The sequence below is a fragment of the Saccostrea cucullata genome, unplaced genomic scaffold (assembly GCF_032062105.1).
Source record: "Saccostrea cucullata isolate Sc308-1 unplaced genomic scaffold, CSIRO_AGI_Scuc_v1 ctg2281, whole genome shotgun sequence".
In the NCBI taxonomy this organism is placed as follows: domain Eukaryota; kingdom Metazoa; phylum Mollusca; class Bivalvia; order Ostreida; family Ostreidae; genus Saccostrea; species Saccostrea cuccullata.
The window spans coordinates 1-72,089 of NW_026936876.1; the positions used below are offsets into that span (position 1 = coordinate 1).

Here is a 72,089-nt window from a genome sequence, read left to right on the forward strand (position 1 = left end):
TCAACCCCCATTTGACCCCCCGGGGCAATATCAAAATTCCAAAACCTTACTGCACATCTACATGACACCACCAACCATCTCCCAAAAGATGATTAGCCTACTGTGTAAAATGTAAGAGGAGTTCAGGGAAGACGGGGCTTTTTGCATAAAAAACGTCATTTTTCGACCCCCAAATGACACCCTGCGGCAAAAACAACAGTCCGAAACCTAACTGCACATCTACATGACACCACCAACCATCTCCCAAAAGATGATTAGCCTACTGTGTAAAATGTAAGAGGAGTTCAGGGAAGACGGGGCTTTTTGCATAAAAAACGTCATTTTTCGACCCCCATTTGACCCCCCGGGGCAATATCAAAATTCCAAAACCTTACTGCACATCTACATGACACCACCAACCATCTCCCAAAAGATGATTAGGCTACTGTGTAAAATGTAAGAGGAGTTCAGGGAAGACGGGGCTTTTTGCATAAAAAACGTCATTTTTCGACCACCATTTGACCCCCCGGGGCAATATCAAAATTCCGAAACCTTACTGCACATCTACATGACACCACCAACCATCTCCCAAAAGATGATTAGCCTACTGTGTAAAATGTAAGAGGAGTTCAGGGAAGACGGGGCTTTTTGCATAAAAAACGTCATTTTTCGACCCCCATTTGACCCCCCGGGGCAATATCAAAATTCCAAAACCTAACTGCACATCTACATGACACCACCAACCATCTCCCAAAAGATGATTAGCCTACTGTGTAAAATGTAAGAGGAGTTCAGGGAAGACGGGGCTTTTTGCATAAAAAACGTCATTTTTCGACCCCCATTTGACCCCCCAAGGCAAAATCAAAATTCCAAAACCTTACTGCACATCTACATGACACCACCAACCAACTCCCAAAAGATGATTAGCCTACTGTGTAAAATGTAAGAGGAGTTCAGGGAAGACGGGGCTTTTTGCATAAAAAACGTCATTTTTCGACCCCCATTTGACCCCCCCGGGGCAATATCAAAATTCCGAAACCTTACTGCACATCTACATGACACCACCAACCATCTCCCAAAAGATGATTAGCCTACTGTGTAAAATGTAAGAGGAGTTCAGGGAAGACGGGGCTTTTTGCATAAAAAACGTCATTTTTCGACCCCCGTTTGACCCCCCGGGGCAAAATCAAAATTCCAAAACCTTACTGCACATCTACATGACACCACCAACCATCTCCCAAAAGATGATTAGCCTACTGTGTAAAATGTAAGAGGAGTTCAGGGAAGACGAGGCTTTTTGCATAAAAAACGTCATTTTTCGACCCCCATTTGACCCCCCAAGGCAAAATCAAAATTCCGAAACCTTACTGCACATCTACATGACACCATCAACCATCTCCCAAAAGATGATTAGCCTACTGTGTAAAATGTAAGAGGAGTTTAGGGAAGAAAAGTGTGACAGACGGACGGACGGACGGACGGACGGACATGAGTAACAACAATATACCCGAACTTTCTTTAGAAAGTGCGGGTATAATTACATATATTTGGTTTTATTTCATTTTGAGCATCTGGCTTTTGAGAAGAATTTCTAGGATTTGTTTCTTTAAGATTCGAAAAAGTGTTTTTCTTATTCAAACAATTATCTATATGTTAAGATTTAAAATTTGAATAATTTGTGCAAATATTAGTTAAAGAACACGTGCAAATTGATTCATTACAATCAAAACAGGGATCTTTCAAAGGATCAATGCAAAATAATTTTTGACATTGATAGTGGGACAGTTATTCGTATTATCGGCACAGCTTTCATTGCTGTGATCCTACTTTGTTTCCATGTCGGCAGTTTCATGAGGAATGGCCTTAATTTTTCTCCACAGTAATAGCATGTCTGCACAGATGAGGACCGCTGTTGTTTAAGGCTTTTCACATAGGCATTGTACAGCTTGAGAAGCAAGGAAGTACCACGATCAGACAAATGAATGCCATCTCTCCAAAAGGAAGGGGAATTCTATTGCTTGAATGATTTGCTGATCTCGATAAGCGTAGCACCATACTCCTCACAAATATATTTTAAACACTCATTAATTTCGGTAACATTGGCATCACGTCTCGGAATCACTTCTGATATAAATACGGAAATGGTATTCTTAAGATCGGCGATTATTCCGATGAAATCATTCTAAATCGCATCTATGTGCGCAGGTTAGCTACATCATTACCGCCAGCCTGGGTGATGACATTTGTGATGGAAGATAAATCACATTCTTGTAGTTTTGTACGGATGTGTGATATGCTAGCACCACGATTATTACTAACATTCACACTGGAATCTAAGCCTCGGGTTCGTTGAAGAATAGAACTTCTGATGACCATGGTAGTTTTTTGGGTTCGGTCTCTTGGAGAAATAGATGGAGAAACCTCTGTGAAGTTTCCTCGTTCCTTAGGAGTCGGTATAGGCTGGCTCTCTCTGGATGGGTGTAAGTAAGAGTTGTTCTTTGTCGCCACCATTTTGTTTTTCTGTGTGGGTTGTGAGCTTTTCCATACGGAAATGGAATCTGTATCCATGGTATCTGTTGATGTACTGGTGCTTTTTTGTCTACACTAAATGTACATTGGCTGTGTCTCGATATTCCAGTTTTAATAGACATTCCTTCTGTCATAGTTGCCTTCTGTTTCGTTTGTATTCTTGGAGTTTGTGTGAAAGCGTTGGCACAGGCTTTTGTTTGTTGTGCTTCCAAAAGCTGTTTCTTTAGAATATTTACTTCCTGTGTCAGCAATTTAACGTACAGATTCAGGAAGAAGTTGTACATTTTCTGAGCTGCTACCCTGGTGGCAATCTATCTCCGCATTTGAATCATGTTGTTTTGAAGGTCTTGGAGTTGATGTGCAGCTTGGTTGATTGACAATAATTTTGCAATCTGTGAGAGAGTCATTTAGGCTGCTATCAATTTCACTATTTACTTCGTCAAGAAAGTCATTCTTGTACCATTCGAATGCACCAGTTCCTTGAATAAGAATTGTATTTGTGCTTCTGTATATAGTCACTATAACTGACTCGCACATCGATTTATAGATGCAACCATATTTCTTATTATTTCCATGAAAAAGAAGCATCTTAAGCACAGATGACACAAACTCGTGCTGCTGGCCATCATAGTTAATGGTCACACTCTCTGCATTTAGTTTAACATGCAGAAAGTCTGGAATACTCACTGACTGTGTTAAGTCCTGTACCTTATTTGTACCAATAAATTATTGTGAAAATCCATTAAATGAGTTCAGTATCGATGTAAAAAGATTCGAATTTGCACTGAGATCCATCATTTCTTTATCATTTAAGCTATTAACCTGACTAAAGGTAAGGCACTAAAAACACGCCTTATCTCTTCGGCGTCTTATCTATCATCGATAGATGTATATCAATTAACAATGGTAATGTCCATTTTTTTGCCGATACAATATACTGTAAAAGTAATACATTTGGCTGTGTATATTTTTAGCACTTTTGGCGGAAAGAAACTTCCGCTAATTCAAGAACAACGCTAAATGGGTCGCACTTATATACATAAATAAGAAAATGAAGAAATGCGCTAAATCAAATCCACACTAACTAGTTCAAAAAGCAATATCCGGCAAAAATATCGTACACGCTAAATATAATACATTTACAGTATTCTGGTGAGTTTGAGATAAAAGATAATGAAACATAAAATCTGCTTCATATTTAGATATTTTACTTGAAATAGACGTTAATGGTAATCTAACAACCTAGCCCTATGATAAACGTGATGACTTTAACTTTTCTATTGCCAATGTCAACTTCCCTTACTTATGCAACAATACACCTTCATCACCTGCATACGGAGTATATGTATCTCAGCTGACTCAATATTCATTCTCGTTGAAATCATTTCGTAAGTTTTAAGGTCGATACCATGACCTTGTCAACAAATACAATTTATCATTGAGTTAAATGCTGCTTACTGACGTTTTTCATACTAATCGTTATTGTTAGTCCATTATATTTATAGACTGAATTTACGACGGATTTCCTGTTATTTCCCGATCATGAGAAAAAGCACATAGCTGGTGTGACCGGTCAGTAGGGGATGCTCACTCCTTCATGGCACCTGATCCCATCTACGATGTTTTGGAGTTCCGTGTTTTCTCTGCTCCCAATATTATATTGTTCAATGGACTTTTGATCTCGAATAGTATTCGTTATCTCCATATATTTCATAATCCATGTAAACATTTTGACTCCATTGTTCATAAAAAAATGCAAAAGATGCGATTGTATTGAAAACATAGGTTTTTTATGCATTGCATGTACGCCTATGTGCATGCATGTGCATATTGACAATGTAATTTTTTTTCTACATTTATGATATGTTTATATATTGTGAGTATCGAAGCATAACATTATAAATGCAAAATATACGGCTATATTAGATATATACATCATTTTATGCATTGCATGTGCCTGCATATGCATGCATATGACAAACTAGTAATAATTGTAACGGGGAAAATTAGAATTGATTTTATTACTTGTTCATGCATAAATATGAAAAATATCAAATCAAAGAGAAATCAACACTTTGTTTTTTAAAGCAGAATATTGTAACAGGTAAATTAAAAAAAAGTTAATATAATCTGAAAGATCGCTTCAATAATTCCTATACTGCTAAATATGAAGCCAAAGTAGTAGCCAAGAAGCGATGACAATGCCACTCGAATAATAATGCTTATCAACCAATTAAAAGCTTCTTTAAGTTTCTCTCTGCCTTTGTCTCGATCACCCATCCCAAGTCGTTGAATTGCATCTTCTGCCATATTTGATATGTGATTTAGAAAACATTCCGGCTTGTTTTGCTCAATCATTTTTTCTATTTTTTTCAGTAATATTTTCACATCCAATTCACGCCTCGTTCTATTTTGTGGATCTCCGAAAATAACATACCGATAGTTTGTATCATGCATGAGTTTGGTTAGAAACGATTTCTGATCACCTGAATCTATAAAATGTGGTATATTTTTTTCTTTAGAATATGGTACATGAGTAAAAATAGCAATAGTGTATTTGTAAAGCTCAGAACCAAACACATTATAGTATGCTTGTAGACTTTCTTCGTCGTAAATGTTAATTCTGTCAGGCCAAAGAACGAAAAGAATAGCATGGGGCCCAGGAGTCATGAATCCAAAACCTTGTGCAATCTCAACAAGTGTACTGAAGTAATCGTATCCTAATGCTGCATCTCCAAGCCCAGGTGTATCAGCAACAAGTATGTCCTTGCCGTCTCTCTTAATCTTTTCAACTTGACACGTTTTTGTTGTTGATTTCGCTGCCAAATCATGTGCAAGGAAGATATCTTTACCAAGGATAGCATTCCCTGTCGTGCTTTTTCCTACTCCAGCCTTCCCGATTAAAAGTAGACGTCGTTCATTTGAACGACCTCCTATCAAATATAATATGCATTTTTTTAATGAAAATTCAAGGAATAATGAATAAAAACAAGACCTCACTAGAATGAAAATCAGGCATATTCATATTACTGAGTAAAGCCACTCACCTTTAGAATTGCAATCTACTTCTGATGATGAAATTTGAGGCATGAAAATGACGACGAATAGCATATACACTTTCATGTTGCTGTTCATAATCTCTATAACGATAATGCAAATCAAATATTTTAGAAAAAAAAATTATTCAGAAGTTTTAGTAAATACAATTTATCATTTAGTCAAATGCTGACTGACGTTTTTCATACGAATTGTTAGTCCATTATTTTTACAATGCATTGACAACGGATTTTTGCGTGGACCATGAGGTCCACGCAGTAAATATATAAGCGAGGCTAAACAGGATGCCCTGGGCATGCCTACGCATGCGCGAGAATTCTAGAGAGTTCCAATCGGCAATCTTCGGCTGACTCCGCTTCACCAATCGCAACTTCTCGGGCCTTTTCGACTAGCTTTCCGACATTTGACACAGAGACCCGAGATGATGCGATTCAGAGTTCATTGGCGGATCCAAATTTTAATCTTGTACACATACTTTTAAACACGAACTAAACATTGAATCTATGGCACAAGCATTTTAAACAGTATGAAGAACTTACATTTAGCTAGTCGTTGAATCTTTTAAAAACCTAGAACTAGTCGTTGAATGAAGTTTTTAATTCAAGTTCTTAAGTTTTTAAAAGATAAAACAAGTCTTCACAAGCATTAAATTTGTGCATCAAGGCTCGCAAAGAGAATTAGATATATATGGATTCAAATACAGCTTGATACAAGCCTTTAGCAACGGTATTCCATGTGGGGGAGAGGGGGGGGGGGCTCCAGAAAAAAAATCTGCGTACTACAGACCTGAACTGAATTTTGAAACTAAAAAAAAAAATCAGTTCAATTCAGTTCAGGTATATGTTAATTACCAGCCATTATGGGTTGTATATGTATCAAAATAGCCTGGATTTGGAAATAACAAAACTATGTGCTAATCAGAAATTAAAATTTAACAATTTTGCTGTGAAAGTACTATCGGTCAAAGTAGAGCGATCACTGTAGAAAATGCCAACGAACCTACATTAATATCCAATAGACTTAACAAATTTTCTTTGATTAAATTTCGGTTAAAAGAAAACATGCATATGGTCCACGTATTGTAGTCCTTTTTTTAAAGGACAGCAACTTGTTCCGTTACTACCTGATCATGACAAGGAGCACACGGCCAGTGTGACCGGTCAGCAGGGGATGCTCCATGGCACCTGATCCCACTCTAATGTTTCGGAGGTCCGTGTTTGCTCTGCTCCTATTTTGTATTGTTTTATGGACTTTGAGGTTGAAAACTGTTCGTTATCTCCATATCCTTCTTCATTAGTTAGATGCAACAGTGAACTCTTTTCCTGCCAGTATCTACTGCAACTATATATTTTAATACATTTAAGTGCATGGAGCATTTACAGGTGATGTGGCATATTTCCTGTTTTAAAATAAGTAGCGTAATATAATTTCATAAAAAAAGATTTCTTTATTAATTCGGATATGACACGCGAGTCCAAAATATTAATATTTGTTATTACTTGCGGAGGATGCAACCAATTCTACATCGGCGAAACGGTCACCACATTGAGAGCCAGAATTTGGGTGCATAAACAACATTTCAAGTCCCCGAGTACCGTTAGATCATAATCAGCGAAAATATAACGAGTATGTACTGACAAAACGTCAGAGATACTCAAGCTGTAGAAAGTCAACTAGGAAGTGTCATTAATATCCTATTATGGTATAAGATGAGGGCTACTGAGTTCAATCTTCTGTTGAATAAAATACATGTACATGAAACAAAATTCATATATTGAATTTAACAAGAACAAGACAATTCAAACAATTGTGGTCCACCGCTTTCGGTATCTTTATGGGTGTGATGCCATTTTTATGACATATTTTGTCAAATCTTGTCAGGTAATGCACATGTCAAATATGAAAGCCCTATCTCTTCTCAATCAAAAGTTATAAGAAAGTGAAACACTGATGACTCAGTATGGCAAAATAGCGAAGATTAAAGTTTTCTTAAACATATCGAGACCACTAGATTTTTCTGACGTCAGCATAAATTTGCATGTAGATTAGCTATCTGTTTACTTTATCTACTGCTGAATCAGCTGCAATGCATTGTGGGCAACTAAAAGTACCCAGCTGTGTTGAAAATAAAGGGCAACTTGAATTGTCCCTTGGAAACTTATTTTCAATTCTTTTTTGAGATTTGTGAAAGAAGGACATGGAGATAACGAACATTATTCAATCTCAAAGTCCATTATACAATTTACAAAATAAGAACAGAGCAAACACGGACCTCCGAAACATCAAAGTGGGATCAGGTGCCATGGCGGAGTGAGCATCCCCTGCCGACCGGTCACACCCGCCGTGTGCTCCTTGTCATGATCAGGAAATAACGGAAAAAATCTGTCGTCAATGCATTGCATAAATAATGGACTTACAATTAGTATGAAAAACGTCAGTCAGCATTCGACTCAATGATAAACTGTATTTGCTGACAAGGTCATTGTATCGACCATAGAACTTACAAAATGATGACTTTAAACGAGACTGCTGATATGCTTGTTTCGTCAACTTGCTTGTCAATAACTTACCTCGTTTTAGAAATTGTTCATACGTAGAGCATGCTCTTGCATATCGAATCAACTGAGATATATATACTCCGTATGTAGTTGATGAAAGTATATTGCTGCATAAAGATAGACGATAGAAAAGTTAAAGTCATCACGTTTATCATATAGCTTGGTTGTTAGATTACCATAAGTGTCTTTTTCAAGTGAAATATCCAAGTATGAAACAGAAGTGTCGGACTCTGTGGTATCTTTTATCTCAAGCTCACCAGGATATATCGTATCGACGTAGGTATGGAAATTACCATTATTAATTGACAATACGTCGTCGACATATCTAAATGTCGAATTGAAGGCCACAACAAGTGTTTTTCTTCTTTTCACGCATAGGATTTTGCATAAATTCTGCTTCATATGAATATAAAAATAAGTCTGCTAATAACGGAGCGCAATTTGTACCCATGGGAATTCTAATAGACTGTTGGAATACCTGGTCTCTTAAAACCACATAGATGTTGTCAACCAGAAACCCGGTAATTCCGGAGATAGATTTAGGAATTAATTTGGATCGCTGTTGGTGAAAGATGTTTATCCCCCCTCCAAAGAATGGAGCGCCTAAATGCATTGCTCCTCATGCATGTATCTCTGCACAACCCTTTTAATACAGTCACGAGTTAACTATCCACTCACATGGTTATGTCAAATGTTTTATTTTTCTGTTTATGACATATAGGCGTCGGAACCGGGGGGGGGGAGGGGGGTAAGCCCCCCTTTTTCTGCAAATATATGTGTAATATATGTAAAGGCATTGAAAAATGGGTTTACCTTTTTTGTTGGTTGATCCCCCCACTTTCAATTAGCGCCTCTTACTTTCAATTTGCTTCCGACACCTATGTAAAACAAAAACATATAGCTGGTCGAAGAATTAAATCAGACCGTATCGTTTTTAAATCCGATGTCAACTGCCTTTTAATCCGTGCGTCTGTCTTGCAAAACATAACACATTTCCGTCGCTTTTTTTCCAGCAAGTACACATGTACTTATATTGCAGATGCTTGAAATTTTAGCACATACTTTGTTATGGCATGTCATATGATAGGACTTATTTTTGTTTGAATCTGATGTCAACTTCCTATTTATCCGTGCATATTCCAGTGTTACGTTTCACCCGCTTGATGTTTTACCCGTATGTGAAAGTAACCTGCGGGTCTCTCAATTCTGTTTGTTGAACAAAGAATAAAGATTTTAATAAAAGTACAAAGAATTTTATTAATAGATAAACTCTTATCTGGTTCTTCAGTAATAAATCACTTTCTATAAATAGTATTAATGATAAGTAATGATTTAGTATTCAGGCTTTAGCGGGAGTACAATTCATTTGTGGGAGTAATTCTCTCCCATAACTTTATCCCGCTCTAGAATTTACACTTATTACAATGAATATGAAATAATTTATATAAAAGATTCTATAAATAGATTATCCCAAATGTGGGTCAGGCATCAGCTCCCACTAATTAAAGTTTAGAATTAACAATTACCCAACGAAACTCCTCAGTTGTGGTATGTGACATATCCGTATGCGAGGAGAAGTGTTCTGCCAATCAAATCAGCTGATCGCTGTTTATATATGACGTTCTTGTGTATTACGTTACTACGGATATGACGTTTTACACACGCATCAGTACCCGCGTATAATATTCGATCGGGTTAGGAAGCCATGTTGCCTATAGATCGCATGTACGGGTTAGGATGCAGTTTTCGATAGAAACGTGATAAAAGATGATTGTAGGTAATACACAAGTGCTACACAAGACTTCAGATAGGATTTATCTGCTCAATAATAGGTTTAAATGAATTATCTGTTTGGTTTATAAAGTATACATAAGTTGCAAGTGGATCCCGTTCGAGGAATTTCGGGTTATAAACATTTCGATAGATAGTTCTATCTCAAAACACAATACAGTAATCTTAAATAATAAGATTAAATGCAAATACTATATTTGCATGTTTCTGATCATTATTTTATGGATTTGTTGTTACAATAATATATTTATCCAATCATATAACAAAAGAGAATTAAAGAAGCTACGTTCGTAACACCAGTAACCGAATCTGTGTAAATTTTAATAACATAGATTATTATAGAGTCTATTTATAGTCCCTACATAATCTATACAAACGCAAACAGTTCATAATACTACATATTCACCGGATTTTAGGCCGTAATCACCGGAGGGTCAATGCGCGTGCAACGGCATTGTGACGTCACAATGAAAACATCAAACAATGTTGTAAACAATGTTTGCAATGGCTGCAGCGAGCTACGTATCTGAGCAGGAAAACAATGAGTCAAACCTATTTCAGGATTATTTTTTAACATTTGGACGTCTTACACATAGAGAAACTCGGAATGGAAAACACAGAGGTTACAAACAGTAATCTGGAGATTTTTTCTTTTTTTTTTGCAACAATGGAAGATCGCAAATAAAAATGGTGTCGTCATACAGGCTTCAATGTCTTATTTATTCAAATCCCGACTCTATAATAAAACAATTATGAACTCTTTTGGTGTTGAATATGGTTTGTTATTCACCAGAAAAATATCCATATTGAATATGAATATTTTTCAGGTGAATAACAAACCATACTCAACACCAAAAGAGTACATAATTGTATAGTATTTTCACATCAGAGCAGTGTATGACTAGCGTGCATTGGCTCACAGTCTTGTTGTTTGTACAGCCCTTTTTTTTTAAAATATCAATCAAGTATGTAGATTACTTGCATAAAATATTCTTGAATACTTTGTTTTATGTACACTTTTTACAAATCAATACATACGAGTAAGTGCAACACTTTTTTACGAATATTTGAAACGTTGACTTGATAATGAAATCATTTAAATTTGAATTAACCTACATCTTTTTCAACATGATATTGTCGTTTCTCTAGTTTTTTGCCTTTCCAATTGTGTATTTATATTTTTTTTTTAGTTTTTTTTTTTGCTGTGTAAGGCGGAAACAATAATATTGTTTTTTTTACAAATAGGAATTTAAATCGATCAAGAAATAATATTAAATGTAAATTAAAACAAAGCTTTATTCTATGAATAAAACCTCTTTTCTCTTCAGTTGTATGAGTATGCATTAACTTAATTTTTTAAAAACTTTATCCATTCTTTCTGTCAATTTTTGCACGCACTTTTATCAAATATTTTACATATAAAAATTTATTTGTAGAATTTGATAAATTCTGAATCATAGGTCCCATCTCACACAATATTGGGGAATAACCACATCACCAACCCAGTGGTTCAGGTGCTGGGCTTATCTAGTGTCAAAAGAAAGACCTTAATTTGTCTCGCAACCCAAGTTTTGTCTAACAAATCGAACGATTCGGACATATTAAAACGAGGAAACATATTATTATTTGCAAAATATATTAGAATGGAATTTTAAAAAATTATTATCTTATCATTTATTGTCATACCATCAGAATTGTACGTGGTATCAGAGCAGAAAACGTCAAGAACACAATGTGCGTTAAAGTACGTGGATGTGGGGTAAAGGTATATGTGTTAAAATGCGTGACTGTGGGGAAGGGGGTTAATGACGTACATCACAACATTTAATATTCATCAATCCAAATAGCTTGTTTCAAGCCTCTACGAAAGTTTTTTTTTCAAAATAGAAAGGGGGACGCAATCTCCGTAACTACGGGTTTATCTAGCTTTTTCGCAGGTTCAAGACATATTCCGTACGAATCCAAAAGAAGTTATATAAGCTCCATTATGAAAGCTTAAGACTATACTATTTTTTAAAATAACAAGATGTGTTTGTGAAACACTGATACCCCCGTATGGCAACATAGCAAAGGATAAGCTTTCTCAAATGCAAATCAAATATGTTGGTACCTAAAGTAAAACCTTTTCACAAGAATTACAGATGTGAAATATAAAACCCTAGCACCACCTGTTCAAAGGTTATGATCAGGGTTAAAGTTTGTTGAGGTGTGACACACTCTGTGGTCAAAGTCAAAGAGTCATAAGAAATGCCTTGTCTCAAAGAGTACTTATGGAAAGTATGAAAGTGCAGGTTCTTACCGTTTAAAGTTATGACCAATATTAAAGTTTGTAAAAAAAAAGTAGGTAAAACCTCAAGGTCAAGGTCAAAGGGTCAAAGTTCTTGGTACATGTATCTAAAAAGCGTCTTTTCATAATAATTATATATGTGAAGTATGAAGCCCTAGCTCCTACCGTTCAAAAGTTATGGCCAAGGTTAAAGTTTTTTCATAAACACGGAAATCCCCAAGGTCAAGGTCTAAAGGTCAAAATTGATGGTACTCATTGAAAGGTCTTGCCACAAATAATACATATATGAAGTATAAAAGTCCTGGTAACTACTGTTCAAAAGATATGGCCGAAGTTATAGATTGGAATTTTTGTGTAAAAGTTTGTCAAACTCTTAAGGTCAAAAGTTCAAATTTAGTGGTACCTAAAGAAAGGTCTTGTTACAAGGAATACACATATGAAATATGAAAGTCATAGCTACACTAAATCAAAAGTTATAGGCAAGGTTAAAGTTTTTGCTGACAAACAGACAAACAGGGATACAGACAGAAACACAAACAAAGAGACAGACAGACAGCTAGAAAGACAGACAGACACAACAAAAACTATATACCCCGAAACTTCGTTTACGGAGCATAAAAAGCGTATTAATTTTGTGCTATTATTTTACTCTCACTCCAAGGACACAGCATTTGCAGGCTCGTGAGAAGCAATATCAGTTGGGGGGGGGGAGGGGGCACAACCATACATTCATTTGGCCATGCATTGTAGAATTTGTTAACGATGGGGTAATCTGCTTCACCTTTCAGAGTAACGAGGATGCTTTGTCGGCGACTGTAAAAGTAACCTGAGATTCCTTCGCAAAGGAAAGCGCGAAATCTCTGTATAGAAACCGTTGCGGCTGCGGAGCTTCGCTCATTGTTCATTCGCCATAAAATAGAATCCGACATTTAACACTAAATATCTTTGAATATACAGACTTTTTCGAGATAAACTTCATTTTTGTTTCTAGAAATATTTTTATGTACAAGAATTATATATTTTCGTGTTTTTAAATTGAGTAAATCGATGACCTAGCAACATTTAAGATAACTCAAGCCCCTTTAGAGCTTGCATAAATATATGCGTGCAGGGACAATTTTATGTGTTTCCTATCTATAACTTTGTAAGAGACAATATGATTGAGGAAGAGAAAAAGAAAAAAATATTTCATTCAAATTTTATTGTGATTTTAATTTCAGCTTGTCAACATAATTCGTTTATGCAAATGCCTGAAATAGCTCTGTGTTCAAAATTTATTGCCAATTACATTTAATTTGTGTGTTGAATTTTTGCTTTTATACAATTTAAGGAACCCCTAACAGAAGTAGTTATCTATGAAAAAATGTGTTCAGTGTACAAACAAGAAAAATACTTAACTGTACTTACGCATCCTGGTCTGTTTTAAAATGTACGAATTATTGATTTTAAGATGACCTCTTTCTATTTTTTTTCCTTTTTAAGTTGACTTTATCTTATCTACTGTGCATGATTCATACCTTCAACAAGGTATTATACACCTAAACTTTATATGAAATCGAAAGCAGACAAAAATATGTTCAGACACATATTGTAAGACAGTGAATTATATTTTAATCATTTATTAGTTCAAACGTTTATAGTTGGAAATCCAACGGCCTGTTCAACGCACTTAATAAGATTACTTTTTTAACTGAGAAAGATTACTGTCATATTGGCGAACAATGGAGGTGTGTAATTACATTTTAAACAGTAAAATACTGTAATTTATTTTTTTTTACTCAAGCCCTAGAAAGGCTTGAGTTATCTAAAACAAGGCTAGGTCATCGATTTACTCAGTTTAAAAAACGAAATATATTTTTTTTGTAGATAACAAGATGAACACAGATGCCCCCGTATTGCACCAAAGCGAAGATTAAACTTTTCTTAAATGCAAATTTAATATATTGGTACCAAAAGTAGGCTATTCTCACTGGAAATACAATTGTGAAATATGAAAGTAGGCCAAGGTTAAATTTTTTTCATAAGTTTGGAAATCTACAAGGTCATTTAAAAGAAATTAGGACAAACTTACAGGTTAAGGCCAAAGGATCAAAGTTATAGGTATCCAATAAAGGGTCTTCTCACAAAGATTACATATGTAAAGTATGAGATCACTAGGTTACAACAGTTATGGACAAGCTTAAAGTTTTTCATACGTATGAAATATCCAATGTCAAGGTCAAAAGGTAAAGGTAACTGGGATCAAATAAAAGGTCCTGTCACAAAGAATACATATGTGAAAAATTGAAGGCCAAGCCCTGACTGTTCAGACGTTATGGCCAAGATTAAAAAATTTAAAAGTTAGGTCAAACTCCACGGTCAAGGTGAAAGGGTCAAAGTTCATGCTATCAAATGAAGGGTTTCGTCACAAAAGTTAAATATGTAATGTATGAAAGCACTAGTCCTAACCGTTTAAATGTTATGGTCAATGTTTGCTTTTTAAAAGTATGTCAAACTCCATGGTCAAAGTCAAAGAGTCAAAAGTCTTGGTATTCAATAAAGGGTCTTCTCATTAGGGTTACATTTGTGAAGTATAAAATCCCTAGCCCTTACCATTCAAAAGTAATGGCCAAAGTTAAAGTTTTTTTTCATAAGTACGGAAATCTCCAAGGTCAATGTCAAAAGGTTAAGTTTTTAAAATATTTCTTAGCATATGGGTCAATATCAAGCTAACAAGGTCATTTACCTTGGTATAGATTGAACGAACGTGATTAGTGGAGTATGCATACCAAATATGAAGTCTCTATCTTCCTTGGTTCGGAAGTTATGGTGAATTACTTCACTTTACAAAAAGCTCTTTATAGGTCACAGTTAAGGTCACAAGGTCATTGACCTTGGCGTCATTTGAAAGAATTTAATGGGTAAAGTATGCATACCCAATATAAAGTCTCTATCTTTCATGGTTAAAAAGTTATGGCGAATGTTTAAAGTTTGTAGAAAAAAGCTATTTTTAGCATATAAGTCGCAGCCAAGGTCACAAGGTCATTGACCTTGGTGTCATTTGAAAGTGCTTTATAATTGAATTATGCATACCAAATATGAAGTGTCTATCTTTTAAAGTTCAAAAGTTATGGCGGAGGTTAAAGTTTGCGTACAAACAGACAAACAGACAGACAGACAGACAGACAGACAGAACAATATACGCCCTGGATTTATCGATCCGGAACATAAAGATAAAGGTTATCTCGAAAAAGTCTGTATATTCAAAGATATTAAGTGTTAAATGTCGGATTCTATTTTATGGCGAATGAACAATGAGCGAAGCTCCGCGGCCGCAACGGTTTCTGTACAGAGTTTCGCGCTTTCCTTTGCGTAGGAATCTTTTACAGTCGCCGACAAAGCATCCTGGTTACTCTGAAAGGTGAAGCAGGCTACCCCATCGTTAACAAAGTCTACAATGCATGGCCAAATAAATGTATGGCTATGCCCCCCGAACTGATATTGCTTCTCACGGGCCTGCAAATGCTGTGTACTTGGAGTGAGAGTAAAATAATAGCACAAAATTAATACTGTAACGTTTTATTTTAATTTTAAAAAATAGCATTATCGGAAGCTTTGATAACGGAACCTATGTAACTTCTTTGAGATTCGTATTCTTGGACCTGCGGCACAGCTAGATAAACCCGTAGTAACGTAGATTATGCTCCCCTCTCCTTTCCTCTTTGAAAAACTTTTCAAGAGGCTTGTAACAAGCTATCACTTTGATAAAAACTTTTCTAGAGGCTTGTTACAAGCTTTTTGGATTGATGTATATTAAGTGCTGTTATGTACGCCATTACGAAAAAAACACACAAAAAAAAACCATATATAAATATAGTCTGAAGTATATAAAATGTCTACATAAAAATATTTCATTTAATTGCGCTAGTAACTATGCTAAAATATTCCTTAAAGTTTTGTAAAGTGATACAATTAATGATAATTATTCTTATTAAATTCAATATATGAATTTCATTTCAATCTAGAGAGAGGTCTAGATTGCAACTGTAATTTAGTAGCCTATTAGCACCTAAAATATTTGTACTGGGCCTAAACAGGTATAGATATAGACAGACTACGTTTTAGTAGGATAGTCAAAATTCAATATGGAGACCAAATTACTTCCATATATGGAAAATCGCAATGCATTGTGGGATAGCTTATCCTTAAAATTTGGAGGATAACAATGTAATAATGATTGCTTCGTCCCTACCTTTGTTGAAAAGTGCAAACACCAGAGTACATGTTCATAACAGTTCACACATTGAACTATCGATTAACAGTCGGTACATCACTTGGCGACTTCCATCATGTCGAGAAAAACCTCGGATGTAGTACGTATCCATGCTGTTCTACTTTAGCTCACGTGATAATTTAAATGGCGCCACCCGTATGCACGTTTTTTTTGGCCAAGTGCAGTGAAATATTCACAGGGTAACTGACAACAAAATGTGCATACGAAAAAGATATTGAGAAAATTTTAATGGACGCTTTAGTTCTCCAAATTAATTTCACGTTTTCATGTAAGATATGTGTCCCATGTCTTACCTTATGGGAAACTTTTGTGAGTTTAAAAGAAAGGTGAAAGGCAATTAAATGTTGTTTAATAGTTTGTCAAATTCACCAGCTCTCAAGTATCCTTCAACACCAAAAGGTCCGGCTTCAACACGCTCTTAAAGGTAAATTAATTAATGTTATGAATAATTCAGGCAAACAGAACATTCTGTAGCAATGCCAGACAAAAATTTTAAAATGAAATTTTTTAAATTTTTTTGTTGTGGGTGCTTTTTATAGCCTATTTAAAAGTCAAAACAGAAAAAATTAACTTGATACAACAATTTTTAACGAAATGTCAGACGTTTTAGTACGGCACCCCTGTGAAATAGGAAAAAACAGATAAATTACAAAAACCAGCAAAACGCAACCCCACTCCAGTTGGCTAGTAAAAAAAATCAAATTTCTACATTTTATGACTTCTAGGTGATAGATATATGTCTGTACTAATAGTTAAGACAAGAAATAAAGATTACGTACTCATCAATTATGGGACAGTCAATACCATGATAAATACGACAATTTCAATAAAGTGTAAAACAAAAAGAAACCAAATTTAAGCTTAAAATCATATTTAAAATTTCAGCTACTATTTCACAGTAATAATAAGTTTTGTGTTATATTTCATGATCAATGTATAGAATGTGCCTTTATATCCATGAAATCTTATTTAAATTTTACCTATGTCTTATGAGCATTTTAGTTGTAATTTAATAAATAAAGTCCGCGTTTTCGTGAATGTTGCAGGATAACCTCCGAGGTCGAGAAACGTTGTTTGAAAGGTAATAGCCGAGGCGCTAGCCGAGGCATTTATATTTTAAACAACATTTCGAGACCGAGGAGGTTATCCTGCATCATTCACGACAACAAGGACGTTATTTCTATTCAGCTAAGATCGCTAAAATACGGTAATTGTTTTTCCTATAGAGAAACGAATAAGGTCACCGTGTCTCGATTACGCTGATCCATTTAACACCAGAGGGAAAATTTGTTTGCTTACTTGTGCATGGGATACAGACTATTTGAGCTTCCATTGCACAGGCACTTGTTTCGTATACGGGCTACCCCCTATCTATATTTACCACAAGGTACCTAACTCATTTTCAGGAATCCCCGCTTCAAGCTCGTATTTTGCTAATATATCAAACAAAGACCTACTTTAAAATGACATCGTACACTTCAAGATACTTTTTTCTTGTCAATTAAATCTTTTCAGACGTCTATGGTCGGTCCTCGTTATTGGACACTACTCATTTATTCCTCAAAAATGACCTCAAAACATTTTAAAACTTTTATCAGGATACAATTTCCGGTTCAGGGTACGATAAAACCAAAGGCTTCCGAGTATTCCATTCCGAGGTTTCTGCTTTTATCCTTAATCTGTAACCCAACCAGAACTACTTGTATTTCAAGAAAAGTCTTAAAAATGTATTCGAGGAAGAAATAAGTTGTTTTTGATAAAAAAAAAAAAAGCTCGGCAAGACGTCTACAACGTTTTCATTGACAAGTAAAAAGTCTCTTGAAGCAAACAATGTCTGTTTAAAGTAGGTTAATGATTGATTTATTACCAGATTACGAGTTTGAAGTTATTGTGCCTGAAAATGAGTCAGGTACCTTGTGGTAAATAGAAGTAGAGGTACCCTGTATACGAATCAAATCAAGTACCCGTGTTTCGTTGCTTTAAAAATAGCCCTTTTATATTACAACTTTATTTGTAATATGTGTTGATTAATATTAATGAAAATACAATAACAAAATAATGTTCCTGTTTTACTGCTTTATTGGGACTAGTATAAAATGACTTTGTTTAAATGTGTAGGAGGTCCATGGAATAGATAGTTTTCGATAGGCCTGAATTTAGCGAAAGTTACCTCCCGTTGGCCGCCATATTGGAGGTCGACTCAGTGATTTTCCCTCTTTGTCTTACCAAGTTTAAGAAACTATAGCAGAAATATTTGGTGGAAAATCTTTATCAAATAATTTTTTTAAAATAAAGGAGGCTTCCAAAAATTTATATACTTCAGAAAAATAATGATTTCTAATTCAGAATAGCAAATATAAAAATTTTAAATTGGTTGAACAATGAAGGAATATGAGCGTTTGGACCTCCAGTATGGCGACCAACGGGAAGTAACTCTTGGTCAATCGAAAACTATCTATAGCCCCGCTTAGTTATAAAAACCGACATTCATCAGCAACGTTATGCAATTTACAGCTGTAAATCTGCAAAATACGACATATCGATGTAGTCTAAAAAAGTATTTAATTCTACAGCCAAACATACATTTGAATTGTTCAGGTTTGATACGTGTTTCTGATCTGAAAAGTTTTTGATGAAGTTCGTGTTTTATTAGAGAATGATGTCCGCGGTATTTCTTTGATATCAGCAATAATCGTAGTAGAATTAATATATTGGTCTTAATCGTCTATAGCCAGCAGAACATCCAAATATGAAGCAGATGTGGCAAACATAAGGACATAAATTGAAATATACTGAAACTCAAACGAAACGCAAAACCCTAACTTTAGGGTGAACATAATATACGAGTTATGACTATGCACCAAAAAAGAGAACATCTTTAACTTTGCCAAATCAGTTATTTAACGGTTGAGTGGCTTTAATTCCATTACCGAAAATTAATTTTATGGGATAATTAATGCATAAAGGCTTCGCCCTTTATGCAAATTATCCCATGCTTCCCACTATCGTTGATGTCCTGGTATGCTATACTAACTAGACAGTGATTCCTTAAATACGAGGGTCATTCAAAAATATGTAGACAATGTCCTCCATCATCATATTATTCTTGCAACTTTTAAGATCAACACATTTTTATATGTGAAAACATTTATTTTGTCAGTGTGTAAAGTTTTGTTCGATTTGATTAAATGGAACACGTGTTAGTCAAATTTAAAAGCAGCATGTTTTGTCACCACGGAGCACGGTTAACAATACCGTGACGTCAAAATCAACGTTGAGAAAGTTTCTCAAAATTACTAAGCTTTTTTTCCATTACATACACGGTTTGTACCTTCTTCATCAAATCGTATCCATAGCCCTTGACACCTAGTTCGCTAGCAATTGTTTTAAAATACCTTAAAGGTAGATTCTCAATGTTTTCAATTCTTTATCGCGTAACTGCTCTTTGCACAAGTTCCGCAAAAGTGAATCACACATCACGTTTCATGACGTTACTAACTCATTGACAATCTTTTTTTTTACTATTATTTGTTTCTTCGTAGACCGTTCAGGGCCCGATTTAAAGTCTCTAACACTCAAAAAATAGTCATTTCCATTGTAAACAAATGCATAGCACATTTTGTATCTATTTACTGGTTCACCAAGCATTCTCAGAGCTTGTTTTAAAGGTTTCCCAAATGCAAGACAAAATTTTATCGCTACTCACTGCTCCGTGACGTCCTTCGACGTCATCGTTTTTTGCTTATTTTCATGAAGTCTATTTGCCTTCAGAAATTCATATCTTTTAAACGAAGCGATGTATCACATTGAATTTTAGCATCTGAAGTAATAGAACGATACTTAATTTAAACAATCCAACTTTATTTTTTTAAGTGCCATTTATTTGAGGTATGACTCTAGATAATATAAAGTTTAAATTTAGTAAATAGTTAAATTTTGATAATTATCAAGATATTTTTTCCTCAAATTATTTGAATTTGTTGTTAAAGACATATATGGCGTATGTACAATGAAAATTTTTAGACTAAAATTATAAAAAAAAACTTATTATTTGTATCATTGCTTTATATAAAGATAGAACTTTTCCGTAAATTACAAAATCTAAGTCAATTGCGTTATAAAGATATCACAATTTAATTTTGGGTTCTCGGAATTTTCTCCGACTCCGAAGAAAATACAAAAAATTTAAATAACACAATACAGAGTAGATGAAATCGTATTCTTTGATGAAACGATGTGTTCTCCGTGTTCAGAATTGTATGAAAAGTTTTAATTTAAATGTATTAACTATATTTCGTTACTTAATTTTGTATTTTTCAAAACTATATTCTTATGATCAGTTACTTCATATATGGCTTTAAAATATGTGTACTAAATTTGGTCATAATATGACGTTAAATAAAAAAGTTATGACAAAAGTTTACCAACTTTTTGAATGACCTCGTATAAGTCACTTTGTGATCACTTAAAATGAAGTCTATATTTAGAACATCTGACTCATTTGCGTCAACGTTATGTGTTAGAGTCGGGTCAATAAGTGTTTGCGTTGTATTCGTTACTCTCGTTGGATCATGGATTCTATTGATGAGATAATTATAAAGGAATATTATTTTCTATTATTTAATATTTTTATTATTTAATCCAAGCTCTCTGATTGGCCCAAACTTGATCACATGATTAAGTATATAACATGTATGTGATCTATTATAATGTTTCATGCAAGATGAATTACAATGAATTTGCTTTTATAACAAAGATACAAAGTCAAATGATTTAAAAACATGTTGATTTTGAATTTGATTTTTCATTTTTGGTTCTTTATAGCTCTATTTTTATAAAGAAAAATAATGTCTGAAAATAAATTATGCCTGTGTATAAAGTTGAAAGACTTAAGTTTTTCAAGTGGTTGGTTTTGGTAAAATCTTGTGATTTCAAAGAAGATGGGGGGATAGGGCGGACGAAGTGCCTATAGTGCGACAGATAAGAACTGAAAAATTAAATCTCAATTATATCCAAATTTTATTTGATATTTTATCTAATATTTAAGTATACTTAATGTAAAATAGCTACAATTTACAAAAATATCACAAAGACTGAAAATGTTTGCCTATGAAAAAGCAAACACACACTAAAAAGGACAAAAAAACGATAATTTTTTTTATACTTTAACAAAATTTTTTCAATATGAGTGGGTCTTTGCTCCATTTTTTTTTAAAGATAATCCTCAAAGTTTGCAATAAAATATGCATTGTTTGGTTTACAAAAACATGGAGCAGAGACTCACTTTACCTTAAAAGTACACTTTTATGACAAAACATTCGCATCTTTCCGAGAAATACTTCAAGTCCGCTAAGTCAAGGGTCATATCACAAACATGATTTAAATACCATAAATCTTCATGCATGAGCCATTTAGCTTAGTGGTTAGCTCGTTAGTCTCAAAGCAGTATGATAGTCGTTATCACTCATACGTCAGATTTTTATCGCTAGGGTTCGAATCCCACGAATATCACCTTATATTTTTATAAAAGTTTTTACGAGATTTTTTTTTCTCTCAGAAAAGGTTTTTTTCCTTCCATAATTTCATTAATTTTAATGATGAGAAGTTATTTAAATTCCCAATTCACATATTGAATAGTATCCGACGCTATAGGCATTCGGCCCGCCTTGTTCCCCCATCTTCTTCTCCAAAAGTTCTTTGGAATTTGTGGTTATCCACATTTGATTCACACCACTTCTTGAAATGTTATATTACTTAAAACAAGGTACAATATTTAAAGCGAATATTGAGACTATACATTTAGAATTAGTGATATACTGGTGAAGAAAATTTTGAAAGGAAATAAAACAGCATAAAATCAATAAATTAATCAATCAAATTCTGAACATGAAACAATAACTTTTTTATTGCTAAAAAACAACAACACGATACTGTGATACAAAAGTTATTAGCACACATACAGCGTACATATATACAATTAGAAGAGTATATTAATTTTAAAAAAGTAAATATTTCCTTTTACCTGTAATCATTTTAAGAAGTTGGAACTTTTGGGCGCATGAAACATTTTTAATATGGTTTTAAGCATGGGGAGTTTTAACATAAACAAAACAGATACATGGAAGACAAAATCCAGTCTAATAAAGATATACATGTAACATATATAATGGAAATAGCAAATAATATTTTGGGCATTTGATTTTCATATTCAAGTTTTGTGCAAGGTACTTTGAAAAAATTTTCATTTCCATTTGGCTTTGGTAAATCTATTACAGTTTTTAAAATTGTGTCAATTTGTCTTTGTTGAACCTCTTCGTTATCATTAAAACTAAATGTAAAACAACTCACGTTCTTCTTATTTATTAAATTGTAAAGTTCATTTTCTTCATTTAAAGAATTTAGATATTTTATGAATTCTGTTTCTGATCTGGCTTTAATATCCATAAAAATGACTATTAAATGAGAATATGCATCATTTCCAAAAATAGAATCAAATGACTGGATTATATACTGTTTGTGACTATCTAAAGGATTTATGAACAGCAGGAATTTGTCCACTTTCATATCCATGTTTCTTGAGCAACCAAGTATTTCCATTACAACTTCATCATCGGTGAGTCTCGTGTTAAGAAAACCTGGTGTGTCTGTGACAACTATGCTCCTATTTCTAAATGTGGTGTTTGCCATTGATGATGACAAAGTTATAGACTGTGCAGACAGATATGTTTCAAAACTTTCATTCTTTATGACTGTATTTCCAAATGTACTTTTTCCAACACCAGTTTCACCAAGAAGAAGTAGTCTAACATCTTCTCTAATTCTTTCTATAGAATATTTTGAATTAGAAAAATACGATTTTAAAATAAGTAGATACATTGAAACACACTCTCACACCCACAAACCCTCACACACGCACCAGCTCTAAGCTGACAAGTACGATTCTCTTATAACATTGTGTAATGATTTTATCTAAATGCCATGAAAAAGATCATTTTAACAATTTAAATAACTAAAAAAATTCAGTACAATTTGTTCTTCAAGAAGTATATATAATGCTTTAGCACAGAGCAGTTGCTTTTAATAATTCAAATAAAAAAAAACAGTTCCTATTTTGATAATAAGAAAAACATAACGTAGGCATACCTTTTCCATAGGCCAAGAAAATCACGAACACGAGCAGAAAGCCTGTGGTACCGAGTTTTGAAATCATAAGTTTTCTCATTATGTAGAAGAATCGTCACAATCAACTACAATCACAGCATAATTTGAAGTTTATTTATAAAAACTATTTATACTTCTTCATGCGTCTTATATAACTAAATTAAATTCTTGATAAAATAGAATTACTTTGGTCCCTTAAATGTTTCATAATGATCTCCGGATATGCTAAGAACATCATGACCTCAAGGCTTGCAAGCTCTTTATTTAACCGACTTAAAAATATTTGTATTTTATCATTTAGTCGTCATTCATTTCATTTTATGTACAAATCTTTTTATTTTCGTAAACATTAAAATAAACAAGATGCAAAAGCATAAATCTTTAAGAACTTTGTTTTCCCCAACAAATATAATACCGTGTTTTGACGAAGAAAAACATAAATGGTTATGAATCTCATAAATCAATAAACGATACAATATATTTGCTTTCTAAACATAAACCATTGCTTAAATTTTATCTATGATTAGGAATAATTAAAGTCTCATTTAAAGTCATTTATAGTTCTGTGATTGATACAATAACCTTGTCAGCAAACACAGTCTATCATTAAGTCAAATGTTGACTGGTTTTTTTAGAAGAATGACATACTTATTGTTAGTCCATTATTTATACACTGAATTGACGACGGATTTTTCCGTTATTTCCCGGTCATGACAAGGAGCACACAGCTGGTGAGACTGGTCGGCAGGGGATGCTTTCCCCTCCATAACACTTAGTCCCACCTCTGATGTTTATTAGATCCCCGTTTCCTCTGCTCTGATTTAAGAAATAAAGTCCGCGTTTTCGTGAATGTTCCAGAATAACCCCACAGTTCGAGAAAAGTTGTTTGAAAGATAACAGCCGAGGTGTTAGCTTTTATTTTTCAAACCACATTTTGAGACCATCATACAAGACAACAAGTTCTTTATTTCTATTCTATCATGTGCACTAAAAACAGCTGATCGTTTCATCTATAGAGAAACAAATTAGGTCACCATAATTTGTCACATTTGTTTGCTTACCTGTGTATGGAATGCAGACGATTTGAGCTTTCGTTTCATTAAAAATAGCCTTTTTAAATTACAAATTTGTTCTTAATTTGTATTGATCAGTTATAATTAATATACAATTACAAAATCATGTTCCTGTTTTACTACTTTATTGGGACTACAATCACGTTGTTTAAATGTGTAGGGAGGTCCATGGAATAGCCCCGCTTAGCTATAAAAACCGACATTCATCAGCAACTTTATGTAATTTATTGTGTTTTTACTGCGAAAGACGACACATCGATGCGGTCTAAACAACAAGTATTTCATTCTACAGCCAAACATGCATTTGAATTGTTCAGATTTGATACGTGTTTCTGATCTAATAATTATTTGATGACGTTCATGATTAATTGGAGAATATTATCCGCGACTTTTCTTTGATCTTTGCAATAATCGTGGAAGAATTGTATTTATTCTATGGATATTTGAGCTTTATTTCGGTTCATTATCTCCATATTAATTCCAATATGTATCTATTAATTATAATAACGTTAAAATCATTGGTGATTTTAAAGTGAATGAAAATAAAAACTCAAATCTTAAAAATTGTATGAAAACTACCTCAAATAATTAAAGAGACCACTAGAGTAACAAAAGACTCCAGCACCTTCATCAATCATGAGTATGTGTCCGAATTTATCGATATATGCAAATTTGGAGTAATGCATTTGGGTCTGCAACCATCATATGGGATGCAGTGCACCAAGATGTTTCATTTTGCTCTTTATTTGAATCAAACATTCTCGTCGGTGCAAAGTAACACCTCATTTCATTTGCTGATTTTTCAAAGCTGATTGGCCGGGGACGGAGTCAAAGACACAAAGAAGTTTTCTGTAATCTGTAATTTATACTACAACACTAAAACCTAAACCGATTTAATCTTATTGTCTCCGCTGTTACGATTTATTTTGACGGCGATTGTTTATTCCTTTGTGTAATACATAGTCACCCGTTGTCATGTATATGTTTTTGGTTTTTTAAAAAACTAATCAGCACTTTCAAAGAGAGCCAATGAATTAATTGTAATGTTTTTGTTTTGCATGAAAATATGTTATTGTTATAAGTAAAACAGAAATAAGAAATTATATAGGGTTTATCTGATAAGCCCTAACCATGGTACCTGATTAGCGCCCTTATCTTGGAAGTCTAATTAGTGTCCTAATTAATATGGCGCTTATCAGATGCTATAAATGTATCAAGTGTCTTGACACCTAACAATGGTGCAGAGGCCCTAATACTTGGAGCCGATTGCCCTAATAGGTGCCCTAATGATGGAGCCTAACGCCCTAACTAGGTGCCCTAAATCACGTTAGGTGTCAGACAGGGTATATAAGGAGAAAGAGTTAGTGAGTTGATATACATTGCTTGTACTGGATTGTAAACTACGTTTGGATATTATTAATACACTCGTTGAAACAAACTTTGTCGTTGTTCTGATGTTAGATCTAGAAAGATCTAAAGTTCCTATCTTATACACGGGATCCACAATATTTTGTGACGTGGATATCAACAAAACACCCATTAGAGAAAAACGTTACAATTGGTGGCAGCGGTGGGATCCAAAGAAGTTATTCTACGTGTAACACCGGAACGGAACAGCACTGAGTTTGAAATGGATACACCCATTGTAAGGAGGAGAGTTACGCCTAGAAAGGTAGGACAGTACTTCGACAGTCCAGCTCCTCTGAATGACTCTGGAATAGAGGTTGATGCGGGGTGTAGAACAAGTTTGCAGCCCACAAGTCGAGTAATGCCAGACAACCCTAACTTTCAGGAGTTCGGTCAAAACTCGCAGGGTCTTTCTGTTCAAGACGAGTACAATCCAAGACAAAACTTAAAGAGAATCCTATTCATTTGGGTACTCTTTACTTTGATAGGATGTTCCTTGATGGTAATGACCTGGATCCATTTTTCAGAAAATGAGATCGTTCAGGAATCTCAAGAAAATGCAGTTATTTCTCAAGTATCGATAACAAGTATGATATTGCTTGTTATTGTAATCAGAGTATTATGGAAGTATGGAGGATCAGGTCTGCTGAATGCCAGTAAGGAAAGGGAAATTTTGATAACTAATGATATACCCTATACTGGTGGTAGTGCACCGAATGCCCCTACAGGTACCTATCAGGAACCCAAAGTTTCTGGGCAATCTGGACGCACTACTCCTCATTTGGGTAATCCGTCTCCTCAGGGACTTGGGTACAATTTTGAATTTCCTACTACTGTACTGACGGGACACCTACAAACAGTCCTATCGCAGCGAGGATAAGGCTGTCCGTAAAATATCAAACTGTTCAAACTGTAGTAACTTCTCTGAACTACCTAGATATGACGTCATAATAGAACATGACGTCAAGTCACTGTATACTTGAGCTGACATGACGGGGAAAGTGTCATAATTATTACACGGCATGTAGATTTATGATGGGGACTTGTGTTTAATTCAAGAGTACGGGTTGTGTTTTTAAGCTCGTGTGTGCTGTCATAATGTTTAACAATTGATATTTTAATATCTCTTTTCCTTTTGCTTGTCCTATATGCACATATTCAAGCAATAGCAAAAAATTATGTTTGAAACGCCCCCCTTACATTTCCAAAGACAGAGTTAGAATTTATGAATCGTGTTTATATTGGACTGGCACAAGTGAAAGACAAGGATAAATTGAAGATATTCTGTGTGGATCTTAAAGAGAAGTCTGTCTTCCAACTGAATGTTGCTGGGGGATCGTATGTAGTTTATCCAATTTTGTATAAATCGCGATAAGGAGTGGAAAATACCCCTTCTTACGCTTGTAATTTTAATTAATCGTAACATATTTTCTTAAGAAGTAAAAATTAAACTTGCCCCCAGCACTTTTTATGTACCAGGGATCACGATGAATTGATCTATGTACCAAACTTTGCACAATAATATTGTTTTGCACTTGTGCCGAAGCGATTTTTGTGCAACATTTAAGAATATCAAAAATGTCTGTCACGTGATCAACACAGTCATCTGTCATCACAGAAATGCTGTAATATAATAACTGATTAAACTGTTATCTCAAGTTGACTGCAATTTCAAACAAGGATCACATTTTGAAATTAAAATCTAGCTCAAAATATAAAATGCATAATTTTAAGACATTTTAAACATTCGCACAGCCTTATCATAACTGCGATGACACCAAATGCTGGTCAACGAACCAACGAATATCCAGTAAGGAGGACCTTCTCAGGGGCCAATGATGATGTTTGGGATGAGTTTTTACACTATTTTGAAAACATCTCAGAACTTAACTCATGGGGACCCGAGAAATCTCGCAGAGTTTTGCTTAGCACCTTGCGAAGACAAGCCGAGAGCTATGCATATGGAATGCCCCTTACTGTACAGAAAGACTATGAGCAACTTAAGGATAAGATGAACCAAAGATTCGGGCATTCTGCAATGAAAGAAAGGTATATTGCAGACGCCAGATTGAGAAGAAGACTACCGGGTGAGTCCCTGCGAGATTTAGGACAGGCCATCGAAGATTTGTACCGAAGGGCCTATCCAGGAAATCCAGAATTAGTTGAAGAAAATGCTATACAGTCCTTCTTTGATAAATGTGGACAATCCGAGGATTTTCGACTCGCAGTGAAACGGACCAGACTTAGGACACTTCAAAAAGCAGTTCTTAATGCAATGCAAGAAGAGTGCTTGCGGATTGGGGAAAAAGAATTGCCAAAGGAGACAAAACCAGGCTATAGGCCTGTGTATGAGATTGAATATGGGGAATGGAATTTATGAAATAGCAGCTGTGTATGAGATTGAATATGGGGAATGGAATAATGAAATAGCAGCTGCGGATACTGCCAAATCCCCAAGCGCGGGTGACGGATTCAACAGTATCTTTAAAAATAGGAGAAGCCCAAGTACATTGTACCAGTATAGGACCAGGGAGGAGGGGACGCCCTTACAACCCATGGAACCAGAAAGAAGGAGGAGGATTTCAACCAAGAGGCAGTTCTCGAGACCAGAATTGTGTTGAAAAGAGAACTGTCAGGAATTATTTAAACTAAAGATGACTGATGCCGGAGGCCAGGTGTCAGTCGGTTCAAGACGGCCTAAAACTGAGGGAATAAAAACCCAAAACAGGAAAAAGAAGTTGGAAGAGGAAGTGCTTAAAATATGGCTGGAGAAATCTCAAGACCAATACCAGTATAAACTACATGGACTTTTGATTTAATCTAGAAACATTTTTTATTTGAAAAAAAAAATTCGTTGTATTACTTTTTGTCTTTTTGTTGATGTTGTTTGGCTTTTGTGTATTGGCATTTTGTTTGTTATAATGTGCGAATTACAAAATGATATTATTACATGTTTTAGATAATTTTCATGCCATTTATGGTTTTTACTATATTTTTGTAACTTGCTTTTACATTACATATAACTCATGTTCATGTTTTAAATATTAATGACAATGGAAGTCATGTTTCAAAAGGAGGGACCAATGTAATGTTTTTGTTTTACATGAAAATATGTTATTGTTATAAGTAAAACAGAAATAAGAAATTATATAGGGTTTATCTGATAAGCCCTAATCTTGGAGCCTGATTAGTGCCCTAATCTTGGAAGTCTAATTAGTGTCGTAATTAATATGGCGCTTATCAGATGCTATAAATGTATTAAGTGTCTTGACACCTAACAATGGTGCAGAGGCCCTAATACTTGGAGCCGATTGCCCTAATAGGTGCCCTAATGATGGAGCCTAACGCCCTAACTAGGTGCCCTAAATCACGTTGGGTGTCAGACAGGGTATATAAGGAGAAAGAGTTAGTGAGTTGATATACATTGCTTGTACTGGATTGTAAACTACGTTTGGATATTATTAATACACTCGTTGAAACAAACTTTGTCGTTGTTCTGATGTTAGATCTATAAAGATCTAAAGTTCCTATCTTATACACGGGATCCACAATATTTTGTGACGTGGGTATCAACAAAACACCTATTAGAGAAAAACGTTACATAATAATTAAAAAAAGGAGCAAGGAAGAGTTCAGATTCTTGCGTAATGCGAAAAGGAACACCATCATGTACGTACGAGGGGTGTTCAATAAATAATGTCATTAGCTCGATGACATTCAACAGAGAAATTATTGGATCTTTAATGAATTTATAACAGTTTATGTGACCACTTTTCATCACATAGTTTCATGGTGAGAATCTGGGAAGCAAGGGATATTCGAGACACTGCATTATAAATGAATGGTAAACATTCAGTAAACTAGAGTGAAAATAAAAGCTTCATTAAAGCTGCTGTAAAACGTGTTAAAAATCCCAAAGAAATTTTAACTGAAATATGTGATATTTACATCAACCAATGCCTGTTTTATTGACAAATAAGCAAGTGGATTTTATTGATAAAAAAATATATAATGGGCATCAAAAATTGGTACCGTCCTTGCCAACAAAAATTATAACAACTTATGTACTCTTTGCCCAGTTTCAACAAATAATATCTGATGATGTATGACTGACTTTAAGACACATAGCAATTTTGATAGACATCATATCGGAAGTATTTTACAATGTTTATAAGAAACGTTTGACGGTAAAAAAGCTTGGTACTCAAAGATCACCCTATATTTTGAAAAATGAGTGAAAACGACAGCGTTTAGGAATGTCTTAAAAATTATTTTAAAATATCAGTAATTGTAGTTATCCTTGTTTGTTTCGTATTCAAATAGATAATGGAACATGAATCAATTCCTTAAAACAATCAATACAAAATTTACCATAAGATGTACTTGATAAAAACAGCGATGGTCCGAGAAGAGCAAAGGTATGCAGGAACGGAAAGACAGATTTATATGCAATTTTCTTAAATATTAGTGGTACTATTGTTCGATTTCGTATTCGAGGAGGCAGTTAAATGTCAGGAGGTCTAGAAAGCAATTTTTTTGCCTAAAAAATTCAAAGGTTTATTAGAGGAAGGATTAGAATCAGGAATCTGCAACATTAAGTTTCTTCATGACAGCGTCCAAACCCGCACCCCTGAAGAGTAAAGGGATTTTCGGGATAAAGAGAAAGTTAATATTTTTCAACAATATTAACAATATTCGCCAGATCTTTGACCTTTTGACTTGATTATATTTCCAAACTTGAAATACCACCTTTCAGAAAGAAAAAAAAAACAAGTCCAGGAAATCACTGGATCTGCCATTTTCCAGTATACTAAGGGTCATACCCATAAATGAGTTCTAACTACTATCAACAATTAGATGAAAAATTTTACGGACATCTGTTTTAATTGAAAGAGATTAATAAGTAAAATCATGAATACTAAATCATTGAAAAGCGTCTTTTGCTTCTTTCCGAGCCCCGATGACATTATTTATTGAACGTCCCTCGTATGTTAAGCCTGAAAAAGAGCCCCAGTAGTTTTACTGCACAAAGTGGATAATTAACATCTAGTAAACTACCACAAATCTGCATCTATTTTGCTTGGTATCAGCAAAATTATTAAAAGTGATGTTTTTAATTCTTTTTATAAATAGTTATCAAGGAACAAATTATCAACTGAATGTCAATCAGGTTTTCGGCCAAGTCAGTTATGTGACTGCGCTAAACAGTCTTATAGATTTGAATTAAGACATCGTTGATTGGAAAATGACATGAGGAATTTTGTGTCTTGACCCGCTTAAGGCGTTTAATACAGTCAATCACAAATATCTTTAACAAAAATTCAACTTGTTTGAAATTTGTTAAAATAATTTTAAAAGGTATCAATCTTATCTCTCAAACGGAAAGCAATGTGTCAGTTGGGGAGGCATTTTGTCTCGAGAAAAAAAAAATATAACTTAAGGTGTCCTTCAATGGTCAATTATTTAAATTTTGAATCTATATATTAACGACTATTCAAAGTGTCTTAAATTCTCTTTGGTTACAATGTATGCAGACAACACTTCGCAGAACAAATAATAATAATAATAATAAAAATAATAATAATTGTTCTTCAGGTATCGGCATTATGCAATGTACATGAACATTGAGGTGTGAGTATTTAACACAATATAAAAATTATAAATGTACACAATTTAAGAGAAAAGTTATAAAACAAATTTACTAATATTTTTTTGTATAATTCAAATAAATATCTTATTTTAAATATGCCTAAACCAAAGGATAGCCCTTGAAAGCCAGTATGCTTATTTCCAATAAGGTCCTTTTACATGTTACAAAGTTACAAAGCATACGATATATGTAATAAGTAATAAGTAAGTGATAAATATAGATATATACGTTATTGAGAAAAAACTTCAGGAAGATCTCGAGTTGGGTATTCAATGAATGAACAGTCGTCCGCGTGGCGCAGTGGTTTGAGCGTCTGCTCTAGAGTCGCGACGTAAAGAGTTGATTCTTACGTCACGGGTTAGAATTCCACTGTGGGACGTGAAGTCTGGTCCTTCGGATGAGACTGTATAAACCGAGGTCTCGTGTCGCAGTAGGTGCTGGCACGAAAAAGATCCCTCCCTGCTCAAAGACGCTGAGTGTCGAGCATAGGACAAAATTTGCAGCTCTCCACCGGCAGTGGTGGCGTCTCCATATGAGTGAAAAATTCTCGAGAGAGACGTTAAACAATGTACAATTAATTAGTTAGTCAATGGATGAACAAAACTCAGTATAAATCTCCATAAAAAGGAAGTGTATGCTTAATGGAACATCTAAAAGGTACAAGAAATGATGAAATCTTTACTTAATTTAATGGTGTGAAAAAGGAATTTATCAAACGGGCTCAATTACTTGGTTTTATATTGATATTTGAATATTCTTGGATAGCTATGTCGATTTTATTTAAGAAATTGTACGACAGCTTCCTGGGCTAAAGAGGGTGTGTTATTTTATGCCGCCAAATGCATTACCTAAGGTATTGTATTTCTTAACTTACTGTTGCACACTTTGGTGTATTGTTAAAAATCAAACCTATTTAGAAAAGTTATTCAACTACAAAAGAGGGAAGCAAGAATACTCTAAAATAGTGGAGATATTTTAACTCCTGCCTGATTTTATTTTCCTGTTTACATTGCAAGCCAATCAAGGATAATAGTATGCTTAGACAAGTCATTTTTTATTTTTGGTTTAAAACAAGCAAATGCCATATTATCATTCTGTGTTTCAATATTTACTGAAACTCACAAGAAACATAACACCCTAATTTTAATTTTAATTTAATTTTAATTTTAGGGGTAATAACTATGTAGCAAAAACGTCATGACATCTTTAACTTTGCCAAATCAGTTATTTAACAGTTGAGAGATTTTTATTCCATAACACGATTGATTCATTGATGGTTATTCTTAAACAAAGTCATTGATGAATAAAACATTTTTAAGTGAAAAAGAAGACGATAACAAATTGTGATCTATCTAAAACAATACAAATATGAAAAGAGAGCATAAATACGAAGCCCCTGAAATTGGAGGAATAGTATAGTGTAACACCTGCTGCTAGCCCTAAGATATGGTCATGCAAACGGAAGTTTCCGTAGTCAAATACAGTATGAAGTAGACCTAACAATTGGTATGGAACAAGCCAAACCATAGCCCCATTTTGTGCTATATTTGCTAAAAGGTTCATAATAACGACGATAGATCTCTTGACTTTTGCTTTATTAAGTGTATTTGATATTACTTGTATAGAATTGCTCAAAATCACTCAGATACTTGTGCATTTTAATGAGCTACGGTTCAATGAACTTGATCATCATTTAGCCCTTCAGTGTAACATTTAGATTAAAGTCATAATTTCGTAAGTTCTATGGTCGATACAAAGACCTTGTCAGGAAATACAATTTATCATTTAGGCAAATGCTGACTGACGGTTTTCATACTAATTGTTAGTCCATTATTTATACTCTGAATTGACGACGGATTTTTCAGTTAGTTATCATGACAAGAAGCACACAGCAGGTGTGACCGATCGACATGGGATTCTCACTCCCCCGTGGCACCTTATCACGCCTGTGATGGTTTGGAAGTCTGTGTTTGCTCTGATTCTGTTTTGTATTGTTTTATGGACTTTGATCTAGAATACTGTTCGTTATCTCCACATGTTTCATCAATCAATCAACTTTTAGTTTATTTTACCAAATGTAATCATTTCAATGAATAGTATCCTATTTCATGTAAAAATGATTAAATAATATCTATAATTGAAAAAAAAATCCCATATAATAATTTTTTGACATTTTAGGATTATAAATCTCATTTAAAAAATATTTGCTTACATCATGTTATTGCAACTTATCTGCTGATCGCTGGAAATATGGTTTTATTCAAAATAATGACAAAAAGTGTTGAAGATTGTTATGTAAATTTTGAGATATTGGTTAAAATATTCAATAGTAAGGCGAAAGAAATGTACATTTTTTCTTCATTTCTAAGATTTATTGTATTTTTTATTGACAATCGCCGTTGAATGAAATGGTAAAACATGTTTCAACATATCAATTAATATTTCTTTCAATATTTGGCCTCTTGAAGAATTTTCTCCTTACCCTCACAACAATGCATATCTTACCTATGTAGGAAGGGACTGACCCAATCACTAGGCAGGATGTGTATTGATGAGGAATATAATTTTTTTTTCTTCTTTCTCAATTTGGTTTAGCTATATCTGTGTGAATTTTTTAATTTTCTAAACTTTTAAATTTATTTATTTATTGTTTTTATCATCATTATTATTATATATTATTATTATTATTACAATTAGTTATTTTTAATCTAACTTTATGGGTTAAACGTAGTGCTTGATATATATTACTGTCATATGACTTTTATTTATTTATCTTATAATCACATTATATTATTTTTGTTCCTCTTAATGCAATCATATTGCTTTTCAATTCTGTCTTTTTTTTTTCTTTAACTAATTCTAAAAAATTATCAATTCTAAAAAATTGTTTTATCTGCCATATGTATGTATATATATGTACATGTGTTTTGCATGTTTAATTTATGTTGTTAATGTTTTCTAGTGATAGTCGGTTTAAGAGCTCTACAGAGCTCGTGTTTCTTGTTATGCAATGTATACAATGCCAACTTTAAATAAAATTTACTTACCTACCTACTTACTAAGTATAGTGTAACACCTGCTGTTAGCCCTATGAATTGGTCATGCAGACGGAAGTTTCCGTAGTCAAATACAGTATGAAGTAGGCCTAACAACTGGTATGGAACAAGCCAGCCAAACCACAGCCCAATTTCGAGTTTTATTTCATTTGCTAAATGTTCATTATAAGGACCATAGATCTCTTAGCTTTTGCTTTATTAAGTCTATTTTATATTACTTATAAAGAATTGCTCAAAATCACCCAGATAATTGTGTATTTCAATGAGCTACGGTTCAACGAACTTTATCTTTTGGCACTTCAGTGTAACATTTAGATTTAAAGTCATCATTTCGTAATACAAAGACCTTGTCAGCTAATACAATTTATCATTTAGGCAAATGCTTACTGACGTTTTTCATACTAATTGTTAGTCAATTTTTTATACTCTGAATTGAGGCCGGATTTTTCAATTATTTATCATGACAAGGAAAACACAGCGGGTGTGACCGGTCGACAGGGGATGTTCACTCTTCCATAGCACCTGATCCCACCTTTGATGTTTTTTGGAGGTCCGTGTTTGCTCTGCTCCTGTTTTGTATTGTTTAATGGACTTTAATCTTAAATACTGTTCGTTTTCCCCACATGTTTCATTTATCACTTAACCTTTAGTTTATTTTACCAAATCATTGCAATAAATAGTATCTTATTTCATGTAAAATATATTAAATAACATCTATAATTGAAAAAAAAATCCCATAAAATAATTTTTGACATTTTAGGTTTTAAAATCTCATTTAAAAATGTTTTTATACCAAGTTATTGCAACTTATTTGCTGATCGCTGGAAAGTACGGTTTTATCCAAAATAATGATAGAAAGCGTTGAAGATAGTTATGTAAATTTTGAGATATTGGTTAAAATATTCAACACTCAGGCGAAAGAAATGTACATTTTATCTTCACTTTTAAACTTTATTATATTTTTTTTATTGACAATGGCCGTGGAATGAAAAAGTAAAACATGTTTCAAAATATAAATTGAAAGATATATTTAATATTCCCATTATATAATATCACCACTTATACGAGCCTGTTCTCGGATAAATTAGTTTATTTCAGAAACCCTATGTCCCTCCATTCTGGACATCTTAAGTCCTTTCAGATATATAATTTTATTATACCTATTTTTATAAATATATTATATAGAACATTATAAATATTCTACAAATAGAGTTATCTGATTTGTTCTAGGTTATCACGTGATCGGGCTGTAAAACTTCATATTTCAAGGCAGTCGGCACGCTTTTCATCATATTTCACCTCTTCGGAACAACTAGTGTATTTTCCCGCAAAATAGTTCTCGTTCGTTAAACGAAAACTCCCGAGAAAAGTAGACGTCACAATAGCCTTGTTTACGTCACAAAATTGATAATAATGTGTTGGCCAAAGGGTTTTATAGTAACTTTACGTAAAAAATGATAGTGAATTTGAGAGCGGTGCCGAATTTGAAAGTTTATGTTTATTTCAAAGGTTTTGCTTGTTTCGGTAAAATAAACAATTCATTGCATGAATGTTCGTGAAACATAAAGACTTCTTCAGCCAAGAAATATCATATTCCCCTCGGGCGAAGCCCTCGGAAAATATGATTTTTCTTGGCTGAATAAGTCTTCATATTTCCCTCACTATCATGCAATAAATGTATGATATTCACCCATAGTCACAACCAATCACTCCGGATAATTTAGGTCCATTTGCATATAATCTAATATTTAGTTGTTTCCTCTTCCCTTCTCGTCGAATCGATGAAACGGTAAGGTCATGATGATGCGTCATGGAAAATTTTATAAAGTTGAATTGTTCCAATGTTTTAGTTTTGAAATGAAATAAGTTGGATTTCAAGGATTACTATCAAAGTATTTAATTGCAGGCCAAATCAGACGTGTCGATGGTGTAATTTTACTTTAGATTTAGCCCGAGATTTTTGGTCAGGTCAAATCGAGAACAATCGTCGATTCGCTATTGTGTGTGTGTGTGTGGGGGGGGGGGGGGGGGGATGAAGCGCAGAAATATTATGTCAGACATACTAATTCGTTTTGGATTGGCAGTCTGAAGAAGGTACTTACACATTTTGCCGAAATTTAATACTCTTTAAACATGTTAAAAGGGATTGACTATTGAACAGTCACGAGAATTACGTCTCTTTCACTTCTGCATCATCATTAATTAATTTCATCATTGTTATGAGTCATTTACAGTTTGGTATTGTTTCATTTGTTTGCTGGTCTATTGAAACATTTTAATAAAATGCAAAAAGACATACACGGAGAATATTTTAGCAAAAAGTAAAAGGTCTTAGGTTTATATGAACTAGTTTTCCCTCTATCAAAAAAAAGGGGGGGGGGACTCTAAAGGATGAAAGTCATCGTTGAGACCATGGGAGTGAGCATTTTGTCTCAGGGTGAGCTGTCAAAGGCTTAAAGCACAACAAAGCGGTAAAAATTTGGCTTCGTAAAACTTAGATTAAACAGCAATAATCAATCATTCATATGCCTTAGACTAGATATGCTGGGTTCAGTCACAAGCAAGGAACAAATTATGTTAGTATTAGGCGTAAGAGTCGCACTAGGGTAAGAAGCTTTAACTACTATCTCAGGATTTCTCAATCTTCATATCGGTCCTTTAAAAAGGAAATTAAAATTCACAAATTGATACGAAAATAAATCAACCTGCTCAGATTGAGTTTTCGATAACTTTTGATTGGAATCACTAGGCCGCAAAAAAAAAAATCTTGTAATTAAGCATTTAAATAGAAATATTAAGGATTTCAATCCCTAATAGCACCTAATACTCTACCCTTAAATATCCATCAAGTGCATGATACTGTGACATCATATTAAAGCATTTTATAGTCAAAAAGAATTGCTTAGAAGAAAGTTAAAATTCATCAACAAAGCAGTATTTTAAAACAAAAATATTGCATTGCGGGAAAGCGATTTTATTTTAATAAAAAACAAAGTAATAGAATAGCATTAAATCTGTTGTGGAAAGATGTATGAAAACATTAGAAATAGAATGACAATTAAAAATAACTTTTTTACCCGATTAGTTTTTTTTTCAATTAATTTTTTAATCAATTTACTCTTACCAAAACTTTAAGTTCATAAATTAGGAAACATTCCACCCTTACATGGTAATAGTTATAGAGCGGAATTATGTCGAAATAAATCAAGTATTCAACAGTAACACATATTCAATGTATTCAATTTCACAAACCTACAACATACTTTTGTTTGATTTATACGGAATCTGAAATAACTAAAGAAACTCTACTACAAGTAAAAATATACAGGACGAACGCTCCAAGATTATAAGACATACATATATGTGCATTTATATACAAGAAAACATTGATGTAACCATCAATTGTCGCCCGGGAAATAAATAGAATAAACAATTAAAATAAGTCTTGATCATCAAACCGTTACGATATGTGTGAAACAGACATGCATCTTAATAATGGAGATGATAGTCAAGAATATTTTGGAAACGATACCCTTTAAACATAATCAATTCCTCAAATAAATGTTAAATTGATTGCATAAAATATAAATTGAAACTAGACACATGCATCACCTATTTTCAAAAATGCATTTTACTTTAAGAATAAAAAACACGAACTGTGTGAAGTACCTTTTTAAACGATAAGTAAAATTCGATGTTCTAAAAACAAGCGACCTGCCGTTTTTTTTTTTCGAAAGTATATGATAAGCAAGTTATATATTAAATATGAAAAACACATATATTTTTACAGATTTACTTTTTGGAAGTTAAAACATTATGTATCTCGTAATTTAGAAAGGGAAAGAACATACTGATTTACAATCTTTTTAATGGTTAGAAAACCTTTAATTTTGAATACTGTATAGGGGATTAATTTCACGGGTTGTAATTTTCGCGTTTTTCTCTCATCTGACACGATCGCGGTTTCTTGAATTCGCGGAATTGGTATATAATAAAAGTTACCTCCCTTGTCTTTGTAGCTTCACGTTAACTTCATTCATAAAGCGTCATGTATTTATTTCAACAAGGTAGGTTAATATAAAATTGTTGGATTTGATAAATAATTAATTAAACAAGAACAGTTATTGATGTCCTTCATTCTAAACGGCAAATGACTTTCCTATATGCTATTATGACGAGTGCATGTGCACCCAAGATCTTCAATACAATACGGCTAAAAATTAAACCACTGGACGGAAATAAATGTGTTTAGGTAGTTCGACGAAATAAAATCCTTCACATCTTAAATAAGTTTGATATTTATTTGAATGATTTCTTATTAAAACCAAAACTTGATAAAATCAAATATGCATGATTATGCAGGTAACAAATACACGTGGTATCATTAGTTACGCACGGGTAATCAAAACCCATGGCCCACGTGTTTTGATTGATGAAACGTGTAGAGTTGGCTATTAAAACATTGGAACAAACACAAGTTATTATCTACCGATTTTAATTAAAGTAAAGCGTGATAATTATAATAATTGAATGATAAGTACTACTCGTTATTACTGAAATGACCATGTATTGATGGTACATGTGTATAAACCACGTAGTCTATTCCTAAATTTCAAAATAAAACATGGAGATTATTTAAAAAAATTATTCACTGTTTCTTGATTTCACGGATTTATTAACACCGTGAATATAGCGAATATTAACACCGCGAGTTATTTTCCCCCTATACAGTAATTATCTCACCTCAATCCTCATGCACCAACACTTAAACTTATATGTATAGAGCAGCCCGGTCCTCCTGGCTGTAATAAGAGATGAAAGGGATGCGTTTCGGTGTGCGGGTTTGTGTGGGATCATGAGTGTGAGAGGATGTAGGGGGGTGTGAGAGGATGTGTGTGTGTGTGTGAGGGTGCGTGCCTGTGTGTGTTTCTTTATTTTGTTTTCTTTATTTTAGCTTGTCAATATAACTAGTTTATGCAGCTACCTGAAAAAGCCTTGTGTCCTAGATTTTAACTTTAGTGTATTTATATGCATGTTTGTATTCTATTTATTTTTATATCATTAAAAAAGTAAATATTTATTTTTTTGATGGAGATATATAATTTCAAAAGGCACGTTGTTATGTAGAAAAATACGAAAAAATCAATAAAAAGTATGTACTGTACAAACAAGAAAAAGCTGTACTTACGTACGCAGTCTGGTGTGTTCTATCTTATACGAATTATTGATTTAAGACTGACCCCTTTTCAAATTTTTTATCTTTCGAAATTGATTTTTCTTATCTGTTGTGCATGATTTATACCTTTCGTGTGTGTTTTATGGAATTAAGAAAAGATATAGCGTTTTCCTTCACTTATCTCATAAATATTTACAGAAGTGTAGAAGAAACTTCATGAGTTCTGAACAACAAAATATTTGAGAAATGGTTTAAATGTGGATTTTTTTCTTAGCTCTTCCTTTCATATACAATGTTAAACATTAATAACCATGCAATGAAATATATGCAGATAACAAATAGCATTCGAGCTCAGAATTCCATTTAATCTTATAAAATAAGAGCGGGGCAAACACGGACCTCTAAAACATCAAAGCTCCGATCAGGTTCCATGGTGGAGTGAGCGTTCCCTGCCGACCTTACACACCCGCCGTCTGCTCCTTGTCACGTTTGAAAATAAAACAGAAAAATCCGTCGACAACTCGAAATGTTAATATTGCCTAACAATCGGTATGTAGTCTGCTCCTTGTCACGTTCGAAAATAAAACAGAAAAATCCGTCGACATCTCGAAATGTTAATATTGCCTAACAATCGGTATGTAAAAAGTCAGACAACATTTGACTTAATAATACATTGTATTTGCTGACAAGGTCATTGTATCTACCACATACCTCACGAAATGATGACTTTAAACGAGACTTCTGATATACTTGCTTCATCGGCTTGTTTGTCAATAAGTTATCTTGTTTAAGAACTTGTTCTAGACGTAGAGCATGATCTGGCTTATCGAATCAGTTAGGAGATATAAACTCTGTTTGCAGGTGACAAGGGTATATTACTGTATAAGTAAAGGAATTTGGCTATTGAACATGCAACACATTTTACTATATACAGTATTGTTAATCTGCATCCTGCAATAGTTAACCCAACGTTTGATTTTTTTCATGGTCGTTAAAAGTTTACACTTATGCATTAAAGCCTTAATTTTTAATACTGGATTGATTTATGGGCCACATCCCTCAGATGAGCGATGTGGCCCATGGGCCAATTATTTACACATCAAATTGTCTGCAGATTTTCCTGTTTTCCCGACCATGACAAAAATCACACGGCGGGTGTTACCAGTCGGCAGGAGATTTTTACCCTCTCTAGCACCTCACCTCAGCTCTGATGAATATGAGAGGTCGATCCCTGTATCTTATGCGCTTATTTGTATTTTTTCTATAAACATTTTAGTTTGAAAACGATTTAATATCTACACATTTTATTCATATTTTACTGTTCACAGTAGTTTAGTCGGTAGACCGTTCGCTCCGACATTGTGAGGTTCTAATCTTGGCCGCGACTGACCTAAATCGATTTAAAAAAGGGTAGCAACTGTTCTTTTGCTATGCGTTCGGCATTTGAAATGAAAGGTTCGGGTCCCTCGGATGAGACCTAAAAAAACAGAAGCCCCATGTCACGGAGGCGTCATCCCTATTAAGATCTCTCACTGCTCAAAGACATTGAGTGCCTAATAAAGTTCAAAATTTGTAGCCCTTCACCGGTATATGGTGACGTCAATATATGAGTAAAAATTTCTCGAACGGATGTAAACAATATACAATCAATTAATCAATCTATCTATCTTTTTTCTGTTTGATTGTTTCAGAAATTTCAGATGCAGAATTTTCATAATTAATTAATTCATATTTTTTTACTAAAAATATTTTTAAAGAACGATAATGGAAAGATAACTTTTAAAGGTGGATGCATTTCTATTTTACAAGCACAGAAAACAATGTGTTATTCTGATTATTTAAAAAAAATGCGTCATTGTGTTTTCTAGTGCAAATTAAATAGATATGATAGTAAACATTATTTTCATATCTACCTAATATATTGAATTTATTGTGAGATGGAAAATTATAAATCTTACTATTAACAATATAAAGTTTTCTAAATCTTCACATCATAATTATACAAAATATTCATTTCTGAAAAAGTAAGCAACGCTTCATACTTCATCTTTTTTTTCATTTGAATCTAATCCTTTTGTTGTTGATGAAATAATAATATCAATTAAAAGAAATTTTCCAAGTAAATATATATATATATATATATATATATATATATATATATATATATATATATATATATATATATATATATATATATATATATATATATATATATATATATATATATATATATATATATATATATATATATATATATATATATATATATATATATATATATATATATATATATATATATATATATATATATATATATATATATATATATATATATATATATATATATATATATATATATATATATATATATATATATATATATATATATATATATATATATATATATATATATATATATATATATATATATATATATATATATATATATATATATATATATATATATATATATATATATATATATATATATATATATATATATATATATATATATATATATATATATATATATATATATATATATATATATATATATATATATATATATATATATATATATATATATATATATATATATATATATATATATATATATATATATATATATATATATATATATATATATATATATATATATATATATATATATATATATATATATATATATATATATATATATATATATATATATATATATATATATATATATATATATATATATATATATATATATATATATATATATATATATATATATATATATATATATATATATATATATATATATATATATATATATATATATATATATATATATATATATATATATATATATATATATATATATATATATATATATATATATATATATATATATATATATATATATATATATATATATATATATATATATATATATATATATATATATATATATATATATATATATATATATATATATATATATATATATATATATATATATATATATATATATATATATATATATATATATATATATATATATATATATATATATATATATATATATATATATATATATATATATATATATATATATATATATATATATATATATATATATATATATATATATATATATATATATATATATATATATATATATATATATATATATATATATATATATATATATATATATATATATATATATATATATATATATATATATATATATATATATATATATATATATATATATATATATATATATATATATATATATATATATATATATATATATATATATATATATATATATATATATATATATATATATATATATATATATATATATATATATATATATATATATATATATATATATATATATATATATATATATATATATATATATATATATATATATATATATATATATATATATATATATATATATATATATATATATATATATATATATATATATATATATATATATATATATATATATATATATATATATATATATATATATATATATATATATATATATATATATATATATATATAAACAAAAACAAAAATTTCAAGATTATGAATCAAAAAACTGTGTACGTTTGAAGAATTTTCTTCAAAATATCCTTCCACATCAAAATATTCTTCAAATATCTTTTTTCCTTACAGTTTTATTAGACGTTTTCAATTTTTATATTGCATGATTTGCATTGTTAAATAGAAAATTTTCGAAAACTTGAATTGTAATTAATGATTTTGAAATTAAAGGTTCTTAAAAGCTAACATGTGACATACAGGGTGATTTTTAATAATTTATATGCTGATAATTTTTAGATCTCAACATTTCTGTTATATATAATGTTTCAAAAAGAAACCACATTTCATTTAAGATATCAAACCCTTGTTGTTTGAATATGAAAATGTAAAGTTAATAATGTAAGTATAATGTTTAATTTTGACATAAAAACATACAAGGGTTGTCCGTAAAGTTCGTGGACTATATTTTTAAAATATATGAAACTATCACTTTCATTAAATACATATTTCATTTTATTAATCTGAAAGTTTTCGACAAAAACAAAGCACAAATAGTTATACCTTTATCAGATACAACAAAGACACACACGCATATCCGGAGCACTATATTTAAAAAGAAAATTCTTGTTACCCGACGTCACAAACCTTATACGAGTACATGTAACTTTTCTCAACATATAGACTGGTAGTCACCGTTTTACTTGATACATTTCTTATGCTGCTTTAACCAGTCATCAAACTGTGCACAAAATCATCAGGTTTTATACATAAAATAATAATTCGTGCAACAATGTCTGTCTCAATGCTGCAAGAACGATGTGGAGAAAACAAACCATATTCAATTTTAAAGTCCATAAAACGATACAAAATAGGAGTAGAGCAAACACGGACCTCCGAAACATCAGACGTGGGATAAGGTGCCATGGAGGAGTGAGCATCCCCTGCTGACCGGTCACACCCGCCGTGTGCTCCTTGTCATGATCAGGAAATAACGGAAAAACCCGTCGTCAATTCAGTGCATATATAATGGAATAACAATCGGTATGAAAAAATCAGTCAGCATTTGACTCAATGATAAATTGTATTTGCTGACAAGGTCATTGTATCGACCATAGAACTTACGAAAATGATGACTTTAAACGAGACTTCTAATATTCTTTTTTCATCAACTTGCTTGTCAATAATTTACTCGTTTTAGAAAATGTTCATACGTAGAGCATGGTCTTTGCGTAACGATTCAACTGAGATATATATACTCCGTATACAGGTGATGAATGTATATTGCTGCATACGTAAGGGAAGTTGACGATAGAAAAGTTAATGTCATCACGTTTATCATAGAGGTTGGTTGTTTGATTTTCAAGTAAAATATCCTAATATGAAACAGATGTGTAAGACTTTATGGTATCTTTTATCCCAAGCTCACCAAGATATATCGTGTCGACGTAGGAATGCAAATTACTATAATTATTAATTGACAATACGTCGTCGATATACTGTAAACGTATTACATTTGGCGATGTATTCTTTTTAGCGCTTTTGGCGTAAAGATACTTCCGCTAAATCCAGTACATCGCTAAATGTCTTAAACATTGAAACATGAATAAGAACATCAAGATCAAATCAAATTTACGCTAATTTGTTTTAAAACCATTTTCCGCTAAATATTGTACACGCTTATTATAATACATTTACAGTATCTAAATGTCAAGTTGAAGGCCACAGCAAGAATTTTCTTCTTTTAAGTCATAAGATTTTGCACAAATTCTGCTTCATATGAATATAAAAATAGGTCCGCTAATAACGGAGCGCAATTTGTACACATGGGAATTCTAATAGATTGCTGGAATACCTGGTCTCCAAAAACCACATAGATATTGTCAATCAGAAATTCAAGCATCTCTTTTATGTCAACTTCAGAGTACTTGTGTGTGCAATCAGAATGTGTTTTAACAAAATAATTTTGGTATTGAACAATGATCAGGTTAGTAAATTTACGAGTTCCATTTTTATTGAAAAAGCAGCTGTCAATGATATCAAAAAGCCTGGACTTTAATTTATCGGGTAATGGTTGTGTATAATGTTGAAAAGTCGTAAGTTTTTGAGCTGTTGATTTTGGTAAAATGTAATTTTAAATTGTATAGAAGTTCTTTGAATTTTTGAGTATCCATATCTGATTCACGCCACTTCTTGAATATATTGATGCACAGTACTCTTGAAGTTTTTCCTTCACAACTGTCAATATCTTAGTAAGGAGTAACAAAAGAGGCTTGGTTAAACATTTACTGGAACCCACAATGTATCTTTGTTTGTAAGGAGTTGATGAAGTTTTGGAATCCAATATACAAAGGGTAGTTCAAATTTATTTTGGCTCTGTGGAATATTGAAAATATTTAAAAATGACATATGCTTTTGCAGAATCATCCTTAGAAAGGGAAGTATAAGTAGGATTTCCATTCACCATTTGTAGAATTAAATCCAAATTATTCTAAAATACAATTTTTATGATGGGCCTTACAAACGAAGACAATATTGTTACCTGTATGTCGGCAGGGACCAGTACGTGCTAATCATGTAATCTATCTAATTCTTTTTTCACTTCTGAATTCTTGAACATAGAAGGATTGGTGGTTTTCATATTGCCCTTCAATCTTTTCATAACATGGATCTGATACATTTAATCCATTCTGACAGGGTGTCAACGTCTTCTTTTTCATATCTAGCCCATTTTCTGGGGTATTTTTCAACAGAATCAATAATATTTATGAAATTCCGACGCCTGTTGAAGGATCTTGGTGTCCTATATTTAGGACCTTTTAAAATAAGTGATCTACATTCCTTATTATTGACTATGTTTACGTCACCTGTAATAACGTGTCCATCAGAACTATAGTTATAGGGTGAAGAACATGAACACGATGGAGGATTATGTTTTAGATACTCGTATTACAGGCCATGTTAAGTTTTTTGTAATTAAAAAGTTTGGAAGCACTGGTCGATGTTTATTCGTAGGAAATACAAGCTGTAGTCTTTAACTTGAAATATGGTGGAATACAAGACTGGACCCTTTTGTGATTAAGAATACTACTTATATTAACCGCGTAAATTCCTTTATTGGCATATTGAAGTTTAAGGAAAAGACGGATTGTTTTAGCTGCATTTTCTTCCACAAAACGTGCGGGTTTAAAAAGCCTATGATTTCCTATATCCATAATCACACAAGTTTGTTCAAATCATGACCCCCGGAGGTAGGGTGGGGCCAAAATGGCCGATCAAATTTTTACATAAGAATATATAGGAAAAATCTTTAAAAATCTTCTTCTCAAGAACCACTGGGCCAGGAAAGATGAAACTCATGTGGAATCATCCTCAGGTAGTGTAGATTCAAGTTTGTTCAAATCATGACCCCCGGGGCTAGGGTGGGGCCAAAATGGCGGATCAAAGTTTTACATAGGAATATTTAGGAAAAATCTTTAAAAATCTTCTTCTCAAGAACCACTGGGCCAGGAAAGATGAAACTCATGTGGAATCATTCTCAGGTAGTGTAGATTCAAGTTTGTTCAAATCATGACCCCCGGGGGTAGGGTGGAGCCAAAATGGCGGATCAAAGTTTTACATAGTTTTACATAGGAACATATAGGGAAACCTTTTAAAATCTTCTTTTCAAGTACTTCAAAGCCAGGCTTTGTTATATTTATAGGGAATCATCCTCAGGTAGTGTAGATTCAAATCATGACCCCCTGGGGGTGTAAAATTCAAGCGTGCCCCCCCCCCCCCACAGTATACTTTCAGTTCTGATCTGATCTGTGTTTTTTCCTAGCCAATTGCTCAGGTGAGCGATGTGGCCCCTGGGCCTCTTGTTTAATTTTGCAGTATATTTCAAATATCAAATAATGCTTCTTGAATGTATGTGGAAATCTTTGCATGATCTATTTAGGGTATATCCTTTCAATATATCAATTTATTGGGACCCTTCTATTACCCTCCGATGAATCTGTACATGAATTTACGACAGTATCACTTGTTTAGGTTAATAAAATCGTAAAATAAAGACATCAAATCCAAGTTAACATCAACTTGAAAGAAAAAATTCTGATGGAAAATTGGATTCTTATGTAAAGCTTAAAAGTAACTTCCAAATGTGAAGAATATTTAACATTTCTGAATAACTTTAACTTTAGAAGAGGCATAACCAGATTAAGAATATCTTCTCACAAACTGAAGTAGTTTGAATGTAGTGGAAAACGAAATACATCTTACCATAGATTGCACTTTTTACAAGGAAAGAAGAACCAAACTTCTAAATGAAACACAGAAATATAATAAAAATTTTCATAGCTTACATGTAGATAGTTCTCAATAATATTTTTGGATCATTACATGTGAAAATATGAATGTCTTGGAGACTACCTTTTTAATCATTTAATATGACATTATAAAGCACAACAACCTGATATGTATGTATTTAACACAATTTGCTTTTTTATCTCCTTATTGATGATGCACTGCTTTTGTCTACTAATATATCTTTCATGTCTCTCTGGAGGCCCTTGATTGTCTATATATTGTCTATATCTGCAGATACGTATACAAGTAGTATTTCATTTGATTACATAATTCATTTATTAATGTATAATATGTGACTTGATAAGCCTTTCGCTGCGTACTTGTAAACTAAACTCTTTCAAATTTCGCATGACGTCTCCATGACAAGTGCAGTGTAATCAGTGAATTGTTTAGATGTGTGGGACAAAATTGAATTAAACAGTAAGTTTTGATGGTGTATAGTTGTTTAGAGTTACCCCATTTCAAAATTTAAAAAATCATTATGGGGGTATTGAAAGATCAAATACCTTTTTTGTGTGACGTCATCGTAAAATTTCCCCGTTTAAACAAGCATTCTGAGAGTATTGGATTAGTAATATATAAATGTCCCCTACCAGGATCTCCTATTCTCTTTAGGGTGTCATTTTAAAATATCCTGAAAAAAAATATACTGAAAAAGTAACCGCAAAATATTTCGGTAATTACTTGTTTATCAATGAAATATATTTGAATTAGGTCGATCTACTTTACGAAGAAAGACGTGTTTGAATGCCATTAGACATACAGGCATTACAGGCATGCTTTGAAATTGATCAAAACTGCTCATTTTACATGATTAAAAATCAATTATATATATAAACACATGATAAATATAAATCAAACATAATCTAAGACTGTCAATTAGTTAGAATAATCTTACTGTGCCTCGGGACTAACCTTCATCACTGTTGACACTGTGGCATAAAATTGCAAAATGAGAATCGCACCAAAGCGAATTATTAGGAATAAAAATGACATTATATTGAACATAACTATACCAAATTAATTAAAACAAACCGCTTTGATTGCTTTGATTTTCTTCTGAAACTTAAAAAAAAAATAATCGACAAAAAGATGAAAATTCAACTAATTTTCTCAACGTCTTAATTCGTCAAGATCCAATCACATACCAAAAGTCAATATCTGCAAGCGTTTAGAGAAAAAGTGTGGGAAACCAAGTGGGACAGACTGACAGACAGACATGGGAACAGACTGACGGATGGACGGTTAATAGTCCGGTATCCTTATTGTTGCGTTAACTGTGCTTTGTTTGACTGTGTGACACTCAATGGCATTATACTCCCGGTGAACACACAGTAGGCTATAGCATTAGCTCAGCGTTTATGCAAGTAAACACGCAAGCCACTCGATTGATAACACCATGAGACCAAAAATTAGACATCCAGTTATTCTTTTATTTATTTTCAAACCGAATTAGCTATGATTCCTCTCTTACCAAATGAAGACACTGGTATCACTGCGGGTGTAATCAGTTGACGGGGATGCTTTCTTCTTATTTGCACCTGATCTCGCCTCTGATCCGTCCTTGCCTGCTCTTATTTTTTTTTATTGGACATTTAAGGTTAAATGCTGTTCATTTTATCTTGACAATTGAAAGTCAACCAAAAAAACTAATACGCCGTGCAAAACTAGACATTATCATTAATCTGCTCAATGGATGATGCTTACTCCTCCTAGTCACCTGATTCCATATTTGTTCTACGCCATGTTCACAATTTTAATTGTTTTTATCAATGTTTTTGAGATCGCCAATTGTTTCTTGCCTTCACTTTTTTTCCTTTTTTAGAATGAAAAGAAGAAGGCAATCAAGCACTTTATGGCTCATCCTGACTGTTATTGGAGTAGTCACATGGGTGTACTCTACTAGAGTTCTCATTTTGAAAGTGTCAAAGAAACATGTTCAGAAATCTGGATTGACAAAATCAGAAGTCGAACATTATTTGTTACCCCCACAAAGGAAACTGAATAATCAAGAACATAGGGAGAGACGCTATTCCCAAGAAAATCAAAATAAGGATGTTTATGAAATTCTTCAGAAAGATGGGGTATTCTTTGTTGACATTGGGGCACATGATGGTCAGTTTTTATCCAATACACTTTGGCTGGAGAGGCGACACAACTGGACAGGTCTCCTGATAGAAGCAAACCCTGAACTCTGTTATAAAATTGATCAACTAAAAAGAAATGCGTGGAGACTATGTGCTTGTGTATCTAGTACTCAAAAGAACATTTCATTTATCAAAAGCGGTGGTGTGGGTGGCATCGCAAACCATATTGATAAACACCACATCAAAACGTCAAACAAGAAAAACACAATAATTGTACCCTGCTTCAGCTTCGAGCAGATTTTCGTCACGATAGGTGTCAACCATATTGATTTTTATTCATTAGACGTTGAAGGGGCAGAAATGGCTGTCCTTGAATCCATGAAATCAGGACTCAAGGCAGGTACCTTCACAGTGGATGTTTGGTCCATTGAATATAGAGTATGGGATGGTCAAAAGATAGTGGTTGAGAAATCAAAAAAGAATCTGAAAGAAATAAGAGACTATTTCAAACATATTCGGGGATATTTTGAACATTTACAGTTATCAACAGACGGTAATGGTAAGAATAGATATGCTCTTGATTTAGTGTTTGTCCGAATTTCGACGTGGTGTAAAACAAGAGATAGTTTCCCAAACGGAACAAGCTGCCCTGGAAAGGAGAAAGTGTACAACATCAACGAATATCTTAAAGCTCCTCATCCTTACCGAAAACTAGAGAATGCAGACCACTTGCATTCACAAGCCAAGCAAGACCAAGTTGTTTATGAAATTGTTAAAAAAGATAGAGGATTTTTTGTTGATATCGGCGCTTACGACGGACGATTCTTATCCAATACGTTATGATTAGAACGAAAACATAACTGGACTGGACTTTTAATTGAAGCTAATCCAGAATGTGTGCATGTCTCTCTAATTAACAGAAATCAATCTCATTCATTAGAGGAGATACAAAAGGTGGAGTTGAGCAACATATTGACAAATATAATATCAAAATGTTAAACAAACAAAACAAAGTAGTTGTCCCTTGTTTTAGTCTGGAAGAAGCGTTGAATATAATTAAAGTCTTTCATATTGATTTCTATTCCCTGGACGTTGAAGGGGCGGAATTGGCGATCCTGGAATCGCTGAAGGATGGACTCAGGTCGAAGCGTTTTACAGTAGACGTTTGGACGACTGAATACAGAGTCTGGGACGGCCAAAGGGTTATTGTGGAGAAATCTCTTGAAAATCTTTATGCATTGAGAAAATATTTTCAAGAAATCGGTGGATACAGCGAACACTCCCAGCTTTCCAACGATGGAAATTTTACAGACGGATATGCCCTAGATGTCGTGTTTGTACGTAATGAGATGTGGTGCAAGTCTCATGAAAAATTAACAAATGGTGCGTTGTGTTCAAAATATGGTTGACATTGGTATTTGGAAAGATAAATCGTCAGTGAATAAACTAAACATATACATGTAAATGCGTAGTTTGTATAGATTGTCTTCCAACAATCTCTTGGAATTCCATGAGTACCAATAGAACCCTCGTTATTATCAGACCCATTCATATGAAACAGAATTGTCCAAAGTCTTTAACGTGAAAAGATGAAAACGCTAAGACTTGCTCTGGTATTCACCTCGCAGTGTAGATACCGGTATATCGACGATAGATCGTCAATTAACAAAGGTTTTTTCTCCATTCTCATGTTGATACGATATATGTTGATGAGCTTGAAATAAAAGATACCACAGAGTCTGACACATCGATTTGTTTCATATTTTGATATCTTCCTTAAATGCCATTAACTTTTCAATCGTTAACTTCCTTAACTTATCAGCAATATAACTTCATCACCTGAATACGGGGTTTATATCTCTCAGTTGATTTGATATACAAAAGCATACTCTACGAAGGAACAATTCCTTAAACGAGGTAAATTATTGAGAAACAATTTGCTCATACAAGAATATCAGCAGTCTCGTTTAAAGTCCTTATTTCTTAAGTTCTATGGTCGATACAATGAACTAGTCAGCAAATACAATTTATCTAATGTCCATTGCTGATTGGCGTTTTTCATACTGATTCTTAATCCATGATTTACATACAGATTTTCCCGTTATTTCTGGATCATGAAACACGGCAGTTGTGACCGGTAGGCAAGGGATGCTACATGGCACCTGATCCCACCTCTGATGTTTTTACAAAATGTATGTAAGGAAATCTCGTATAGAATGTAGTATAGAAATATTCCTAGAAATGAAAGAGTATGTAAACTTTGTCTCAAAACAAAAGGTAATCTTTGAATTGCATATGAAGTCCTCTTTATTGAATATTGTGGTCTGAATACTATTAATAATATTAGAAAGAAGCTGTCAAATATGAAGACATTTCTTTTTCTTTTTTTTTTTTTTTTTTGGTAATACAAGAATTTATTTCAATATGGATAAATGCTTTGGCACAGCATGTCTTTCTAGTTTTAAAGGAAGAGAATTTTCACGAAGTCTCACGAAGATTGATAATACAAAAATCATAAAGATCAAGATGTTATATTTTGTTTAATGCTTGAAGAGGACTATGCTATGCAAATTACATGCGACTTAAAATGTATTGTACGTTGGGCTTGTGACCTTGAATACTCTAATAAATATATATTGGTTGATAATGTTTTGAACATCAAATAGTATCAAACATTTAAAAAAAAAATAAATTTCAGAAAAGATAGTTGAGGATCATTGATAATTAAGAAAAACATTGTTGCTCTCCTGACTGCCGTAAAATTGAAAATTAGAACCATAAAAATCAAAAATTCAAAAAGGGTTGACAGCATGAATTGTTAACGAAAATATGCTATATTTTTAATCCAATATATCAAAATTTAAACATCTGAAAGTATTTGAACTGACTTGAAGAATTCCTTATCTATGTCAAAAAACTAGCTAAAATATACATAATTATGTATATTTAGAAGATAAGATATATTTAATGGGATATTTTCCTTCTCCTTCTCTGGAAAAACACTGTAAGCAAGTGAGGTCAACAAAAACATTCAATTCATAATTTTTTCTTCATATTGATTCTCACATATTTCTTACATTCTTGACTACGACGGGAGGAGACTTTAAAGTAGGATTGCAAAGCAAAAAAATATCAGAACGTGTGGTTTATTGAAGTTGAGGTGAAATTATGTGCATTTAAAACGATTATTCAGTTTGTTTATTTTCATATTCATTAAAACGTTCAAATAAAAAATTAAAACACATTTGAAAATTGAATGATATCATTAAAATATGGATGAATTTACTTACTAAATTTACTTACTGACGCCTGTATCTGACATTTTAGATGCAAGATGCAACATAATCATAAGGACGTGCGACTTATTTATGTCAACATGCAAGCTAATATTATGTCAACATGCGACTTATTTATGTCATAATGCAAGATAATTATGTCAACATGTGACTTATTCATGTTAACATGCAAGATATGTAATTTGATATGCAACTTATTTTCTTGCATGTTGACAGAAATATTTTGTTTGTATGGTGGCATATTTCTGCTCCCTACATGCAAGATAAATCATGTTAACATGCAAGAAAATTATGTCAACATGCAAGAAAATTATGTCAACATGTAAGATAATTATGTTGACATGCAAGTTACAAATCTTTTTTGATTTCATGATGTGATCAATCTAGCAGGTGTTTATGCTTAAAATTATCACGCAAGCCAATGGGTTGCTCATCGCCTTAAAATAAAAAAATTGGAGTTATTCCTTATATTTACATGCTCTTGATTCCGCCAATCCACTTTCTACAAGCCCCGCTTCTGTCTCTATTTGTCCCGTCACGTACTTAATTTTTTTTATAGCACCTATCATGAACATTTATGTAGAAATAAAGTACATTAAATTTTACTATTTATTATTTTATCTCGGACAAAGACAATGGAAACATAAATATTGTTATTTATTATCTCGAATTCCTACATCAAAGACAGGAAACTACAAATTTTTTTTTGCAGAATGACCCATAAATTCTCCCAGTTATCCTAGGAATATCATTTTGAACCACTGTTCTTTTAAATTGACGAACTGGTCATTTTTAACACAAACTTGTTACTATGGGATGATGGTTGGAAGTTTTAAATATATAATACTATGACATGATGCTGATATAGTATATTCAGTATGTTAATCAACACACAATAATCACACAAGTCATATTTAAAACAAAATTAAATTAAAATTCTGATAAGGAAATAAATTTATTGTACATGTTATGTTCAAACATGTTTGATTCATGGAAGTGATATCATTTTTTCTCTTTCAAATGGAAAACAATATCATATCAACATATCTCTAAAAAACAAACTTGAGTCATGAATAAGTATTTTAAGTACTTTTATTGGCAGTGTTTTATCTTCGATGACAACATATCCCCCCTCTCTCTCTTGGTAAGTCAAACATTTAACATACAAAACCTAATACAATAAAAATTATCTACACCATTGCACGTAAAGCATTGAGCAATCCCTGATTCTCTAACATAGTATATTTTCATTATCAGCATTATCTCTCAGAAATATTTATATCCACTATAAAAATCATCATAATCACAATTCTACATATTTACACAAAACAAAATTGAATTTTTAAATTACTTCCCTTGTTAGAACTCTTTTGGAATTATCTGAAAGGAAATGCAACAATTGTTTCTTTTTGCCTTTTTTTCTTTTTTGCCATTAGGGAAATTACATCTTTGATAACTTTTTTCCTGACCTATGGCTGAAAGGTTCTTTTGCATGGTGTATCACTTATTTCACAAACCATTTAATAGCTTGTGTTCCTTAAATGAAGAATACTATTATCAGTCTGCAAAACAAAAAAGGAAATTTTGATCTAAAATAAACATTTGAAAGAGGTTGAGAAATATATTATTATTCTCCCCTTATGTTAGTTAACATGGCTATTTTACAAAAAATTGTTCAGTGCATTTATCTTCAGCAGTATATTATACAAGTAATGCTAAGAAATATTGATTTTACTTGTTTCAATGTATATTTTTTATGAAGAAGTTCTGCAAAAAAAAAGTAATTAAAAAAATTACAGCGGATTTAACAAATCAATCATTCACAAATTTTCAATCATTTAAATTTTTAAAACAAGACTAGCTATTAAACTACTATGTAACAAGTCTATAAACATATGAAATAGGCAACAAAACAGAGTCACTATCATTATTTAAAATACATGTATAAACAAAATATCAGAAAGACTTGATAAAATATGACTTCAAGCTGAAGATCCTACTTAGAAATTTTACAGTCATTGAAAGTTCCATGCATTTACAAAATTATATTTCTTTGAGATCCTGAAGAAAATATACCATTTTAAAAACTACTATTATAACAATTCTGTCAACTTAAAGTGGGGGCATAATAAAACAATCACAAATATACAATTTATGTATCAGCAATATGTACAATAAGCACCTACAATTTCTATATATACAAGATTAACCTAATAGCTGCATAGATATCACAGTCAATCGTCATGGAGACCAGAACCATGGCAACAAAATGGTACACGGATGGCTTGAGCAAGTAAATACACAAAATGCCAAAATTCATAGCACTATACTGAAAGAGTTCTCTACCACTCCAAACTGAACAGTGGGAAGAAAATACATCATGTTATGATGGAAAATGTTGAGCAAGGGGAAAATTCGTTCACAATGCAAGAGATGTGAAAACCGTTTTGATTATAAACATCAATATCACCTAACATGTCTAAGACTCATTAAAGACTGTAACAATTTGACCATTTCAGTGACATCCTCTGTTCATTTTTAGACAATCTTTAAACAAAAATGAGGCACAATTTTCCATAGCCAGAGGTATTTATGAATCTGGAGAGAAAAAAAAATACTGGAATGCTACTAGTTCTGAAAAGAACTTAAAATCAATGATGATTTACGTGTATAATGAAACAAAAGTTAGTCATCATTGATGAAATGACAGCATGATACGAGTATGAGAGCAGTCAGTTGAATGTATGATACGGCCTCTAACCTATCATCATTAAATCTTAAGGCACAGGCTTATCAGCTGGACCATTAAACAGGAAGTACTGTGTTCAGATGAAGTAAAATTTCTTCAGGACTTTTTTTCACACTTACACGTTCACTAGAAATCATCCAAAAAATTAACAAGGATTATAGAATGATACTGGCCAAATATATTAATCCAGTATGCAAGTCTGGTATTTATTGTACACTACTCAATTAACTATTCCATAGTACATGCACCATGCACTTAGTCAATTATTCATCAAACATCAGTGACCAGTCCCAGTATACATGGTGTATTGTACTTTTGTTCAGAATTACACTTGTCCTGGCTTTACTTTTCATCAGTCCATTATTTCTGTACATAGTTGAGTATTAATTGTATAGTCCACTATTTAATTTTACCCTACACAAGTCCAGTATTATTGTACATAGTCCAGTATTTTTACTGTACATAGTCCAGTATTTACTGAACACAAGTCCAGTATTATTGTACATAGTCCAGTTTTAATTGTACACAAGTCCAGTATTATTGTACATAGTCCAATATGTACTGTATTTACTGTACACAAGTCCAGTATTTACTGAACACAAGTCCAGTATTATTGTACATAGTCCAGTTTTAATTGTACACAAGTCCAGTATTATTGTACATAGTCCAATATGTACTGTATTTACTGTACACAAGTCCAGTATTTACTGAACACAAATCCAGTATTATTGTACGTAGTCCAGTTTTTACTGTACATGTCAAGTATTAGTTACATCTCATCCAAAAAAGTAACTCAAGTGGCAGTCAAAATCAAAAATCCAATGCTTTGTTGACAACCTCTCGGAGTTGTGTCCCTTTCTGCACATCTTGTTTCGCTAGAACACGACGGAACATGATTGGACAGTCCAGCGATACGCATGGCTGATTCTCATCCTGAGCTCCCATACAAGTATTACACACCTACAAAGGAAATTGTTAATTTTTTTAATTTTGTAAGAAAAATTCCAATATATAAAACTTTTTTTTTTTTCAACAATATCAAATTTGTGTCACACGCTAACTTTAACTTATAATACATTGAACACTTTCCATGATCCTGGATACAGGGCACTTTACATTAATATATCTAACAAGAAGAAAACAGACTACCGGGGTATAATATATTTGCAAGATGGCATTAAGCTAATAAATAACACAATAAATTTGATGAAGAAAAGATGTCACTTCTGTGTTTCTTTTTTAATTTTTTATTTCCAGCATTTGAACATTCAGACTGGGTCAGATAGAGCCATATATGTCTCAAACTGTTAATGGTTTGTGGAGAGCATAGCAGACCAAGAAACATAAGCCTCCAAACATGTGAACCTAAAGGTCCTACTTAATGAAGGCTTAGGACATAAGATTTCCCACAATAAATAACACAGTTTACATCATTTTCTTTGAATCAATAAGCTATGTACCTTGACCAGGTCAGAGTAGACCTTCTCCCATTTCCTGATCCTATCACAGAGGGTGACACAAACATTCTGAGGGTCCTTAATACAGCTGTTACAGATCGCCTGATTGGTCTGTCTGTCACACACAGGACAGTTGGTGGCTGAGAAGTACTGAGAAATAGTTCCCTTCTTCTGGTCAGGAGCAAGGAGAGCGGACGGCACGACTCGCACAACTTTTGGCATGTCATTATACCTACAGAGGGAGAAGGAAACCGTTAAGGAAAACAAAGTACAGCTTTAGATTTATCTTATAATGCATATCACAAACAGGATATGTCAGTTAAAGAATCTACATACAGTGTATATAGTGCTATAAAAAATGATTAAAACACTTGACTACCATAAATTTTGATGTACACTAACAGCATATGTGAGGAAAACCTACATGGAGGTAACTAAGCAATGACTATACATGCATTTAAGGCACTTTTTGTCTGCTATGAATTGAATAAGTTATATACTATTAGAGTAAAACCAAATACATAAAGAAACTTGGCTGGATATGAAGTAAATTAATAATTATGCAAATAATCTTGTGTTGAAAAAATGCGCTAAATTTTGAGTTGCTTTATGATGTACATGTATGTTTGTTATTTTACATTACTGGTATCGTACCATGTCAACCCCGAGGACAGAGAGAAGAGTCTTACCATGAGAAGACATCGACCCCGATGAGAGAGAAGAGTCGGTCTAGTGGTGGCAGGATCTGTTTGGTGATGTAATACGTGGCATTCAGTCTCAGGGACGGGTCAGCGAGGACCTCGTGTGGCTGTCGTACTAACTGTATCAGAGGAAGTCCCGGACTGCCGTAGATAATTACATACGGAACTCGCTCCCCGGTACGCGGCTCCGCTCGTCTGTCGTGTCTCAGTAACTTCCTACAATATTCACATTATCTCATGTAAACATACATAAAATTACAGAATTTAAACGATACTGAAAATAACATCACAACTGTATTTCTTAAAATTCAGTAGAGCCAATGAGCAAAAATTGAAAGTTTTTATTTAATGATTACATTTTGCAGATACTAGTCATAACATAACATATACTTGATCTGAAATTTTACACATTTCCTTCTCAAATTAATTTTATAACTTAGAGAAATACAATGTTTAAGCCTGCTTGATATTTCTGCTACAATTGACTCCCCTCCTATGACTCCAGACTCACTTGGCAATCTCCAGGGCCGGTACACAAGCTCCAGGTTTATAACCCTTCATTCCGCGGTACTCCTTGGCAAATATACAGTCCTGCATGCTGACTTTTCCTTCCATGAACTTCTGGCACTGACGTAATACATAGTCCTTCACTTTAGATACATCCTTACATCCAAACAGAATCTTGATAGATCGCTCCAGAATCTACAACAATATGAAGATATTAAATTACAACCTAAGCCGTTAACCTCCCTTTGTTAGAAAAATCTCACATGTATACTACACTGTCTGTTACCTTGGATACGGCTGAACACGAGTCTCGTCGGACTGTCTCGATCCCCTTGGCGTCAAACACGGGTTCCTTCTGGTCCACGGTCTCGTAACTGTAACCCACGTATCGCTTCTTTGTTTGTAAGACACACGGGTAATATACCTGGGGACAGAGAATATGCAATGAAAATGTGTAAAGCTGACTTAGGTATAAATCTTATGGCAGAGAATATACATGGTACATCCGTAAAAATGACAAAGATTAAACAAAACAAACATCATCTTCAGTAAAAACAATTGTGATGAATTGCTTTGGTTAGTCAGAGTTACCTCTGTATTTCTTATCATGACTATAATTCAATTTTATTTTAACTCATTACCTTGATTATTTTGTTAACAATAAATGACTTCTTTGTATGCCGACATTAGCAGTAAGCAATTTTTTTTAAACAAAGTTAACGATTGTTCACAAACATTTTATACACTGAATGGTTTTTCAACAGATCTGACATAACTGGTATACCTTTTCAACAGATCTGACATAACTGGTATACCTTTTCAAACTTCAGTTTGATTGGCTTCGGGTTCATAGCTGTTACAGCATCACAGATTTCATGTCCAATGGTGAAGGCCTCTTCTTTACTTTTACCCTTCATTTCAATAAACATACTGTAAGACAAAAATCAATATGTTGAAACACCAAAATGAACATGTTATAACACCAAAATGAACATACTGCAACACAGATATAAACATACTGTAACACAGAAATAAATGTGACCCCACCCCCCAAACTCTGTTACATGATAATATACCTGTCCGTGTCACCATAGACAACTCGCGCCCCCCACTCCGGCCTATCCTCCACCAATCGGATCGCTCGTTCCAGGGTCTCTCGAGCCTTCCTCACAATGCTGTCCCCAACCTGTATATATAAAACAGATTCATGTTTACTTGAATCTTGTAATTTAAAAAAAAAAGGATGTGTTTTACCCTGTGTAATTATAAAGACTGTCCCCAGAAAAGCTGCACAATTTCAATTCTATCAAAATTCCTATTCTATAACAACATAATGTTCAATTTCTGCCTTTACTTGCATATTACAATGTACAAATATGAACACTTCACTTTCAATTACACATACTTATGCACAGATATGTAATATACAATCATGTACATTTAAATACATGCAAACACTCCATGTAATTTACCTCAATACATGGCATTCTCCCGGAGAAGTTAGCCCCTGTGTAACCATATGTAACGTTGGCAATGAGTTTGAGTCCCATTTGTCGAGCGTCCAGAAGGCGATACAATCCTTTATCATCTTTATGCTCCTTCATCGATTTCTTCACCATAATACGAGTGTTCAGAATCTCTTCAACCATTCTGTCCAGAGATAAAACAGAATTAGAATATTGGTGAGTAAATTTGCTTCCTTTTTTTGGTATGAGATGTGTATGATGTGGGAATTATAAGGTTACTTAAAAACCTTCAGGTACATGTATGTTCCTTATCAAACAGTTACCAGACAAAACATACTTTGTTCCTTGATAAAAATTTACCAAGAAGAGTTATGGCCCTTGTCACATTTTGGGAAGTGAACAGCATAGGACATTAGTACAACATTGATACAACACTGGACGGTGAACTTACTTGGAGATGATCCCTTTTCTGACATGCTCCTTAACAAACACAACTCCATTGGGAGACACAGTTACGTCATTCTTTATTCTCTGAAAAGTCAATAACATACAATAAAATCAAAAACATTTACTTTGTCTCATAAAAAAGATTTCAGTGGATACATTCAAGGACAAAAGTTAAACAAACTTACATTAAGGGTTTTAGGAGAGATACGCAGATGAGTACATCCAAACTCTATTGGGCCATCACTACAATGAAAATACACCCAATGTAAACAGTACCGGTATTATATCAGAGGGCATTAAAGCCAGTTACACTGCTGACTGCAGTACAGTACTGTATTAAAGTTATCTATTTACTGGGCTGTCCCCACAAATAGTTGCAGTACAGTACTGTGTAAAAGTTATCTACTTACTGGGCTGTCCCCACAGATAGTAGTAGTACAGTACTGTGTAAAAGTGAGCTACTTACCAAGCTGTTCCCACAGATAGTTGTAGTACAGTACTGTGTAAAACTTATCTATTTACTGAGCAGTTCCCAGATAGTTGTAGAACAGTACTGTGTAAAAGTTATCTACTTACTGGGCTGACTCCAGGAAGTCCAGTCTGCCCACACAGGTGGAGAAGCAGTAGTTGTACGCAATCATAATGGAGGGGTACAAGGACTGGAAGTCAAGGACAACCACAGGGTTGGCATAGAAACGAGACTCGGGCTCCAGGGTCAGGGGGATACACTCGGGGGCCCTCATACGGGCTCTCTGCTGAACGCTGGGGGAGGCGGGAATAAAATTCATAGGTTTGGCTAACCTCAACATCATAGACTCCACACGGTACTGCAAATTAATTACACTAAACGATTAACATCATACACTCCACACGATACTGGAAATCAAAATGTAGATGGTTTACACCAACAGTTCAGGAATCAATTAACTCCAAGTCAATCTGGTTAGTTTCATATTTACAAACAAATTTAAGTTATCAAACAAACCTGTGAGCCTCTGGAGAGAACATGGTAAAACTCGATCCCGAATACTCGTGCAAACTCGCTTGTCCTCCCAATCAGGTCCAGCTGGTCTATGATTTTTAAGTTACTCTGTACTCGAATTAAGTAGTACCTAATGAAGCGCCACCTACAGGTGAAATCAGAAGAATGAAAATCAGTGTAAATACAAATTATCATTCAAATGTATGCGTCTCCTTAACATGCTATACAATTAAGACAACGTAGAGTACACTACACACAAATCTACATTCGATGTTTTTATATTGTGAAATCATGCAGTTTCTTGATATTATGCAGTGTAACAAATTCAGTAGGGTTGAGATCTTTACCTGTACAGATGTGTTCTGTGTTTGAACCAGGAGTTGAGGGTCTGGAAGCTGTAATGAGGCACCCTCTTGTGAATCACATGGTGGGCTATATTCTCAAATGTGTAAATGTTCAGCGTCACCTAAAAATACACAGAACATCAAGTAAATGAAATGTCGAAAGACTTCAAAAGGTTCTGCTTAAACCCCTGTCACACCAGGACTGCATCCTCACGGCGACTGCACGGCGTCCTCAAAAAATGCAAAACGCCGAGGTGATCGCAGTAGAGTCTCCTACAGTGCCGTGACAACGCGGCGAGATCTCCACTGAATGCCGTAGGGTCGCGAAGGGTCTCCAAGAACGCCAGGGGATGGCGATCACTTTGGGCATGCACAAAGTACGCGCCGTGTGATCGCGGTCTGATAAGAATGCAGTAGAAACGTAGTATGATCGCCGTAGCAGCGCAGTGAGATCTCCAACAACGTAGTGGGAGCTCCGTATGAACGCCGTGAAGACGCATATGATCGCGGCACGAACGCAGTGATAGTAGACTGCGCTTCCACGGAGACCTCACGGAGATGCCGCGGAGTCCTTGGAGATGTCGCTGCGTTTCTATCGCGTTTTTATGGCGCTTCTAATGAGATTTATAGTCTTGTAATTTTTTCGACTGCGATTACACGGTGACAGCACGGAGTTGTCACTGCGATCATTGCGCTCCCGTGGCATTTCTACAGCGTCCGTTGGCGAACGCAATGCGCTTTCACGGCGTTGTTAGATCGTTGTCAGCCAGCTCACAAAACAAGAGCAATGGGATCATATTTGATCAGCAATTATTCCAATGTATTTGTTGCACTAGAAGCATTTAAGTTAAAAAAAATGGAAGAGAAAATTACACTAGAACTTCTTCAGTTGTTTCACTTTAATTTTGTAGAAAATTTTTCGGTGTGTTTATTATTTTTTTTACAATCATGATAAATTTAAAGAAAATCTAACAACACAACGGAACCGATGAAATTGAAAAAAAAGGAGTTTAATCATAAAACTATTAATAATTAAGCACTAAATTATTTAAATATAGAACATTTTTAATTATTAAGAATATTTCTTGGCATGATTAGAAGTCTTTTTATCGTGTAACTTGAATCTTTAAGTAAAAATGTTTTACATTCCTTCTGAATATATATCAATGACTATAGAACGCATTGTGAACGTATTGTGAACGCAGCCAGCGCAGTGAAAACGCCGTGAACACGAGGTGAGAACTACTAACGCGCCGTGTAAACTTCGCGGAAGCGCAGTCAATCGCTGAGAGATCTCCGTGGGAACCCAGTAGAACGCCGTGAGATCGCCGTAGAATCGCATCCGTCGCTGTAGGGACGCCGTGACATCTTCATATTGTGAAAATTTTACAGAAATTTGTGCAATTTCCCTGCGATTCCACGGCGATTTTAAAAAATTAACAACGCCGGAATGACTCCGTGTGAACGCAGCTTGGTGTGACAGGGCCTTTATGAAAATTAAAATACATTTTTTCTTCTCTCGTTTTACAGCTTAATTGGGTTAAAATTCATACATTTCAGACAAGTAATGAATTTCTACTGACCAAGACTGAAGATCAGCTGACCTATAGTGTATCTTATACACTGAATACAAGACACACCCTCCCCCGCTCTACCCCTTCATCTCAAGTCAGACAAAACATGATGTCCCATTTAACGTTCTATGACCTTTCTTCCCCTTCCTTTCTCGTCACACAAAACATGATGTCCCCTCTCCCTTTCTACCCAATCCTCTCAGATCAGATAAACCACCCCTGTACACACCTCATGTCTTAGGATCCTCCACAGATTCAGGATGATACGTCCAGCGAGGTGGATCTCAGAGGAGTGGTCTGCTCCCCATTCATCACTCTCTGCCTTAAAACTGCTCTTCTTCTTCTCATCTTAACAAATCAAAGCAACTCATTAATGCATAGATTTAATACCGTAAATCTGGAAATTTTTACGTCGATTTTATTTTGCGAATCTAGGTCAAAATGCTGTTGATTAATTTTTACGTTTCAAAATTTTGTGAATGACCACTACTTTGTTTACATTTTCTTATTGTTGATTTATTTTTAAGAAAAATATTTTTGCGAATGAAATGAACTCGCACATTTGCTTATCTTACTTTCTAATATGTCTGGAGAAAAATATTTTCACTTTGTAAAACTTCAACAACAGATGAAAACACTCAAATCAACTTTCTTACTATCTGTTTATGAATGTTTTCAATTCCTGCCAATGATGAAATGTCAATTATCTTGTAGATACCTTTATTAGGAATATTAAGAAGATAATTATGTTCCCCAAACGAAGTTGGGGAACATATTGTTTTTACTCTGTTTCTTATTATTATTTTTCTTCTTCCTGGGTACTTATTTGTCCGCGAATGATCTTGTAAACTGTTCATCTGATGTAGGTAAAACCTTTTTAGGGTTAGTAGACATGTTATGTAGATTTGCAGAATCAAGGTCATTTTGCGCGCACGTGCTTGCAAGAGCGCGCACGTGCAACACGTGAAATGACCAATATAATAGATGTAGCCTTAACTTTTCTATTTTTTGATGAAATGTTTTGAAAACAATAATATAAGTATATATTAGTATTATAGACAACAGGGCATGGTCAAATTATCATGAACTCACACGCATGCACGTGCGCTTCGCTCTGATTGGCTGAAACTAAAGTCTCAATATCTTATAAATCATGAAAGCACGTGCATGCACGTGCGCTGCAATCTGATTGGCTTAAACTTTAAATGCCTATAAATTTCTTAATTCTCAATAAATCAGGATTAAATTTAGAATATGAATAGGTGTAATAGAATCCTACATTATGCTAGTATCAAAATTGAATGTATGGACATGCAAGCACGCGCGCATGCGCAATGCGTAAAATGACTAAAATACTTGAAAAATAGTAACATTTATATCTGTATTATTTTCTTTTAATTCTCAGGAATTCTTTAGCCAACATGCCATGATCATCTTGCATATGCATGCGCATGTGCGTGCATGTGAAACGTTAAATGATATACAGTGGAGCCTCATTTATCCGGACGCTTTGGTTCCCAAGCAAATTGTCCGGATAAGTGAAGCGTCCGGATATCTGAATTCTATTGATTTCTCTTCCAGGTATACTGTATTTGTATTGTAACTCTTATATATATAAAGAAAGATAAATACTATCGTATAGAAATAATAATTTATTATTTTAAAATGGTAATTTTCTCCTCGTCAATAACAAACTGCCTTAAATCTTGCAATGAAGAACGTGGAAGATCTACTTTGCGTTGGCAGATTTTTTTCTTTAAGCTGGCGGAAATGCCGACTCGCGCTCTGTTTGGGGCGGTGTAGACATAGTTGTAGCTGGAGAGCAGAATGACAAACATTGGATATAACGCTGCTTATATGGGCATATTTTTAATTACCCAGCTTATTTTTACTTTCTACTTCCTATAAATTGATGAACATAGCCAAGCAAATTCTCTCTTTTGCAGCTTTGATTACACCCAAGCGAGCCGTCAATATCGAGTTCGAGTCTAATTTTAATTTGAATAGTTACTCATCCACGCTATTAAAAATTCACGCAGTAATCTTCCCAAGCGAAATCATTGATTGTCTAAAATTATTCAATTTGATTGAATGTGTTAGGTTTTGTTTTTTATTTTTTGACGATAACTGCCCACCAATCTACAGATGAAAATTACACAATTTGCACATGTGTAGACAACGAGATTATGAAACTATGTCGTCCCGTCTATAAATAGAAAAATATTTAAAACCAGCTCTGTATTAAAATTATAAATATCTCGCAGATAACAAATAACTGAATAGAAAATTGTTTTCTGTTTTCAACACAGTTAATTGTTTATTTTCATTTGTGTATCGATCTCTCGTATATTATGACCATATCCACTTAGCATGCTTAATCTGTGGACTAATTATCGTAAGTCATTCATAACAGGTCACAGGTGATCGTCTTGTAAAAACAATCAATCCGGCCAGTGTTTTGATAACATTTGTCACTCAGTTCAGGCGTGAATGTTGACAAGAGTGGAAGTACAAATTAAAATTTACCGTCCGGATAAATGAATCAAATTATAACGTAAAAATACATTTTGTAGTAAAAAAGAGCCGTCCGGATACGGAACGCGGAATTCCGGATAAATGAGTCAAAATTACGTTAAAAAAATCCGTTCCCGAGAAAAATCGTCCGGAAGGTGAAGCGTCCGGATATCTGGCGTCCGGATATCTGAAGGTCCACTGTATAGTTGATATTATTGTAACTTTTATATTCTTAAATGAAATCCTTCGATACTGAGCAAAAAAAAAGTATTGCAGGAATAAGGCACAAAAGGGATTTGGGGAGCGTTTGGGGAACATCTGTAACGGTCCCCGTTACAATTAACACTAGTTCAGATTTGACATTCAGTTAAATTCTAGAGGGTTAAGGGTATATTACCTGGTATCCTAGACATCTGAGCACACAGGTTAACACTGAGATGTGAGGCTCGCTGTAACAGGTAACCCCAGGACAACTTCTGAATCTCAAACCCCACCAGAATATCGGGGTCCCACCTAACACAGAAAATACAGATTTTATAGTTATTGTAGATCTGATTTTAGATTTTTATAGAACAAGTTGAATTGTAGATGTTCTAATTCAAGGTAATGAAGACCATTAAAAAATCCCCATCATATCATTCTGTATAGAAATGTTACTAAGAAATAGATTTTAAAGTAAGGTTATAAATTTACAACTCAGTTAGAAAGCTTATACTACATTAGAAATCTTAAAACACCACAGAGCCACTTTTAGAGTTCAGTAAATCAATGAGTCAAGTAAATATATATCGCAAGAAAATTTTGAAATAAGATATAAAATAATTTTCATTTTGTAAAAGTACAAGTATTTACAAGTTTATAACTAATATTCTAGAGTAGGAGAACTCTTGGTTTCTTACTTGGAGAACAACTTGAGGACTTCTTGAAACAGTTCCTCTTCATTTTCCACATAAGTGACTTCCAAGTCTTCATTCACCCCGGATTTCTGCAGCACTGTGTCTTCTATCTCCGACGCCTTGGGGATCTTTCGCACTGGTTTGGGGGAGGGGCTTCGTGACCTTGACCTTTTCCCTTTCTGTGATGGAGCAGGGTGACTTGATGTGGAGGGTTGTGGGGAGGGGGCCCGCTGGTAGGAGGTTGAAGGTTGATCGGATGACCTGACCTTTGACCCTGTGTCATGCGACGTGGAGGGCTGTGGAGATGTGGGTTGGGTGACGGTTGATTTCTTACTATTTTTCATGGCTTCCTGGCTTTCCTTGGACTTCCTGTCCACCAGAATGACCCCGGTGATGTCACACTTTTTGTCCTCCGCAGACACGTCACTGAAAATGTTGTAGAAGATGGCGAGGATGGGGTCAATCTCGGGGTCAGGCATCAGGTCACGTCGCGTCTCTGCGTGTAGCTCAAGACTCATCACTGTCAGGTTCTGTATCTGGAGAAATATACAGGTTATTATATAAGATATATACATGTGTGTGTTTATGTTTTTGTACGTAACCTTTCTTTCAGAACTTTCTATATTGTCATTGTAAAAAAAAAACCTTTATGCCTTCTGGGCCCAAATTTGGGAAATAAAATTATCTATAGGACTCAGTCAGCACATATCGGTGTCAGTTCTTTATTATTCACTATCAGCCAAACTTCCAGACATATTTAAAACAATGTGGCATTCAGAATTCTAACCATTATAAATCAAAACACTATATTCATATTAATATGAGGCTTGGAATTTCTAGAAACGACAAATCTAAATCACTTTAAATTTTAAATCTCCCATTACAACAAAAAACTTATGCTTAAGTATCTTTTCAAATTTAGGCCTATACTTTACTTCTATAGAGTAGTTCCTGCAAATTGAAATAGAGGGAAGACATAAAAAAGCAGAAGGGCCCTAACAGGGGGTTGAGAGGAATACTGAAGAAGTTCAGGGATTACGTCATTAGAAGTGGTTAGAGAGCCCTAGGCTTAGGGACCACCCTGCTTTAATAATTCAATGAGTAAAACTGCGGCAATTATTTCTTTTAATGCCAAATCCTCACCTCGTGAAGTGCTTTTGCATCCTGGAAGTTGTGCTGACTGACTTTAAATCCAAACGAATTCTTTGGGGTGGGTCCATCGATCTGAGACACATTCCCTTTCGAGTTTGTGGGGGTAGCCATATCCTGATAAGTAAACAAAATTTATTAATTCTGTAAACTTTTCAGTAACATATCATTCATTTCTCTGCTTTTATCATTTGATTAAGATAAACAAGTATCTGAAAACACGTTTGTTCTTATTACAGAAACAGATGCTCAGGTCACTTTGGACAATTACAAATTACAAGTGAGGTCAAGATTTTTAAAATTGGTTTATTTTCAATATTGTTTAAAAATGAACTTTTGCTTTTCAATTGAATAGAAAAATGGAAGGAATGGATGATCTTTCTTACCCTCATTTCAGCTGAGGACATCAGTGATCGTCTAGGATCTCCTTTTTCTACCGACTGTTTCCTGGGTAATGTTACTCTACGTGGGGTCTGAAATTCTCCAGAAGTCTCTTCACTTAATCTAACTTTCTTGTCTGCATCTACATTGCCAGAGATTGGAGTCACATTGATTCCCTCTATCAGAGATTTTTGATCCCGTGAAGATACTGGGGTGCTATGTGAGGAGCCAATCAAATTTCTCCGTACTAAGTCACATGACTGCTTTTTTGGGAGTGTTGCAGACGACATCTGGCTAAGCCTCATTCTGGATGTCAGGGATTTTCCCAGCTGTTGAGAGTCCTTCCTTATTGATCTTATCGTTGTTTTGGGTGGGGAGGGGCTGATGATGTCCGCTCGTCTTCTGAATGAGGACATGGCCTGCTGGGGAGGGGAGGGACTGATTATATCCTCATCGTCAGAGTCCGGGGATTTAAACACTGAGTTCGATTCCCTCTCTTGACAAGCTGGTGGTGTACTTTCTAAACACATACTTGTTTCACCATTATGTTTCACTGGGGAAAAACTGTCATCATCAACATGAAATATTTCAGTTGTCTCATTAAAGCTAACTTCTCTGGTAAGAAACCTTTGTTTTGGTGTTTCAGTAATGTTTATACCTAAATCCTCCACTTTCTGCTGATGTGGGGTTAGTGTCACTATCTTAGTAAATTCCACAGATTTCCCATTTTCCTGTGAATCACTGCATTCTTTTCCTTTCTCTCGGGAGTCACTCTCCTGACTTTTCCCGGACTTTTCCTTTGTCTTCTGTTGCCTGTATAGTTCTTTCTTCTCTAACCAGGATCTCACGCTGGCCGGCGATGGGGCCTGTTTACAGGGTACCATGGTAACCAGTCGGTCACCGAGCACCGAGCATCGGAGGGTGTGGTCTCTTGTGATGGAGTCCATGAGGGTTTGATTGTCTGACTGTGAGGGCAGGATGCGGTCAGTGGCGGCCAGGATTTGTCTGATTGTGGACAGTCCCTCACAGGCCACCGTACTCAAGTATTCCATCAACCCTGTCATCTATACAATATATAAAACATGTAATACAAACACTATAGTTCAATCCACACTTTTCAAAAGTTATATGTCCTTTTGTCGTCTTTGGGGGAAAAACTCATTGAATCCTCACAGCAGCCTTTATAGTTTTCTGGTTTGTAACTTTGTCAACTGACTCGGAAAATTTTGTGCATCTTGTATAATGATTGACCCAAGATGGAGCTACCCATAAATTGAAAGAAAAAATTTAATCACAGTGGATTTATCAGAGCACGCCCAAATGTTTAGTACTGTAGCATAAAGAGGAGAAATGTCATTTCTTTTCCTTTTGGTTGACCCTGCAAAGGGACATAACTATTGCAAAGTGTGGATTATTAGTTAATGTACAATATTCATGTAATACATACACTATTGGTTAATGTACTATCTCATTCCCTGTAGATATATGCATTCAATGATAATTCATCTTGTTAAAATTTTGAAAAGGTTTGTATTTTTTACAGAAATTGAGATATTTACATTATCATTTTTTTTATGCACTGCACATCATTTAATTGCGATTAAGAAAGAGAATACTAGTATAAATGAAACCATTCTGACAAATAAAGAAAATACTTGAATCTATTAAAAATTCTAAAATTAAGTAATTATTTTCCTTATGAACTAGTTATTAAGTTGTTAAACTAATGTCAAACAAGATAGAAAAAGAGGTTTTCGAAAAGCAAACTAAAGAAAAAATACAAAAAAATGTTTAGTACAGAGTAAAATATTTTTAATATCTAATATAGAAAGATCTATGCAAAATAACATTAAACTAAAGTCCTAATTTAAAGGGAAAAACTAAAAACGCAATGATGTGAATAAGAAAATGACTGAATGTGAGAAAGACAAAATTATTTAAGTCCCGAAAAGAATTAAAAGTGCTCACCCTATTGGACTGTAGAGTTAGGATTCTCCCACCCACCTCCCTACAACACACAAAATGCCTTTATTTCTTATAATATGGATTCAAGTTCAAGATAAATATCAATATTATCTTTTTTTTTAAAAATTAAATCACTTTACTCTTATAAACATACAAAAATAATTCCTATATTGACACACCAAATATTTTATGTCTTGTTAAAATTAAATTATTTTTTTTATACGCTTTTTAAAAAAATATATGCCTAGTTGTTAATTAAAAATATATTTGTTCTCAAGAAAAGGGAAGATAAGTCTTGCTTCAAATAAAAAAAAGAAGCCTGTTACATTTTTAATTTTGTTTGACCTTACCTTGGTTTTTCGGGGACATCGTCAGCGTTGCTACAGAAGGCGTCCTGGTGGACGACGGTGAGAAGTCCGTACTGTCCCGCCGTTTCCTCCACCCTCAGTCTGGTGGGCGGGGCTTCCCTCGGTCTCAGGACTCTCCTCCTGGGTGGTGACAACGATCGGAACATTTTCTGTCCGTGCCCCTGTGGTGGAGATGGTCTCCTTTTCCTGGTTATCTTCTCCTGGTTTCTATGACACCCGTCCGGTTGCTGGGTTCCTCGGTCGATACTAGACTGATCCTCCACCTGAGTTTCCCCAGTCCCTGGTTTTGGCAGACCTTTTTCATCGGTTCCTTTCATTGTTCTGTGGTTAGCCATGGACATGATTTCTGATCCATTAACTACTGGCATTCTCTCTTCATTCTGTTCTGATTCACGAACTTCCAGCAAATCAGGTGTTCCACTTTCTTCGGAATCCATAAATTGGTCGTTTCTGACAAGGTTGGGTGGACTTTTGGAATCCTCCTTGGTATATTTCCCGTACTTTTGAATGATAGGGGGGCCCAGGTCTGGGGGGGAGAAGCTCTCGTTGTCACTGACGACAGGCACGTTCTCCTTCCCAGAGCAGATGGTCCTAAAGCAGTACCGTTTTATCTCTCGCTCTGTTAAAGGCTGTAACTTCACAATTGCCTTACGTTTGAAATGTAAAGGTCCAATTTTAGATCCTCTGGGATATGTACCTTTATTTGTCACATTGAATACCAGTTCTGTTGTTAATTTCTCTGGAATAAAACCCTTACATTGATCCTCATTAGTTCTGGTCTGTAAATCTGTCTGGGATGAGGATTTCAATGAAATACGGTCAGCATTAACACAAAGCTCCTGAGATGACCCCTCATTCTGTCTCTTTCTGAAGTCCACATTTTGAACATCTCTGTCCTTTACTTCCTCTGCATCTCTTTTAAGCTCATCTGCCTTGTTAAAACAGCATTCATTTTCTGTTTTTTCTTCAGCAATTTGATTGCTTAAGTCCAAGTCACTTAAACTCAGAGAGGAGACTTTCTTTACAGGGGATACATTAACACTCACCAACTGTGATGACTTGATTGGTGAATAAACTGGTGACCTGCTCTCCTCATCAGACATCAAAGCTTGGTGTAGATCATTAAACACGTTAGTTTTCTCTGGTGAGGAATCAATGTCTCCGAGATCTGTCGGGCTGTAGGGTCGGGGAGGGGACTTTTCTAGTTCCTCGGGGGTGGGGGTGAATAAAGAGACATAGTATACAGGGCGTCGTCATACTTAGTTCTGTAGTCATCAGTCGCGTCGCAGTAAGACGGAGCCACG

General features: G+C 33.8%; 2 protein-coding genes and 1 pseudogene across 2 annotated transcripts in view; 1 reads left to right on the plus strand and 2 right to left on the minus strand.

Moving 5' to 3' along the window:
* Window positions 1–4,582: 4,582 nt before the first annotated feature.
* On the minus strand, window positions 4,583–40,024 carry LOC134246788 (GTPase IMAP family member 4-like). Its single transcript, XM_062729145.1, has 3 exons — window positions 40,010–40,024; window positions 5,556–5,648; window positions 4,583–5,441 (listed from the first exon to the last, which is right to left on the minus strand). The coding sequence occupies exons 2-3, from the start codon at window positions 5,641–5,643 to the stop codon at window positions 4,618–4,620; spliced, it is 912 nt and encodes a 303-aa protein (XP_062585129.1). The 5' UTR covers window positions 5,644–5,648; window positions 40,010–40,024; the 3' UTR covers window positions 4,583–4,617.
* An 8,252-nt stretch (window positions 40,025–48,276) lies between these two features.
* LOC134246785 (uncharacterized) lies at window positions 48,277–51,398 on the plus strand (annotated as a pseudogene).
* A 5,381-nt stretch (window positions 51,399–56,779) lies between these two features.
* The window catches only part of LOC134246787 (DNA polymerase zeta catalytic subunit-like), a gene marked incomplete at its 5' end in the record, with an annotated part of 17,265 nt that continues 1,955 nt past the window's right edge, over window positions 56,780–72,089 (minus strand). The window contains 21 exon segments of the mRNA XM_062729144.1: window positions 56,780–56,994; window positions 57,495–57,723; window positions 58,181–58,408; window positions 58,704–58,894; window positions 58,986–59,123; window positions 59,515–59,629; window positions 59,776–59,885; window positions 60,172–60,349; window positions 60,617–60,696; window positions 60,798–60,855; window positions 61,189–61,439; window positions 61,598–61,739; window positions 61,942–62,060; window positions 63,742–63,860; window positions 66,424–66,539; window positions 66,926–67,458; window positions 68,066–68,188; window positions 68,458–69,516; window positions 70,421–70,460; window positions 70,768–71,995; window positions 71,998–72,089. The exon segment at window positions 71,998–72,089 is cut by the window's right edge and continues 1,955 nt beyond it. Coding sequence (XP_062585128.1) covers window positions 56,845–56,994; window positions 57,495–57,723; window positions 58,181–58,408; window positions 58,704–58,894; window positions 58,986–59,123; window positions 59,515–59,629; window positions 59,776–59,885; window positions 60,172–60,349; window positions 60,617–60,696; window positions 60,798–60,855; window positions 61,189–61,439; window positions 61,598–61,739; window positions 61,942–62,060; window positions 63,742–63,860; window positions 66,424–66,539; window positions 66,926–67,458; window positions 68,066–68,188; window positions 68,458–69,516; window positions 70,421–70,460; window positions 70,768–71,995; window positions 71,998–72,089 — 5,299 coding nt within the window.

Excerpts from the sequence above, each read along its gene's own strand:
- LOC134246788 (XM_062729145.1), bottom strand. The coding sequence starts at position 5,643 with ATGAACAGCAACATGAAAGTGTATATGCTATTCGTCGTCATTTTCATG. Across the intron at positions 5,442-5,555 it reads AGTAGATTGCAATTCTAAAG|GAGGTCGTTCAAATGAACGA; the intron begins GTGAGTGGCTTT and ends TATATTTGATAG.